Here is a 72,089-nt window from a genome sequence, read left to right as displayed (position 1 = left end):
AAAAACATATAATAATATGATTACAAAAACAAACAGCATGAAATTAGAAAACATTAAAAGCTGAGAATATTTAAGGCAGGAAACATTGTTAGGTCTTTAAGTTTGTTCTTGCAGTCGAAATAAGTGAGTTTTGAGAGCCCTCTTGAATGTCATCACGGTGTCTTTGTGTCTAAGTTCAGTGGGCAATTCATTCCACATTGCTGAGCCCTGTTATGCAAAAGAACACTGTCCATATGACTTTGTTTTCATAGTGGGAATGATGAGTATACGATTGTCAGAAGAGGAGCGTAAGTATCTTGCTGGTGTGTACACGTGGGTGAGGTCGGATAGGTATGTTGGACTAGAGTCCGACAGTGAAACGTAGCAGAGAGAACAAATTTTGTGTTAGTAGTGAAAGGGGTTAGTTTAGCCTCAATGGGAATTAGCATTACAGACCTCCCTGGGCAAGTTTAGCCTCAATGGAAATTTAACATTTACTACCCTGGGCAAGTTTAGCCTCAATGGAAATTTAACATGGGCAAAAAACCCTGGGCAAGTTTAGCCTCAATGGAATTTAACATTGGAAGAAAAATACGTTTGGGCCTGTTGAGCCTCAAGGGGAAATGGAATAGGGTTGGGACCCTATTTTTTTTTTTTAAAGAAAAAAAGGGTAGACAATGGAAAGTCATTCTCTTTTCGAGACCTATGAGTGGCCCTGAAAAGGGCCTTTGGGTTTATGTTAATGTATCCATTAACATAAGGGGCACCGCATTGGTCTTCTTCTTGTCCTTAGGCTGCGCCTCACTGTAGGACCGTAAATCAGCACTCTTTTGATGCATCCTTGCCTTTCTACGTAGATCCTACGTATCCACAGACTGGTGTCTGTCCTGTGGATAACGGTCCACTTGGATCGGACATACATTAGCATGTCCGTCCTAAACATAATTGAAGACACAAGGGTGGATGATTCAACTGTGGTCCACATCTTGAGGCGACGAGAACAGGTGAATCAATGCAGTGAATTGCGTTTATTTATAGGTAGAGGAAGGATTGAAACGTATTGAGTTCATTCACCAATCCGAACACGCGTTACAAAATTCAGTCAGCCCGCATCCAATCCGAAGAGAGCAGTCTGTGACGTCACGTGGTCTATATAGATTTGCTAGCGCCTGTGTGCAGTCAATCTACGCGACAGTGATTCAACATGACGGAAACTCAGAAAACGATCCATTGGGGTGCACCAGCAGTGGAGACCCCCCAAGGGAACCCGGACTTACTTTCAGAAGAGGTAAATTGGGATTTTGAGGATTTTCTTACCTCGCAAGAGTTTGTTCCGGAACCTTCGTCACCTTCTTCATTACCGCAAGTGGAAAATTTTAGACAGAGACAGAAAGAAGAATTGGAGAAATTTATACAACGACAAAAGGAAGCGGAACAAGCTTTTCTCCTACAGCAACAGCAGCAAGAAGAAGAGGTAAGAAAAAAAAAACAACAAGAAGAAGAAGTAGCAGCAAAGAAACAAGAGGGTGAAAATCAAACGGTCACGATACTGTTAGACATTTTAGCGGAGTTAAGAAGTCTGAAACAAATGTATCAGACTTCTTTATCACGACCGAAGAGAATACGACCTTCCCGAGCTAAACACGTCAACCCTGTGACTAAGCCTGTCGTACCACCCTTAGTGATTTCAGCCAAATCATCATCATCAACATTACGCAGTCCAGAAGTAGGCCTTGGCATTGGCAAAGGCTTAAGGCAGTTAAAGTTGATTGCTTAAACTCACCCCTTCACCAAAAAGGCCCTTTTCAGGGCCACCCACGTCTCTCGAAGAGATACACTTTCAATTGCCAATAATTCAAAAAAACCCATTTTACCCCAATAGTACGTGTATATGAGTGCGTGAGTGTAGCTTCTTATTTTAAAATCAAAACTCAAAGACCCTTACCTTATATAATTAATGTATTCTTTTCTTAATAGTTACAATACAATTCACAATTCACAAAAGAACGCTTTAAAAAGTTCATAGACTTCTCCTATCTCATTGTTTACTCTCTCTGTTTTTTCAATTTCTTCACCGTCACAGTCTTTTCCTCCTCTTCCTCCTCACTTTCTTCCCTTCTTCTTTTCTTCTCCTGTTTCTTTTTCTTCATCTGGCTGCTTTCTTCCTCTGACGAATCCCTCTCTTCTGAAGAATCCCTCTTTTCTTCTGACTCCTCTTGTTTCTTTTTTGGGCAATCTGGAGACCAATGTCCTTTTTCTTGACAATAATAACAGGTATCTTGACTTTTGTCTTTTCTAGCCCCTGTTTTTCTTTTTTGACGGTCTGGACACTCTGAAGACCAATGCCCTTTCTTTCGACAGATATAGCAAGTATCTTGACTTTTATCTTGAAAGGAAGGAGAGTAGTCCGTCGGCTGGTCTGAAGAGAATTTTCTAATGACCCCTCGCAAAGCTCAGATGAAACGTTCGATTTGGCTAGTCTCTTCCATCGTTGTGCTCGGTTTGAGAGTGAAATGAATAGTGAAAGGACAAGACACACACCCTTTTATATACGCTGGTCTGCCATGACTATAAATTAGTCCATGGTGTTTAAACTTGAGTCATTTGACGTTTTTCACTCAAGATGAAACGATCCTATTCATTCGAGAAGAAAGAAGAAGAAAGTAAGAGGCAGAAACGTGATCTATCGCCTCGTACCAGGGCTGAAGTCTTGGCACAAATTCTTGCCAGTGATTTTGAAGAGGACATGAGTGAACCAGAATCCGAACCCTCTAAACAAAGTTCGCCTCCCTTAGTCAACCCTGAAAAGTACTATTCCATTTGAGAGACGGAAAAGCGCTCCTCTAGAAAATTTAGAACCACGGCTTACAAATACACAGTGAAGTTTAAAGATTTCAAGTCCGAAGTACCGTTAGAGAAAGCAGAAGGGTTCATCACTGGGGTGTGGGATTCTTTGCTCGCCGCACTCAAGCGACAATGTCAACCCCAAGAAGACGATCGCTTGAGACTTTCCATACGGCACAACGGTTTGAAATCCCCTGTTTGGATCGAGTTAGCAGACCCGCAGAACTAACTGCTTCCAAAGTCATGGACAAGATTCAACACGTGCAACAATCCAATGACAAGTTTGACATCACCGATGGAAAAGCCATACTGGACATGACCCACGTCTCTCCTCCTCAAGGGACCGGACAACGCAATAAGGTGTTACTGGTGAACGACCTTCGCAGCACCAAAAAGAGTCTCGTCCAAATTCACAATTCTCAAGACCAGATGTGTTTAGCCCGAGCCATCGTGGTGGGACGAACCTATGCCAACAAGAACGACACGACAGAATGGAAAAGAGCCTGGAAAACTATTCGACAATCGGACCGAGCCAAACAACGAAACGAAGCAGAACTCCTGTTACAACAAGCCGACTTGCCCAAAGACACACCCTGTGGCATTCCTGAGATGCAAAAATTGCAAGATGTACTAGCTACACGCTACACCTTGAAAGTGCACCCTCAAGAAGTGCGCTGACCTCTGTTGTTTCGAGGGAAAGACTTTAAGGACGGAAAATACATTCATGTCTATTATCACGATGACCATTTCGATACCATTACCAGTATCACTGCATTCCTGCGATACAGTTATTACTGTGAGAAATGTGACTATGGCTATAACAATCGAGAGCAACACAAACATAGCGGATGGAAATGCTCAGGATGTTTGGCCTCTCCACCCTGTCTGAGCGAAGGACAAGAAAGAGTACATTGTCCTGCTTGTCTGCGTACGTTTGTCAGCCCTACCTGTTACCAACAACATCTGAAGATGCAAGGTTCACAGCAGAAATGTGCTTGTCAACTTCTGAGATTGTGCCCTACGTGTGGACAAGGCCTACGTACCAATAATGTCAAGGCACACGTATGTTCAGGAAAAAAAAATGTCACATTTGTCATCACATCGTGGACTTGGAACACCAATGCTACGTGCAAAAATACCAACCCCCACCAGAGAAAGAGGACGGTCACAAGAAGAAAGGCAATTTCATCTTTTTCGATTTCGAATGCATGCAAGAGACTGGCATTCACATTCCTAATTTCTGCGTGGCTCATCGAGCGTGCGAGAAGTGCATTCAAGAACCTATATTCAGTCATTGCCCTCACTGCAGCAAGATTCCTGGAGGACGTGAAAAAATCTTTCGAGGACCGAACACGCTAGCCGATTTCGCTCGATGGGTCTTAGACCCCATCGACAAGACGTGGAGCCAAGAGGACATCGAACGTTACGGAGATTGTCATCGTCATGCCACGGTGATGGCTCACAATTTCTCCGGATACGATGGACAGTTTCTTCTCAGATACTATACGGAGCATGGCACCGAACGTCCTAAAGTGACTTTGAACGGAGCCAAAATCATTTTCATGCAAGTGGGACAAGTGCAGTTTAAAGATTCGATGAGCTATTTGGCCATGCCTTTGAGCCGAATGCCTAAAACGTTTGGAATGACAGAAATGGCTAAAGGGTACTTTCCACACTTTTTCAATACGGAAGCCAATCAACACGCCGTTCTACCCCATTTACCTGAGGCTCACTGTTACGACCCCGACAACATGCGTACCGAACAACGAGAAGCTTTCTACGCTTGGTACCAGACTCACGCCTCTGACCCTTTCGACTTTCAGTTAGAAATGCTAAATTATTGTCGTTCCGACGTGGACATTTTACGACGTTGCTGTGGAAAATTTCGAGAACTGTTCATGGAACACGGAGGGGTCGATCCTTTGAAAGAAGCTTGCACCATTGCCAGAGCGTGTTCCTTAGTGTATCGACAACGATTCATGCCTGAAAACACCGTAGCTGTCATCAGTCCTCAAACGACCCACTATGTCAAACGTCAATACTCGGTCAAAGCCCTACGCTGGTTACATTACTTGTGCGACAAGGAAGACAAGTGGATTCAGCATGCCCGTAACGGAGGGGGCGAAATAACCATCGGAACGCAATCGGTCGATGGCTGCGACTTAGGAAACCCCAAGATCGTGTACGAGTTTAACGGTTGCTTATTTCACGGATGTCCCGTCTCTTACCCTGACCGTTACACTAAAAATCAGTTTTTACAACGAACCATGGAAGACTTGTACCAGGCCACTTATCAGCGACGCCTAAAGTTAGAAGAGGAAGGATACCAAAGGGTGGAAATGTGGGAACACGAGTACGATCACCGTATGAAAACCGATCCCGAGTTTAAACGCTTCGTGGAAAGTTACCAGTTCATGGACCCGCTGAACCCGAGGGATAGTTTGTACGGAGGAAGGACCAATGCCACCTGTTTGCTGTACCAAGCCGACGAAGAGAAAGGAGAAGAAGTCAAATACTTGGACGTGTGTTCGCTGTATCCCTATGTGTGCAAATATTATCGCTTTCCTGTAGGGCACCCGCAATTGTTAACGGAACACATCGACCTGAAAAACATTCGACAATACGAAGGCTTGATCAAGTGCAAAGTTTTGCCTCCCACGGACTTGTACCATCCCGTCTTACCTCACCATTGTCAAGGCAAACTGATGTTTCCATTGTGTCGTACTTGTGCCGAAACGTGCAACCAAGATCAGCCTTGTCAGCACACCCAGGAAGAACGGGCCTTGACGGGAACCTGGGTTAGCGTAGAATTGTTCAAAGCTCTGGACATGGGATACCAGCTGTTAGAAGTGTACGAAATTTGTCACTTTCCCAAGACACAACAATACCACAAGGGTGACCCCACTCAGAAAGGTATTTTCGCTGACTACGTGGATGCCTTTTTGAAACTGGAACAAGAAGCCAGTGGCTATCCTTCCTGGTGTCACACTCCCGAAGACCAAAAGACATTCAAAGAGAAATACTATGAACAAGAAGGCATCTCTTTAGACCACATCGAGAAAAACGAATGCAGGCGATCGTTTGCCAAAGTGATGTTAAATTGCTTGTGGGGTAAAATGGCACAACGACCGTGTTTACCCAAGACGGAATATTTGACAGAACCTTCCCGCTACTTCCAGATGATTCACGACAAAACCAAATACATGAAACACGTTTACGTCGTTCGAGAGAATTTGATCTTGGTCAATTACGAAGAAGATCTGGACTTTGTACAAGACGACCCTTTTGGAAATGTCATCATTGCGGCTTACGTGACAGCTCATGCTCGCTTAAAATTGTACGAAGCTTTAGAACTGTTAGGGGAACGCGTCCTGTACTTTGACACGGACAGTTGCATTTACATCCATCATCCGATTCAACAGCACCTTGACATCGAAGGAGACCGTTTAGGAGCCTGGACAGACGAGCATCCCGACGACAAGATTCTAAGTTTCGTCAGTGGCGGTCCAAAAAATTACGGCTACGAATACCGGGACCCACAAGGAGAAGTGCACACGACGTGCAAAGTGAAAGGATTGACTCTGAATTATCGTACCAGTCGTGTGGTCAACTTTGGGGTATTGAAAGAAGCCTTGCAATCGGGAGAGGATGAACACTTTAAAGTGACCACCTATCAACCCAACAAGATTGTACGTTTACCCACTCACCACATCGTCAGTCGACCCTTGGAAAATGTCTATCAAATCGTGTACCAGAAGCGAGTGCGACTGCCCAATCATTTCACTTTGCCGTATGGATATGTTGGTATAAAACTTTGGTTGTAAGCGGATAGCCACCCACCAGAAGGATGACTTCGCCACAGCAAGAATCGAGTGAGAAACCCGATGAGAACTCCAAGTTCAAACCCTACCATTTTCCACTCTTCTTACCTGACTATTGTGATTGTGCCCGTCGATTGGACACGTTTCAAGCATGGCCTACGGATAGGAAAGGATTACCTTCTTCGCATATTTTAGCTAGAACAGGATTTGTCTACTTGGGACCTGAGTCAGGATTGGGATATGAAGTACAGTGTTTCGCTTGTGGGCTGAAGTTACGAATGGATCTATGTATCTATAAAGATTCAGCTATTCTGGAACATACTCGATGGTCTCCGCACTGCCCTTACCTTTCTATGGCCTTTCCAACCATGACATTACGGTACAATGATGACGGTACCTTAGAGACGGTACCTTCCAAAACAAGACATAAAAAACATAAAAAAGAAACGATGTACAAGCTTGAGACTGCATTGCAACTAGTATAAAAAGGGGCTATAGTCAAGATCGATAGTTCATTGGGACTACCAATACCGAGTGAACAAGATGAATACTTTCAGAGAAACACAAAACAAGTTTAGACAGGCACAATTCAAGTGTGGGGCTTCGGAAGTGGAATGCGATTGTGAGCCTTGCGATGGGTACGATGCTGTACGTTGTGACGAAGAAGAAATTAAACTGTGGTTCACGCGCAAAGGGTATCACCGTAATGCCAGTGTCGTTTACATCACCCAAAATTTGTTTCAACAAAGTAAAGCCCATCGCTCCATCAGTCTCAAAGCGCATTACGTGGTCTTGTTTAAAAGCCCTCGAGATAAATCGCAAGTGCAAGTCTTAGCCAAACAGTTAGGAACGCCTTGGCTGACTCAGGCGTACGACGATGCCACTCAAACTCCACTCGCCTATTTACTCGTCGATTTGAAACCTACGAGCCCCGATGATTTGCGATTTCTTACCCACTTGTTTCACAACTGGTGCCAAGACGGAGGGCCTGTCCTGTATACGTCTCCGTCCTCGACTTAATTTCACTCCACAAAAAAAAATCTATAAAAACCTCAGACCCTTTTCGTCTGTCTCACACAACGTCAACATGACGTCCCTTCAGTCGCATCTTCCCGTCAAATTGATTCGTGCCTTGTATGGCATCAGTCGAGAAAAAAATCCACAAATACGAGCTCGTGTCTTAGACGCTAGTCTCAAAGAAGTCTTACGATGGTTCACGGTGACGGGACGTCAATTACTTCAAGGAATCATTCAGATTCCTCATCAAACCAAACGCTTTTTTGATCGAAACAAAGTCGCTTTGACCCAACTGGCCGATCCTCGCATCGACACCCAAACCAAAAAACAAATCATTTTGAAACCTGGAGGGAGCGGTACTCTAGGAGGGGTCATCATTCGCTCTCTCTTAAGATGGGATCCTAATGCCCCCAAACTTCTCCCCAAGAAAAAAGTCAAACGAAGGTCCAAGAAGAAGAAGAAAAAGACCAGGTCCCCAAGGAGAACTTCTCCAGTGGCGGGACCCTCCTCTTACCAGACACCACCCCGGAAAAAGAAAAGAAGCCTCCTGAAAAAGAAACAGAAAAAGTCCCCAGAAAAAGAAAAGCCCACAGAAGAAAACTAGTCGCAAGAGAGGCACTTCGGCCAGGACGCAATCTTACACTCGCAAACCACGACCTGCCACGGCGGTGACCGCGTCTCCGGCAGCCTCACGTTCATCCACTTCTCCGTTGATGACACCAAGAACTGAAGAGTACTTGGAGACGTTGATCACACCAAGAACTTCTCCGTTGATGACCCCAAGAGGAACTTCCCCAGTGGCAGGACCCTCCAATTTAGTGGCAGTGCCTGCTGCTCACAAAGTACCTTCTCCCAAAATCAAAGTCCAAGAAAGATCGGGCATGTTACAAAGTTTACTGGATTTGTCCAAGCAAGAACTGGCTCGATTTAGTCCGTAGGCGTACCCCTTCACGACGTGTCATGCCTGTCCTCAAGTTGATACGACGTAAAGACAATCAGTGGCGACGCGTTCCAGTATAAAAAAGGTGTGTGACCAAGTAGGGTATCAGTGTTTTTGGTGCTCCTGAAGACTCAAAGATGCCACCCTCCAGAAAACATCCCTCTTCTAAACAACCCCAAGGAAAGAAAAGAAAAGGACTGCCTCCTCGTTTAGTCAAACATGGGGACATGTTATCTGTCATGTCCAAAGCTTCTCCATCTCTACGAAATAAACCTCATTCAATCAGCCTCCAAAGAGGTCATCGATACCGTGTGCGAATGTTGTTTGAACGTCTTGAAAGGCACGATCCCTTTGTCCAAACACCAGAAACAATGCTTAGGCAAACATCGTCACGTTCTTCGCCAAATGGTTCAAAAGAAAATTCCCATTCGTCAAAAGAAGAAGATGTTGGTCCAACGTGGAGGCATTTTACCCCTCTTGTTAGGTCCCTTACTGAAAGGTGTCTTGGGAACCATGTTGGGAGGACTGGTGGGAGCAAGATAAAAAGACCCTCGGAAGTCCCAAGATCTCAGAATCGACCCCTGACAACCCCATGGGAGGACGAAAACTGGCTTTAGTGCCTTACAAACGATGGATGGAATACCATCGTTGGCAAGAACAACGCACCCCGCATTTACCTCCCAATCCCAATTTGAGCAAGATGTCCCAGTTACAACACGAATTGCAGTCCTTGATGGAATGCCAAGATTTGTCCGAAACAGAAAAATCGCAAAAGTACGGTCAACTCTTGCAACGACTGCAACTCTTTCACCAGAAAGCTTTAGACGAAACAGCTCGACCCACTCTGAAAGATTTTAAGACCTTGATGAAAAGTCCAGCACCATCGTCACTACCACCACCACTACTACCATCCCCAGAGGTCACCAGAGATGCTACCCCACGAAGACCTGAGGAAGAAGAGATGCGAGAAGTGTTTCAAACACCGTCAGCAGCTCCCATTTCGAGTAAGATTTCATCATCCTTGTTGACCCCGTCCCCCACACCCCAACGAGAAGAAATGAAAGCTTGGGTTAAAAAGATGATGTCCACTCCTCCTTCGACAGAAGTGAAAAAGAAAGAAGGGAAACCAGAAGTGAAAAAAGAAAAGAAGACCAAAGCCATTCCATTGCCACCTCCACCACCACTACCTTCGACTTCTACTCCCGTAGCCCATCGGACACGTAAATCCGTTTCTAAACCACCCTTTCGACCCACCCAAAGTAGCATCACCGAGGAGTGGGTAACTTATTAACACACAAACAAACACAAAAATGGAAAAAGTCTTAGCCAGCATTTACTACGATCCCTCCCATCCTGCAGGTTACGCAGGAGTTCAAAAATTGTATCGTGCTGCCAAAACTCGACTGAAAAGTCTCCGTTTACCTCAAGTGCAACGATGGTTACAAGGACAAGCTACCTACACTTTACACAAACCCATTCGACGCAAGTTTCCCAGAAATCGCACCCGAGTGGAAGGCATCGATCATCAATGGCAAGCCGATTTAGCCGATGTCTCTCATTTGGCCAGCTACAATCGCGGCTACAAATATTTGTTTTGTGTCATCGACGTCTTTTCCAAATTTGCCTGGGTCGTGCCCTTGACTTCCAAATCGAGCAGCGAGTTATTGCGAGCCCTGCAACGGGTGTTGAAACAAAGTGGTCGTCACCCTCTTCGATGGCAAACGGACAAAGGTACCGAATTTCTGAACCAAGCTTTCCAAAAAGAATTAAAGAAACGTGACAATCATTTTTTTACCACCGAGAATCCAGAAACCAAAGCCAGCATCGTGGAACGTTTCCAACGCACTTTGAAAGAACGCATGTGGAAATATTTTACGCATCACCACACTCTGAAGTACATCGACATCTTACCGCACCTGGTGCAAGCGTACAACCAATCTTACCATCGAAGCATCGGACGTGCCCCGCAAGACGTGACTACCGACAACGAAGTGTTGGTGTTTGAGCGCCTGTTTGGTACGTCCCCGACGAGGGCTGTCCCCAAGAAATGTAGAATGTTGGCCGTAGAAGATTGGGTGCGCATTGGCAAAACCAAATTCACTTTCGACAAAGGTTACTTACCTAACTGGACGACCGAATTGTTTCGCGTCACTGGACGAGTGCATGGCCGTCATCCTGCCGTCTATAAATTGGAAGACATGAACGGAGAAGTGCTCAAAGGAACGTTTTATTTGCCCGAGTTACAACGTGTCACCAAAAAAGAAGACGACGTGTACGACATCGAAAGCATTCTCGAACTCAGAACCCGTAAAGTAGGCAGACGACGTGTCAAAGAAGTCAAAGTACGTTGGAAAGGATGTCCACCCAGTTTTGATTCCTGGATGGACGCTTCGCAAGTCATCGACTATAAAAAGAAGTGACCATCATGCCCTTTCACACAGACGCAGCTACTACGGCTACCAATCCTTCACCCAGTTCTTCTCTACAAGATTTGCAAAAACAACCCTTGTGGGTGTGGTGCGGAGAACGTGTGCCTAAAACGCAAATCGTCTTTTTCTGCCAAATCTTCGTGGTGTATTGTGTCATCGGGGCAGCCATTGCCAATTTGAGTTTGCAACAAGGAGACAAACAATTGTGGACCATTTTATTGAGCAGTTGCATCGGTTACCTGCTTCCCAATCCCTCCCTGAAATTCTCTTCGAACGGGAACCACGGGAACCTTGTGTCCAGTGCCAGTGCCAGTCACCAGTCCAATAACAACAACAACGACCCAATTTTAGGCGGAGACACGCCTCTGACGTCCAGTAACCCCTCGGACAGCCACATAACTCTGGAATTATGAGTCACCAAAACCAATTTTACTTAACCTTACCCAGTGACAGTTCCATGGAGGTGTTTCCCAACAACACATTGTGCTGTTACACGGCCAAATTACCTCAGGCCATCCCATTAGATCACGAAGCCCATTGGGAAGTGGCTTTAGTAGAAATCATTCACCCAACCCAAGTCCTCAATGTCCTTCCCAATCAAAATGTTTTTGATGTGGAAGTTCATGACGAACCATTGCAACAGTACTTGGATACCTATGGCAAATATGACAAGAAAACCCCTAGCTCAAAAAGTCAAAAGTACACCGCCTATCACTTGTTCATTCCTCCAGGCTATTATTTTAGTGGTCAACATTTGGTCAGCATCATAGCCTCCAGGTTTAATGTCGTGTTTCTTAAAGCTTTTGGAAAGTGTCAAAAAAAGTGTCACCCTGGAATACCACAAAGCAGCTCGTCGCTTCTTGATGAAATTTGACGGGAGTAAAATCGTGTCCATTTTATTTTGTCCTGAATTGTTTGACATGTTGGGCGGAGACATGGACATGAGAATGGCCATGATCAAGAAAAAGGAATTACCAATCATTTACGACAACGAGTCTTTTAGCAAGTTATTTCGTGCCCCGGTAGAACTGAACCAAGGACTGAATTTGATTTTCGTGTATTCCGATGTGGTGGAGTACAACGTGGTGGGACACACCTCTGTGCCGTTACTGCGTGTCATTCCTTTCAAAGAAGATTATGCCACGAACGCTGACTAGGAAGGTGGAAACACTTATCACGTCCACCGCGAATTTGTACATCCTCACTATTTGCTTGTCAGCAAGACGTATTTGGACACGGTCAACATTGCTATAAAAGGAGATCTGGGACAAAATATTCCATTCACCAAAGGAAAAGTCACGGTGAAACTCCATTTTCGAAAACGGTTCTCTCACGACTCGTAAGTCATGTATCCAGTGTACCGAGGGGTTGCTGGACAGCGAGGACACGGTTTAGGAGATATGTTAAAATCGGCCTTTCGTTCGGTGGCCCCTGTGTTGAAACCGATGGTGACACGCGGCTTGCACGCCTTGAAAGATGCGGCACTGACGCAAGGCAAAGAATTTCTCCAAAATGTCATCATCGACAAACAAAATCCTAAAGAAGCCTTCATGAGGGCAGGCAAAAATGTCTTGCTGCAAACGGGCAAAGACCTTTTGGGCCGCCGAGACACACCTATAAATGCCCTGCACGCTACCGGGTCAGGCATTCAGCAAGGACAAGGCAGAAAGAGACGACGAAGAAAACACCCTTTCACCAGACTTCACACTTCTAAAGCCAGAAAGACAAAGAAAAGAAGAACCGTTCGAGACTTAGACGTTTTCGATTATTAAAGTATTGAGACGCAGAAAAAAAATGATGCACCGAGAATCTTGCGCTTGTTCCAAGACGGAACTGGATCTGTTTGCCATGCCACCCACCATGATGACGATGCAAGAATCCCAGTGGGTGGAATTTCATCCCGTCTCCTCATTGACCGATTCCGCTCCCATCGAGTTTGAAATCAAAGGACAACCCGAAGATTACGTCGATCTGAATAGCAGTTACCTGTGCTTGAAAGTGAAAGTGATCGAACCATCCAAGGCTAACCTAGACGCTGATGAAGCAGTAGCTCCCGTCAATAATTTCATGCATTTCTTGTTTAGCGACGTGGACTTGTACTTGAATAACAAACTCGTCAGCAGCAGCATGGATACTTACCCTTACCGAGCGTACCTGGAAAATCTCTTGACGTACGGAAAAGAAGCCAAGAACACTCATCTGGATGCTTGCGTGGTATGGAAACCTGACAAAGCGACTAAGTTTGACACCATTGCAATTGCTGGGAATGATTCAAATTTAACGGGATTTGTAGAACGACGATCGAAAATTGCACTAAGTCGCACTTTAGAACTGATGGATCCTTTGTATTTGGACATGTGGTTGCAAGAGAAATATTTGCTGAACGGGGTGGATATCCGTCTGAGACTGAATCGCAGCAGTGCCGCTTTCCATTTGATGGCTGCTCGTGATGCCACTTACAAAACTATCATTCAAAAAGCCAGATTCTACGTGCGTCGTGTGGAAGTGTTACCTAAAGTGGGAAACGACATCAGTCAGACATTGAGCAGAACGACCGCCAAGTATCCGATCCGACGAGTGGAAGTGAAAACGTTCACGATTCCCACTGGACAGCGATCCATGATCGAAGACCATCTGTTCCAAGGACAGTTACTCAAGCGTTTGATTGTTGGTATCGTCAAGAATTCAGCCTTCAACGGAACCTACCATGAAAATCCTTTCAACTTTCAACATTACAATGTGTCCAAAATCGAAGTCAGTCGCGATGGCAAGACCTTGTGTACCCGACCTTTCGAACCTAAGTTTGGTGACAGGAATTATTTGAGATCGTACTTGTCCCTGTACGAAGCCACCGGACAGTTAGGAATCAGCACCAGTCACGGTATTACATACGAGGATTATGCTTTGTGGGCTTTCGATTTCACTCCAGACCAAGGCAGCGACGAGGGACATTTCCACCCTATAAAATCCGGCCAGATTCGTGTGGAAATTCAGTTTGAAGAACCTTTACCCGCAGAGAACACAGTGAACGTCATCCTGTATGCAGAATTTGATAATACCATAGAAATCAACAGTTTGAGAGAAGTTATTCTAGATTATTAGAAGCCATGGAAGACTGTTATCCCTCTTTACCTAGTGGAGAAACTTTGGAGATGGAATGTGAGGAAACTGTGGAAGAAGAATCCCAAGACAAAGACAAAGAAGTGATAATGATGAAGTCAAGATGGCCAGAACAAGAAGCCCATTTAGTTTCCTGTTTTGCTACATTCCTGACAGATGTAATGAAAGAATTGATCAAGGAAGAGTGCTATGGATGTCACAACGATCATCCCAGTCAAATTCAACACGACAAATGCCTGATGTTGAGCCAAGAAGAAAAATTGGACGAATATCTGGACAAAGCTTGGGGTGTCATCGAGATAGAATTCGTGTTGAACGAGTGGTATAAAGGCTTTGATAAACATTCTTCTCCTTCATTAACGTCTCTGGAGCGCCGTCGCATCGAATCTCTCTTGGACCAGAATAAGAAGTCGGAGCCAAACGCCTTTTACTTGTCAGACATTTTCAAGCAAAAGGTCAGGATCGAATTGATGACTTATCATTACCTGTGAAGAAAAAACCACACAAATCAATGGATACCTGGGAACTTTATTACCTTTTGAACCACAGTTCGTATACGGCTTCTTGGAATCCTGTCGTCTGTGCTAAAGATGAACTCCCTCATCGCAAACCTAAAGACCATCAAGCTTACGTGATCAACACGGACGACAGTCATCTCCCAGGAACCCACTGGGTAACCGTCTACTTTCCTCAAGAAGGATGTGTGGAATATTTTGATTCGTACGGATTGCCCCCTTTTGAAGACGATATCATTGACTTTATGAGAAGAAATGCTCAGACCACCCGATTCAATAATGTGAAATTACAAGGCACAGATTCCTTGGTGTGTGGACAATATTGTGTGTATTTTCTGCATCATCGCAACCTGGGCTATTCCTTAGAACATTTAGTGACTCATTTTGATCCTCGTTCTTCTTCAAGAAACGATGTGAAAGCAGATCGATGGTTTTGTGACCATTATGCTTATCTTTTGTCTCAAGCTAGGAAACGTAGTGTCCATCAATGGCCTAATGACTTCCAACAGTGGAAATCACAATTTCATTCACAACGTTGTCAGCCCTGTTTAAAGTAGAGTGTGAATTGAAAAAAAATGTTTGATGTTATCATGTTGGATTATTGTTAAAAATGTTAGAGTTGCTGTTTAGTGTTAAGTGATTTTTTGAATAAAAAATGTTGTGTTTTGAAAAAAATGCCTTTGTGGTTTGTTTAGCTAGAAGAATGTTGGATTGATGCTCTTTGACTTCTTACTATCCTTCTCATGACACTCATTGAACGTTGCGGCTCGAAAACCGTAGAGGGATGTTTTCCTTCACGTCCGCGCTTTGACTTTAAGAACCGGGGGAGTTTCCAGTCTAACCATCCATTGTCGACTCATCCTCCTACGAAGATGTGCTCCAAACTAGCTAAGCTAAACGAAGCCTACGTGAATTTGCATAGGGTCAGACACAGTCTGATACCGAAGCCAGAAGAGATAGAGAATGTGAGAATGTTAAAAGTCACTGAAGACCAGATAGAAAAGCTCTTCAGAGAAGACGTGAACAGGGAGAAAGAAGAATGGACAGAGAAGTACAGACTTCAGAGACAGCAGCAACAGCAACAACAACAGCAGCAGCAGTAGCAGGAACCTGAACCTGACAGAGGCTTTGTCGATTGTCGTATGACACCAAAGAGTTCTTCTTCTCTTTCCGAAGAAGCAGACCTATCGTCAGAAAGTCTATCCTCAGAGGACGTCGCATTCTTAGAAACTAAAAGATTGCCATAGCAAACAAAAAAACAGCCCTTTTCAGGGCTACCCCAAACTCTAGAAAAGAAATAACAATCGATTTGCCAATGTGTGTAGGTAGAGTAGTGTGAATATAAACACTAACTCTTTTTTTCCTAGTGTGAGGGTATGTGTTTGTGTATAGGATTGTGTGTTTGTAAGTGCTCACGTACGTTTGTGTGGATAGTAGATTAAGATCATGTTTGTTCTTTTTGCTGTTTGACGTGTGGGGAGAGTAGATTTGGGGTTTGATTGCTTTGCGTATGTGGATAGTATATTGAAGTGATTAATGAAAATTTGTTTAGAATAGTAATGGGTAGTATAAAAAAGTGAGTGAGTGTTTCTTTTAGGTCCGCGCGTTGTTTGGTCATGATCTAGGTAAGATCAATTTTATGTTTTTAGGGGGATGTTTTCCATCACATCCGCGCTTTTACTATAAATTGAAACTCGTTCGGCAGTCTAGCCACCCTTTTTGATTGATCAACACCACCAGAATAAACACCAGAATTGTGAAACTGCTAGAACTCCAGATGCACCTGGAATATGCCAGGTGCCTGTTAAATGAACTGGCCGCGGAGGCGATTGTCGAAGAGGGAAGGATGAGAGAGGAGGAGGAAAGAAGAAAAAAGAAGAGGAGGAAAAGGAGAGAAGAAATTTCAGAATCCCAGAGACAGAAAATTGGGATTCTGAAGCCACTTATGCCGCCTCTGCACTCCCAAGAAAAAAGGTAAAAGGAGACTGGGGAAGAAGATGTGTGTGTGGCGCCAGACCAGGAAGGTGCCAGCATTAAATAGGTGCATCTGGAGTTAAAAAAAACAAACAGCCCTTTTCAGGGCTACCCAATACTCTAGAAAAGAAATAACAATCGATTTGCCAATGTGTGTATGTAGAGTAGTGTGAATATAAACACTGACTCTTTTTTTCCTAGTGTGAGGGTATGTGTTTGTGTGTTTGTGTGTTTGTGTTTGTAAGCGCTCACGTACGTTTGTGTGAATAGTAGATTATGGGTTTGTTTATTGTTTCTTAGCGTATGTGGAGAGTATAGTTTGGGTTTTGTAACCGCTCACGTACGATTGTGTGGATAGTAAATTATGGATTTTGTTTTAATGATTTGAGTGTGTAAATAGTAGATTTGGGGTTTGTTAAATGTTACTTCACTTATGTGGATAGTAGATTATATGAAATGAGAAAGTAGTGGATGTTTTCCTTCACGTCCGCGCGTTGTTTGCTTATGATTTAGGTAATATCAATTTTATGTCATAGGGGATGTTTTCCATCACGTCCGCGCTTTTTGTATAAGAATCCACAGTATTCGTCGTTCAAACCATTCTACAGAGAAGATGGCTTCAAACCACCTCGATAAAATGCAAACATTGCAAGACGTCCTGGACAATTTGGGCATGATGGAACAAATGCTAGTGAGGCTAATTGAAGATCACTATTCTTATAGTCCCCATCGAGTGAAGATGGAGATTAACAATTTACGAAAAGTAAAGGACATGATAAGTGATGTGATGAAAGAAATAAAGGAGAAGAAGGAGGATGAAGAGGAAAGGATAAGGATAAGAGCATGGAATGAAAAAATTGAAAAAGAAGAAGAAAATGAGAAGAGGAAGAAAGAAGAGGAGGAGAAGAAGAAAGAAGAGAAAAAAGGAAGAAAAGAAAGAAAACAAGAGAAAGAGTGTAGGACAGAAAATAAGAAGTTGGTGGAGAAACAGAAGAAATTAGAAGAAGAAGAAACCCAAAGGCCCTTTTCAGGGCCACTCATAGGTCTCGAAAAGAGAATGACTTTCCATTGCCTACCCTTTTTTTACTTTAAAAACAAAATAGGGTCCCAACCCTATTCCATTTCCCCTTGAGGCTCAACAGGCCCAAACGTCTTTTTCTTCCAATGTTAAATTCCACTGAGGCTAAACTTGCCCAGGGTTTTTTGCCCATGTTAAATTTCCATTGAGGCTAAACTTGCCCAGGGTGGTTAATGTTAAATTTCCATTGAGGCTAAACTTGCCCAGGGGGGTCTGTAATGCTAATTCCCATTGAGGCTAAACTAACCCCTTTCACTACTTGTGTTTGATTCTGGATCGAATGGATAGTCAGTGTAGGGTACAGAGCAGCGGGGAGGTGTGCTCTGATCGTATGATCCGAGCAGCTGAGTTTTGAACTTTTTGAAGTTTCCGGAGCATATATTGAGATGAACCAGAAAGAAATGAGTTAAAATAGTCCAGTCTTGAAAGTACTAATGAACACACAATTGTTTTAGTGATATCAACTGAAAGATATTTGGGAACTGAGCTGATGCGTCTCAGCTCAAGATATGCAGCCTTGCATATGTTCATGACATGTTGGTGCAATGTGAGAGTACTGTCCAGAGTAACACCTAGGGTTCGTACTGATTGTGTGAATTTAATGTTGGTGTTGCTGACATTTATTGTTTGAGGTAAAGGATGTGAATGAGAAAGTCTTTTTGTTGTGATCATAATGGCCTCAGTTTTATCATCATTCATCTGCAGTTTGTTACATGTCATCCATGATTTCACATCAGAAAAGCACCTCTCTACAACTTGGATGGTAGTACCAACTTCAGTTGGGTGGCTAGATTTGTATATTTGGGTGTCATCAGCGTACAGTTTGTGAGACACTGGGTGATGATCTATGACACTTGAGAGCGACTGAGTGTACAGAATGAAGAGAACAGGTCCAAGAACAAACCCTTGTGGAACACCATAACATAGATCAACTGGACTGGAGTGTATTCCATTTGCAGATACAATTTGTGTCCTGTTGACCAAGTAGGACTTGAACCACAGTAAGGCTGTATCATGAATGCCAGATTCATGCTGGAGACGGTGAAGTAATATCCAGTCAAAACTTAGACTTAAATTTGGCTCTTACTTTGCACCTGTCATTTTGATTGGTTCAGCATAAAACAATCCATGACACAATATAGGATCTAAATATTTCTCATTTTCAGTAAAAAGTTTTTAATTGTGTCTAAAAATATTCCTTTTCACGCGTAATTTTAATCGAATAATTTCTTTAATTACGAATCCTTTACCAAAGTAAGTAATAATGAAATGCAAAGACCTAAACAACCATGGTTTGCAATTTCGCAGGCAATACACAAATGTTATAAAATACAGCTTGCCTCCACCCATTTTGGAGATGATTTTGTACAATTGTGGAAAAGTGTTTCGAACAAATGAAAATTTAAACGATATTATAGATGGAAAGTCTTTATTTATCTAAAGATAAGAGCATAAATAAAAACAAATAATTGTCTTTGGAAAAAATAATATGCGAAAAAAGTAACTTAATTTGAATTTTCATCAGTATTAATACAAACCAATGATAAACTGGAATTAGTAGGAAAAAATGAAGAAAGAATGGAATAGCATATATGAATGCATGCATAAATATTTACATACATATATGAACAAATATATTGTATATATTTGTGATGGAAATCACATTCCAAACCATGTTATGCAAAAATCATAAGTACATTTGGACTGAAACAAATAGCTGGAGATAGGGAAATATTTTGCATGTAAAAATGTGAACGTATACCACAATAAAGAAAGGGAAAGATGTATCTATATGGATGTCCTGATTTATAACAAAACATATGTCTGACTTACATCTGACTGTATTTACTTCCAATTTGGTCTTATCTATGATTTGAAAGACAGTGAGAGAAGAACTACTGTGAACGATTCACTGTACCATTCTATGTATTGACAATGATTCATGCATAGATAGAAAGAGGCGGGTTTTCGGTGCATAATCTAAATAGAAATGAATGGGTCTTTGATCAGGAAGCCCAAAAGAGAAAGAGAGACCAAGAGAGACATGTAGATACATAGAGAGAAAGATGCCATGCATCTATCTTCCAGAGTGATACCGGACATTGTTGAGCAAACAGATATATATGGATAGCTAGATATCTGGTGATAGGACAGTTTTTTGCGTGAACTCTTTTTATAAATAAAAACCAGCGAAACAAGATGTTCAAGATAATTTCATTGTTTGATTTAAACAGATAATTTAACACTTTTTAAAGGAAGTGGGGAGAACGAAAATGTATCTTGTGATTTTCTCCACTTCACGAAAACTATTATTTTTCCCAATCGTATTTCACAAATACATACAAAATACATACATACATGAATACATATATACATATCATACATACGTAATGAATACATACATACATACATGCATACATAGGCATATACATACATACTTATGTACGTGCTTGCATGCAGACAAACATGCAAAGGTGATTGTGGATTGCCACAAAAGGCATAGAACTACATTTTGTAGCTGACACACTAGGCAGGGATGTAAGAAGTCCATTCACTCGGTCAACACAGAGTTGACTGTATCATATCTTAACTTAGTTCAAAGGGGCAAATGTATGTATTTGTTTTGCAACTACAAGATTTGAAGGAAGGAGGAAATGTAGGAATGAGGAGGGTTACAAACGGAGCAGCAAAACATTTGTCTGCAGTAAAAGTTTGCATTATTTACAAAAGAAAAGTCGGAAATTCAACCAAATAAATACGTTACATTAGCCTTACTGAGAGTATCCAAACAAACTTACATTTTTATGAAATTTTGGATAGACTTATACAGTTTGTGGTGTATCATATGTATATATCAAAACTGTTATCCGCCCATGGCGTAAAAATACGTATATATAAACATTCTTGCAACCGTGAGCTGTTGATTACAGATCAATGATGAATTTCTACACGTCAATCATTAGTGACGTATGAAAATAACGATGCAAAGTGTTAATAATCCCCGTTTTCTAAATGAATTTAATATGGTACATAATTTCATTGCAATCCTTTCTGCTTTCTGTTCCCACTCTCATGCAGAACGGACAAACTGCTCAGAAATATGGAGTGAGAGAGAAAAATAATTTGTTCTGGATGAAAACCTTGAAAATGAACTTACACCAAGTATCCTACAAGAATATGGTTCGTCGTGACGTGTGCACTTTCCTCGGGATTTATCTGCAGTGTTTATATAATGAATGATACAAAGTTGCAAACACAGTCAACATTATAGGGTAAATGTCTCGGTTACATGGTACACATATTGTGATGTATTTAATGTTTTGTTGTTGTTGTGGTTTCTTAAACCTATTATAAGGTTCTAAAAATCGATTATTATTAATTTAAAATGAAAATGTCCAAAGCCCGGCCCCCTCTCTCTGTCTCTGTGGACCACCGTAGCAAGATACGGGCGAAAGCTTATGACAAGACAAGCGTAGATGAACCTCGCTTGTGACATCCCACGATATCACTGGGCTTATGAATGATGGTACAAGTCAAACCGACCAAATGATGAGAGAGAGAGAGAGAGAGAGAGAGAGAGAGAGAGAGTTTTATGGTCGGTAGTACTGATATTAAGACTTAGATCAACTGTACATATATCAAAATATTGTAATTAAGTCTTGTTGGTTCGTCATTTCGCTTAGTTTCTATTCCACATAAACTTCCATGCGCCGGTACGTCAATGACTGAGCGTTCATGTGAATTAGAACCATCTTTCATGTTTAAATCATACGTGTGTTTTATATTGGTTTAATCAATGTGAAGAAAAATAGAAACTCAGAAAGGAAACAATCAACTTACCAATATGCAAAGGTGATTGTGAATAGCCACAAAAAGCATAGAACTACATTTTGTAGCGGCCACACTAGGCAGGGATGTGAGCAGTTCATTCACTCAGTCAACACACCGTTGACTGTAACATATCTTAACTCAGTTCAAAGGGCAAATTTATGTATTTGTATGTGATATAAATAAAATATTTGTATATTATGTACGCTGTATCAATGATATACCACTCGTTGTATACATTTTTCGATAAAAAGGAAACGAGGCTATACTTTACGAAAGAGATTCTTCATCAGATAAGAGAGAGAGAGAGAGAGAGAGAGAGAGAGAGAGTTTTGGCTCTCTCGAAAGAGAGTGCTACTCATAACGGTGTAAATACGGCTATATCTGGGGAATATTGGAATGCTAGCCTACGGGATCTGTAACGACACAAGCCTCTTTGAGATTCCGACGAATGAATTCATTTTATTGAAATACTCAACATATAGAGTTACATTCCAATATCAATCTACATAATCTTATATTACGGATATAAGAGATACGTATAAGACTACGATGTTAGTTCACTTACCAACATCATACATTTGTATAATTTCTGTCTTTTAGAATATAATACAGATAATTAAATACTGAATAAATTCACGATATTTAAAGAATCTAAAATTCAATATTTCAGACTAATACCGTAATTGAAATATATTTTACTGAATTTAATCTAAAATGTCAATATATTAAACTCTATTATTTATAGAGTATTTTATCTCTAAATTAACTGTTACTGAGTATGAAGTTGGTAGCGAACTTTGGTTTTTAATATAATCAAAAATATATTTACAAGAAAACATACGTTCTTCAAACAATTAAACTTCCCGATACATTATGTTAAAGAATAGTAAAGAAATATTAAAATAATCCAATATTGCAACGTACCGATGTTAGATTAACATCTTAACACTAAAAATCCTTACTGTGTATGAAAAATTAGTACACAGACGATAATCGTACCTGTAACATCACAAGCCTCTCTGAGATTCCGAGGAATGAATTGATGCGTCTGCAGATCGATGTTTCTTTATACCAGTTTCTTAGGACATGGCCAAATATGGAACATACGTCTAGTTCCTGTGTTTCGCCAGAATCTCAAAGTGAGGCATCATAGTTGCTTACAGACTATTGTCTGGGTCTATGTACGTCATTAGGTAGACAATTTTGCCAGATCAGCTCATTTATCCTTCTAGAAGGAATCTTTGGAATTTGTCTAGTTCGTCTATCTACACAACTTACCGAGTGTAGTTTTTTGCTGACTTATAATACAAGGGAAATGTATAGAGAGTTTTGCTCATAAAGGCGCAATCTTTATTAAATAGTGTATAATTGTGATACCGAAATAAATATATTTAATCTCAATCTATTTTAATAGAAAATTACTTTCAATGTAATTTAATGAAAAAAATTACTTTTAATACAATTTAAAGAAAGTTCAATCTTATTACTTTTACTAAAAAATTCTGTCCGAATATATACAATACATCTCGTGGTATATCACTGATACAGCGTGCATACGATCTCTCTCTCTCTCTCTCTCTCTCTCTCTATATATATATATGAAAGAAGTAGAGAAAAGCGGATAGATAAAGTATGAATGTAATTTTGTGAAAACGATTATGCTATTCAATATTAAACAATTTCTCATGCCAGAAAATAGTGCGTTTACATAATGATCAAAGATTTTAAGGGATGTTAGAGATACGATAATACAAGATTCCTCCAATAAACCCCCCCCCCAAAAAAAAAAATACTGGTCCCATTTAAAGTGTGATCTTTGCAGACACTTTTAATAACGTTCCTTGTTGATGTTCCTGTCACGTATATGAAATAGGTAGAATCATAAAGAAATAAAAGGAAAAATTATAATAATACCACTTTTCAGTTTGTATTGTTCAAAGTCATGGCCTTTGAAAAATCAATGGGAATTGAAACAAGTGAATTAAATGCAAATACACTATAATGAAGAGCAGTTCGTCCATCTAACAGAAACTAAACTCTGGTGTCAAGAAACAACGGACTCTAATACAGTCTTACGTTACATCTCTGTCTCGATCAAGGAATGTCTCTTGTATTTTTTGATTGTCGATTCCAGCTGTCGCAGAAAAATTTCTTTCAAAATCACCTTATTGGAACCAGAGAAGGTGACTTCAAGAGCACGAGGTAGAGATCCAATCATAACAATGAAAATGACATGCATGACCTCTGTCACCTGGGATGAATTACTGGGTGCGTATGACGAAATTCTAAGTGTCCCAAACAAAAGCAGCGCAATGAGGCCAATGCGTAGAAAAGCTTTGAATACAGTGCGAAAAACAGGTCGATGCGTTTGCACAACATAGAGGAAAAGATCTCGTGATATTCCAGGAACTTTATTTTTGTAATGAATCAAACAATCACTGGATTGTGTTATAGAACTATTGATTTGACGCAGATGCGGTTGTGATATTTTTGTCACATATCCGTTGATTTGAATCGCTTGTATAGTGCTGCTTCTCTCGATGGGCACAATTAGTGTACCGTCAACAACTTGAAATTGTTCTGGCTCGGCTTTCAAAACCATCAGTACCTCCACGATATCCGAGAGAAGTTCGAAATAGGTTACACCAATACCACGAAGTTGCTTCAATACGTAGTAAAACAGGGCGGTCCCAAAGAATAGGTACCCGAAAGCAGTGGTTGGATAGACAATAACTGCGATGAAGAGGAATACAAGTATTTCTGCCACAAAGTTGAAGCCAGTGGAGAATATCATTATCGTGCAATAGAAAAAATAACAAAGAACTGGGACAAGAAGCAGATACCCTACGATAGTTGTACAGTAAGACGAAACGCTTGTCATCATCATACCCAATCGGTCTTTATAAATGCGAATCCAAGCCTTTCCAAAACCGGTAAAGGCTGTGAAAATAAACCATGGCAGGGGAATTCCGTAATACAGAAGGAAAAGTAAGAGCTCTATTGATAATGCTAGAAAGAATATAGGTATCAGAACTAGATTTACAATATAATAAACGAATCTTGGAAGATTCATGTTGACGAAGGACATACATCTCCTGCATCTAGCGAGAGACCTAGAACAGATGTAAGACCAGAAGTTGGGATTTAGAATGCAATAAAATCTACCTACCATTAATGCCCGTACCCTATCAAAGCCACACGTACCTTTTATCTGTACGTGGGAAAAACCTTGAACTGAATCTAAATCCAGTGTAAGGGGACATTTATTCATCCATGCGAAATCTTCTGATCCATCTTCCAGAACTTCTTCCAGGTTTTCTGGAAAGATCACAAGAACAGCGGCTATTGCGTAAAAAAGAATGATTAAGACAAAAGGTCCGCCGAGAAGAGGAACGAATAATTCACGACTTCTTTTTAACCCACCTAGCATACTAAGAAAGTTCATGGGAATACCATGGTTGATTAGCTCGAGGGTGGTTTCCTTTTGTAAACTGCTATAGATAATCAGCTTTATGTATATCAGGACTGGACAAAAAAGTACGAAGAGAGTTCTTCTTAAGCGTGACGCAAGCCTGGGGAATCGGTTGCCTAGTCCACATAACCCACACAAAATGGAGGTTGAAGTTATTGGACTGGTTTTTTCCAGATACACAAAATCAATGTCCTGATCTTCATCAATATTAATGGTGTCCATGTCTTCCATACGGTCCATAGATATATATCCATTACGTTCTCTCTTGACTTTGCCTGTATCTGAAAGGCTCGACGAGAAGCTGAGCAGCAGAATGGGAAAATAGCAGAAAAGAATCAGTCCCATGAAGTATGGTCCAGATGTGGTGTCATGCATCGTCTCACTCTGTCTTTGTGAACAGTTAACATCTAATCTTTCTTCAGCAAAATGATAATAAGAGTAGCAGCAATTGTAGCTCATGATCTCCACGGGATACCCGAAATGAATTCCAAGTTTATACACAAACTTGTCCTTAACCCCTGGAATTTCAGCAAGAAAACACCAATAACTGTTTGCATATTTTTCATTCAGTGGATAAAGGAAGGACTTTGTCATATTACTGAATGCATACGCAATTTCCAGATCAGATTTCTGGCTTCCAATTTTGATTGGGCAATTTGGAGGTTGAACATCAAATCCAATCCAGCTTTCTGGAAGAGCCTTCTCGTCTAACAACCCGAATGAAAGAATGCTGTAGTCAACATGCCACTGGATGAAAGGGGTGTTCCTGTCGTCTTTATTTAAAGACCAAATCCATCTAAGCGGTTCTACAGCTGCATCACTCCATGTTACGTTGGAATTGTTTGGGAACCAAAGCGTGAAATGGGCCACGTCTGGGGTAAACTCCGAAAACATGACTTTCATATATATTCCAGTTTTGTTTAGAATGGTTACATTACAGGGCTTATCTTCCTCTGTGTGGAAAATATCACGATCTCTCAATGTAGTTTCGCTTTTGTTCCCATTATCTCGAGCAAGCACAGCATGCCAGTGGAACAACAGCAAGCTTATGACCATGCAAAAATGCATATTATACCTGTTGAAGATGAGAAAGAAACAAATAAAACACATTAACTCAAACGAAACAAATTTTAACGCAGAATATCTAAATATGTAAAAATCTTACTGTTGGATAGAAAATATACTCCTTCCACCCCACCGAAAAAAATCCACATAGAAGTTGCATGTACTAAGATAACCGACACGGATATTGACCATAAGCTATGACGAATGGTTATGTTAAATCCATAATAGTGTGTTTGTGTGACTTGGATTGTTAACGTAGCTTTAACATTTTTTAGTCATATCGCTACGATGTCTGCAGTGTGGCAGTTTAAAGTGATGTCTAGCACTGGGGCATCACGCCGCAGACATGTAGCATGATGTCTCACCCAGTCACATTATCCTGACACCAGGCCGACCAGTCCTAACAATAACCTCTTAATGCTGAACACCGAAAGAGGCAGCTGTTCGTACCATTTTTATAAGTCTTTGGTATGACTCGACCGTGAATCGAACCACGACCTCCAGCATCCTAGGCGGACGCTCTAACCACTAGGCCACCAGAGCGGTTAATCTATAATAGAAACTTTCTTTCAATAAAGCCTCATAGAACAAAGTCGGGGTGACGTTCTAGATCCCAAATCTGTTTTAGTTTGTCAAATGCTTTTCATATGTCATATACGGAAGAGACGACACGAATTCTTCAATGGCGTTTAAGTCACTACTCATTCACCGATAACAGCAATCAGATATTCGCAAATTCGATACAATGACCATGTCAGTTTTTACAATACTGATTCAAATTTGTTCATAACATTTCAGGACTTGATGGAGCATCCACATAATTGTAAGGTTCTTAATCTTACTTGGATAGAATATTGATTGTTGAAGCAGAGTCTCGCGTTACTCCCTGTGACTTTCACAATGAAAGATTCTAGTAAATGTCGTGCAGCATTGGTTGTTTCATATTATTGGATAAATTTCCTGTTTCGCGTTTTTGTTTCATCAACTCAACGAAAAATTAACTGTAAAATGTTTAAGAACTATGTGTCCATTATCAGTGAATATATATATATATATATATATATATATATATATATATATATATATATATATATATATATATATATATATTTACCTGCAGCCCACCTATATAAATGGCCTTTGCCAGTTCACACATAAAGCATTAATTCACCCGTGTTTAGAGATAAATATTATACAATGTTGAAGAAAGAAATAAAGACGAAGCAAAACATTAGCAACGTATTTGCAGCGTGTTACCTGATTAACTCGCTACTCAAGCAGTTCTGTACACTATTTGTCTCAGACAGAATATTCGATGCTGCAACTGCTAGCTACTTCTGGAGCATGATTTTCAATAAACTTGGTCTAGACTAGATGAAGAATTACTATTCTGACTTCAAGTCAACCATACCACATTTTTAGTGTTGCATGTACACAACTCGTTGAACAACACCAGATACTTTCGGCAAATGTAATTTCAAAATATAATCATAAGTATAGTTTTCTGCGATCAAAATGACTCACGGCTGTTATCCCTAATTTAGAATGTTATTATATCTATACTGTGCTCTTACTGTTTGTCTGTGATTGAGGGTAGTGCTTTTACCTACCTGACTTTTGTCATGCTTTTTAAGATGCTTATTAAAATTAGCGCTGTCTACACCAAGATGGACTTGTAGATAAGTGATTGAAATTTAAACGATACATTTGAATGAATATAATATTTTTAGTTTATCACGTTATACAAATACAATTCCCTTTTTGAAAGTTATAAACGATCTTTAATTGTATAAATTCTCATGTGCAAAAGAATATAGAAAATTCTGAATAATCTTATTAAGCAGTCAGTTTACCATTATAACAAAAGGGACCAGGAATATCAATATTTCTTGAATCATGTTCTTCCGTCTGATCCTATGGAGACCTTCAAAACCAGCATTGTTTGCAAAACCTTCATCATATTTTATTTTTCCTAATCCCCAATAATAAATATATGTCTTATACCGAATTAAGATTTGTCTTTAATATGCCAAGATGAAGGTTTACATAATGGTATTGTAAACATTTAAAAGAATTGCGTATCTAAACAGATAAACAGGGAATTAAAATTAAAAGGTAAACAAGATATTTCTCTTGGAACACACACCACTCGAAATCTATTGTCAAAATTGAATCAGAAAGAACGTTGTGACGTTCTGTCGTATTGGGGTGGGGTTCTCCTAATATAATTTAATTAAATTAAATTGAAAGTTCCACCCTGGCTCGTTAGGTTAGAAAGTTAAATTAGTGATGATGTAGATTTACAGCTCTGAGCCCCCAGTCAGCAATGCCGACGGTTAAATTATAGAGAACACGAAGATGAAATTCAATCAATAACAATTTAATAAATGTGATAATTTAAAACGATAACTTCCAATCACTCGTCTTTCCCTCGACCAAGTGACAGCCTAATTCATCCCGTGATTTACAGTGTGAGTTCGATTTTCCCCCTGTCCTTGCATCTACTCATCTATTTCTTCCCGCTGATTCTTCCTTCTTTCCGTTCCTCTAACTCCTTCTTTGTCTCTGTTTCCTCTCTACTATCTCCTCCAGCTTCGCTCCAGACTTCAACTTCTCTTTTCTTCTCCTTTCCCTCTCTATTATCTCCTCCTCCAATTCCGCTCCCAGACTTCAACTCCACCCTCTTCTCCTTCACTCCTTTCCTCCGTCTCTCTATCCGAGACAACGGGACCAAACTTTAACTGGTCTGTCCCTCAAAGCTTCCTGTGAAAAACCACAAGGCGTTAACAGATGTTTTATCGAACCTCACCTCACACTATAACGACAATTAACCATCAGATAGCTGTCACTGTTTCGGCCACGCATGCATACACATCGCAATTCCCACACACTTCTTGCAGGGTAAACAATGGCGTAATAACACAGTATCAGCGAATTGTTATACAGACATCAATACATTGCGTCACGTCAGTATATACACATATATATTTAATCTCATCGTACTACAATCTGACAAAATCAGACGCATGTCTGTACATTACAAATATTCAACAATGGCAAAATCTATAATCATATGAACATATGTGTTAGTCTACTATAAAATACCCACATAGTAAATTACAATATTAACTCTTACGACGGCTGGCAAGCTATATAATTCTTTACAAATATCAACTCATTTCTTCAAAATATGCAAACATATTAACAAAACAAAGTAATTCTTCGTACTACGATTCTAGTACTAATAAAGTATACATACGACCTACAATTAAAATGCAGTCGCATTCCACAAAGACCGAACAAATATCTACTGACCTTTTGAAGCTTTCTGTACTTAGAATTTCCCGCTCTAAGATTTTCCCGCCAATAACGAATGGCTATTCGGAGTTACGCTAACCTCTTCTCTGGGTAATTTCTCTCAGCGAACTAACTTTTGCCGGAAAACTCAGGGATATCATTCTACCCAAATCAAGGTCTCCCCCCATCTCGATTCTGATTGGGTGGCGCTGTGCCCCTGTCCAATCGTCTTAGCGGCCAGTTCAACCTGTCTGTCTGTTTGCAGGGGAAAGAAGTTAGGACACTCCCACTTCTTCAGGCAATTTCTTTTGATCTTGGAAACATTTCGACACCTAGGTGATAACTGGCTATCGGGCGCCTCGCAACTCCGATGTCCGGTTTTTCGATTCTAGCCACAACAGTCTTACGTAACGGATTAGTGCTAGCCTTCGGCAATGTTCGACATCAAACAATGACCCGTCAGAATTACCTTGATTATACATGTTTCAAACTGGGCTACTCTGGGTCGGGGTAAACATGACAAACGTCACACCCACACAACCATGCATACATGCGTGCATACATACATACATACATACATACATACATACATACATACATACATACATGCATACATACATGCATGCATGCATACATACATACTTACATACACACACATATACATACATACACACGCACAAAACCATGCATACATGCGTGCATACATACATACATACATACATGCATGCATACTTACATACACACACATACATACATACATACATACATACATACATACATACATACATACATACATACATACATACATACATGCATACTGTTCAGAAATATTTTCTCCTTGCAGTTACATTGATTTTAACCTTTGACTTTTGAACCAGAAAACGATTTTCTTCCTTACGCGAAATTCAAGCCATTCACTAGGTTTAATGTATGACTTTTATGCCGATCTAATGACATGAGGCACAAACCACAATATCATCTTTCCGTCGACATGACCTTAATCTTTGATCTCAACGTCGTTATGATTTCTTTATACTCCGCGTGCAAGCCATCAAAAAAGTTTGGTCGCGTTCCGGTGGGGGGAGGACGCTTATTTTTCTCACTCGCTGTCTTACCTTCTCTGTCCAGAAAAGTTTAAATCTTTATAAGCTGATGAGGTACGTGATCTTGAATTCTGAATTCACGGTGTGTTTGTGTTTGGATTTATAACGTTGCTTTAACAAGTTTAGTGAGATAGCTACGATGTCTGCCGTGTGGACGTTTATAGTGATTATGTAGCACAAAGGAGTCATGCCTCAGACATATAGCAACATATCCCACCGAATCACATTATTCTGACACCAGGTCGACTAGTCCTAACACTTACCTTCTAATGATAAGCGCCGAGCGAGGCAGCTGCTTGTACCTTTTTTCAAAAATAAGTAATTGGTATGGCTCGGCCGTAGTTCGAACGTGCGAAATTCCGCATCCGAGGCGGACGCTCTAACCATTGAGGCCAAATGAATCTGTCGAATTATAAACTGATATTCGCGTTAGATATGAACTTATATGGTCTGGGCCTCTGTTGGCCAAATGTTATACGGCGCTTTCATTAAAAGAGAATACATCTCACACGAGTTCTCGTCTACACCAATGTGTGTATGTGAGAAAGCTTGCAAGTAGCTTCCCATGGATCTGTGATTCTTCCTGGGGTTTTCCCGAGTTTCTACTCCACTTTTGCAGGCATGTATAATCGATCATGCGCTCTAAAACGGCGTGTAGACACACAAAATAGACTGTATACTTTTAACCATTCGGGGAATCACCTGATATTAACGCCGTGTCACCTCTTGAAAGACGAGCTCTGTGAAATAGTTTGTAACCCGTATTTGACAATACTGATGACTAATTCTAGCAAGAGCTCGTGTTTGTATGAGCTCTTCTTCCCAAACTGGAAACGTTTACTATTAAGCCTAAATATTTCACATACACGTGCAGATTTAACCTTGGTAAAGGAAGTAATATGGATTTTAACACGATGCACGAATGAGTATGAAGATGTCATTTTAAAGTGATATAACTATATTGATCATAAGCAAGCTTACTATTACGACTCTATGGTCTTAAACTAAGTATCAGAAAGTGTAAAAACAAACAAATTTTGTCAAATTTAACAAATAATTTATTTCCCAAGAATATAAAGTGAATTTAAAATGAACTGATAGTATTGAGAATTAAATCCCAAATAGTCTAAAGGTTATAACTCCAGTCCTAATGAATACAGTTCTTATCAAATTCCAGATGTGTTCGAAATAAGAAACAGCGCTGAAGATGCTGAAGTGCATGTTGTTGTTGTTGTTGTAGGGCTTAACGCCATTTTTCAGCACAAGATAGGCCATACATGGCGGCCAGTATTAATGGTGGAGGAAGAACCCGGAAAACCCCCGGAAAGAACCACCGACCCACGAGAAGCTACTGGCAAGCTTTCTCACATAACCACATTAGCCGAATCCGAGACTCCTGAAGTGCCTGTAATCTTGAATCTACTAAGGTACCAGTGGCCTAAAGTGTGATGACGTATTAACAGTAATCCAGTTAATCACAATAATATAATCCAAGATGTCCCTGACTGAATTCACTATAATTCTAAATTAATGTTTCTGTCCAAGATTATTATTGATCACTTTGTAATTACTGTGAATAATAACTTGAATAAATAATTCCATGCAAATAAAAATTCTGAACAGCGCAATACAGATGACCATGCTTCTGATGTTATCGCAAGAATGAGTAATTTCTCAAGTAAACAAGATTAAAACACCTCTACATGACCTAGGATTTCATTAACAATTTCTTGACAAATCTTCTGTCACATATTGGAATATTCCATTCTAGAAAATTCTCATAATTTATACAATTTTAAGAACGAATGTGGTACGCATCAGGTATACCAAGGTATTTCGTTTAAAATGTCCTAGACCAGACCCAAATAAACATGTTTACCTTTACTGATAATGATACTAATATATAGCCCAAACTCATAGAGAAACTATTAGTTATGCATTATTTATTTACAAAACAGCTATTACTGGACAGGTAAAACATGAACTTGATTTTAGACAAGGTCAAATCCAAAATACAATTATACATAACATATAATCTTGGAGAACAACAAACAAACGAACAATGCAAATTCAACATATGTAACATTGCAGAGCTAATAACCAGCCCACATAAAATATCATGTTTACTGGACATTTAATACAATATTTAATTCTCAACAATTTTAAAACAAGACTCGAATATTGGCATACATATAAAAGTTTGAGCATTTTCCATTGACATCAGAACACCAGAAGGTTTGTGCAAACAATCCATCTTCCATTACTGATTCATTACATAAGAGTAAAGGGGTATAAAATTCCTCTCCAATCTGCATGTAAGGTCCCAACAAATTTCATCGAATTGTTTTAATTATACAACTATTTCGCTGAGAGGTTAATCTCGGTGTATCTGGGTGCATTTTACCATTTTATCCAGTGAGTAACTCTCTGAAACCTTGGAGTTTAATTGGTTATATTCAGTCATGTGAAAACTATTATGGCACAACGGTACCAAGTTTATGTGTTGTAATATCAAAAATTGCTTATATTCTGTATCTCCTGTCACGTACCGGCAAGACATGAGGATCACTTTTCTTCGGTGTGATCGTTGTTAGAAGTAATATACGTTCACTGGTGGTCATATCTGGTCTATGTAGGCGGCAGTTGGATAACTTGCAGCAGACGCGTGGAGCTCGAAGGAAAATCCTATATTATAATTCTCCATAGACTTACATGCAGCAGCCACTTGGGGGTGGAAAAGTTTTGTATAGTCAGAAGTGAAGTGTGAAAAAATAGTACTAAAGTAAGAACACGAATTCTGCAGAATGCTGCATTTCACTGACAGAACTGTGACATAATCGCATAAGGATACCATAAACAATACAGAATATACTCGCCCTAAGTTCGATAGTTCTCTATGTAGGCATTTAATACATTAACATGACCTGCAAAAACCATTAGTTCCTTATAAGACTTAACATGGCCATGACCGCTGAGCTTAAGAACCTATAACCTATGTTCATTTTTACACTGAACATGGTCAAGTAACTTGCACCATAACCAAATATAATTTTATTCGAGCTACAATGCATTTTGCATTTGACCATTTGACACAGAACGTTAATCTCTTCCATTCATTACATGCAGTCATTCTACAAATGCAAGACAAGTTACCCAGTCTATTACTAACGGTTTGATGCAGGAACCATTAGTAGTAAGGTGGGCCACTTTAGGGACAATGGGACTTACCATTAAAAACACCCCTGGGCCACTTTAGGGACTATGTAAATTTAACATGGGAAAAATTGCTGGGCCACTATAGGGACAATGGGATTTAACATGGGAATATAGTTTGGGCTTGTTTAGGGACAAGGGAAATTTAACATGGGAGAAAAAAAAACTACTTTAGGGACAAGGGGAATTGAACATGGGAGAAAAAAAAAGCAATTCTAGGGACAAGGGGAATTTAACATGGGAATAGAGTTTGGGTCTGTCTAGGGACTAGGGGAAATGGAACAGGGTCGGGACCCTATTTTAATACGGTCCCGACCTGATGGGTCTCTATTTTTTTGGGTTTTTTTTAAAATAAAAAAAAATGAAAAATGGGGTAGGCAATTGAAAGTCTATCTCTTTTCGAGACATTGGAGTGGCCCTGAAAAGGGCCTTTGGATTTATGTTAATATGCCCTTAACATAAAGGGCATCTGCGGCATCTTCTTGTCCTAAAGCTGCGTCTTACTGCAGGGCCATAAATCAGAGTCCTCTTGAGGCATCCTTGTCTCTCCACATACGCTCTTCGTATCCACAGACTGGTGTCTGACCTGTGGACAACTGTCCACTTGGATCGGACATGCATTAGAATGTCCGTCCTGAACATCATCGAAGAAACAAGGGTTGATGATTCGACTGTGGTCCACATCTTGAGGCGCCGAGAACAGGTGAATCAATGCAGTGAACTGCGCTTATTTATAGGTACAGGAAGGATTGAAACGGATTGAGTTCATTCACCAATCCAAACACGCGTTACAAAATTCAGTCAGCCCGCATCCAATCCGAAGAGAACAGTCTGTGACGTCATGTGGTCTATATAGATTCGCTAGCGCCCGTGCGCTGTCAATCCATGCGACAGTTATTCAACATGACGGAAACTCAGAAAACGATAAATTGGGGTGCACCAGCAGTGGAGACCACCCAAGGGAACCCGGACTTACTTTCAGAAGAGGTGAATTGGGATTTTGTGGATTTTCTTACCTCGCAAGAATTTGTTCCGGAACCTTCGTCACCTTCATTACCGCACGTGGAGAATTTTAGAAAGAAGAATTGGAGAAATTTATACAACGACAAAAGGAAGCGGAACAAGCTTTTCTCCTACAGCAACAGCAGCAAGAAGAAGAGGTAAGAAAAACACAGCAACAAGAAGAAGCAGCAGCAAATAAACAAGGGTGTGAAAATCAAACGGTCACGGTACTGTTGGACATTTTAGCGGAGCTAAGAAGTCTGAAACAAATGTATCAGACTTCTTTATCACGACCGAAGAGAATACGACCTTCCCGAGCTAAACACTCCAACTCTGCGACTAAACCTATCGTGCCACCTTTAGTGATTTCAACTAAATCATCATCATCAACAGAACGCAGTCCAGAAGTAGGCCTTGGCCGTGGCTAAGGCTTAAGACAGTTAAAGTTGATTGCTTAAACTCACCCCTACACCAAAAACCAAAGGCCCTTTTCAGGGCCACCCACGTCTCTCGAAAACAGATAGACTTTCAATTGCCAATAACTAAAAAAAAACATTTTACCCCTATAGTACGTGTCTGTGTATGAGTGTGTGAGTGTACGTTTTTATTTTAAAATCAAAACCCAAAGACACTTACCTTTATATCTAATTTATTCTTTTATAAATATTGACAATCCAATTCACAATTCACAACAAATCACTTTGAAAAGTTCATAGACTTCTTCTGTCTCATTGTTCAATCTCTCTGTTTTTTTGAATTTCTTCACCGTCACAGTCTTTTCCTCCTCTTCCTCCTCACTTTCTTCCCTTCTTCTTTTCTTCTCCTGTTTCATTTTCTTTGCCTCTTGTAAATAGAATTGTCTTCTTTCTTCCTCTTCTTCCTCTGAAGAATCCCTCTTTTCTTCTGACTCCTCTTGTTTCTTTTTTGGGCAATCTGGAGACCAATGTCCTTTTTCTTGACAATAATAACAGGTATCTTGACTTTTGTCTTTTCTGACCCTTTTTTTTTTCTTTTATGACGGTCTGGACACTCTGAAGACCAATGCCCTTTCTTCTGACAGATATAGCAAGTATCTTGACTTTTATCTCGCAAGGAAGGAGAGTAGTCCGTCGGCTGGTCTGAAGAGAATTTTCTAATGACCCCTCGCAAAGCTCTGATGAAACGTTCGATTTGGGTAGTCTCTTCCATCGTTGTGCTCGGTTTGAGAGTGAAATGAATAGTGAAAGGACAAGACACACACCCTTTTATATACGCTGGTCTGCCATGACTATAAATTAGTCCATGGTGTTTAAACTTTAGTCATTTTGACGTTTTGCTATCAAGATGAAACGATCCAATTCATTCAAGAAGAAAGAAGAAGAAAGTAAGAGGCAGAAACATGATCTATCGCCTCGTACCAGGGCTGAAGTCTTGGCACAAATTCATGCCAGTGATTTTGAAGAGGACATGAGTGAACCAGAATCCGAACCCTCTAAACACAGTTCACCGCCCTTAGTCAACCCTGAAAAGTACTATGACATTCGAGAGACGGAAAAGCGTCCCTCTAGAAAATTTAGAACCACGGCTTACAAATACACGGTGAAGTTTAAAGATTTCAAGTCCGAAGTACCATTAGAGAAAGCAGAAGGGTTCATCACTGGAGTGTGGGATTCTTTGCTTGCCACACTCAAGCGACAATGTGAACCCAAAGAAGACGATCGCTTGAGACTTTCCATACAACACGACGGTTTGAAATCCCCTGTTTGGATCGAGTTTAGCAGCCGTGCAGAATTGACCGCTTCCAAAGTCATGGACAAGATTCAACACGTGCAACAATCTAATGACCAGTTTGACATCACCGATGGAAAAGCCACACTGGACATGACCCACGTGTCTCCTCCTCAAGGGACTGGCCGCAAAAAGGTCTTATCGGTGAACGACCTTCGCACCACCAAAAAGAGCCTCGTCCTAATTAACAACCCTCAGGACCAGATGTGCTTAGCCCGTGCCATCGTGGTGGGACGAACCTATGTCGACAAAAACGACACCACAGAATGGAAAAGAGCCTGGGAGAACATTCGAAAATCGGACCGAGCCAAACAACGAAATGAAGCAGAACTCCTGTTGCAACAAGCCGACTTGCCCAAAGACAAACCCTGTGGCATTCCTGAGATGCAAAAATTGCAAGATGTCCTAGCTCCACGATACAACTTGAAAGTGTACCCTCAAGAAGTACGCGGGCCTCTGTTGTTTCGAGGCCAAGACATTAAAGATGGAAAATACATTCACCTCTATCATCACGATGACCATTTCGATACCATTACCACTATCACCGGATTCCTGGGATACAGATATTATTGTGAGAAATGTGACTATGGTTATAAAAATGGAGAGCAACACAAGCATTGTGGATCGAAATACTCAGGATGTTTGGCCTCTCCACCCTGTCTGAACGAAGGACAAGAACCAGTGTATTGTTCTGCTTGTCTGCGCACGTTTGTCAGCCCTGCCTGTTACCAACAACATTTGAAGACGCAAGGTTCACAGCAGAAATGTGCTTGTCAACTGCTAAGATTGTGCCCTACGTGTGGACAAGGCATTCAGGAAAGAAAAAATGTCACATTTGTCACCACATCGTGGACTTGGAACACGAATGCTACGTGCAAAAATACCAACCCCACCAGAGAAAGAGGATGGTCACACGAAGAAGAAAGGCAATTTCATCTTTTTCGATTTCTAATGCATGCAAGAGACCGGTATTCACATTCCTAATTTCTGCGTGGCTCATCGAGCTTGCGAAAAGTGCATTCAAGAACCTATCTTGAGTTATTGCCCTCACTGCAGTAAGATTCCTGGAGGACGTGAAAAAATCTTTCGAGGACCAAAGACGTTAGCCGATTTCGCACAATGGGTCTTAGACCCCATCGACAAGACCAAGAGGACATCGAACGTTACGGAGATTGTCATCGCCATGCCACAGTGATGGCTCACAATTTCTCCGGATACGATGGACAGTTTCTTTTGAGATACTATACGGAACATGGCACCGAACGTCCTAAAGTGACTTTGAACGGAGCCAAAATCATTTTCATGCAAGTGGGACAAGTACAGTTTAAAGATTCGTTCAGTTACTTGGCTATGCCCTTGAGTCGAATGCCTAAAACGTTTGGAATGACAGAAATGGCTAAAGGGTACTTTCCTCACTTTTTCAATACGAAAGCCAATCAACATACCGTTCTACCCCATTTGCCTGAGGCTCACTATTACGACCCCGACAACATGCGTACCGAACAACGAGAAGCTTTCTACGCTTGGTACCAGGCTCACGCCTCTGACCCCTTCGACTTTCAGGAAGAAATGCTAAAGTATTGTCGTTCCGACGTGGACATTTTACGACATTGCTGTGGAAAATTTCGAGAACTGTTCATGGAACACGGAGGGGTCGATCCTTTGAAAGAAGCTTGCACCATTGCCAAAGCGTGTTCCTTAGTGTACAGGCAATGATTCATGCTTGAAAACACCGTTGCTGTCATCAGTCCTCAAACGACCAACTATGTCAAACGTCAATACTCGATCAAAGCCCTACGCTGGTTACGTTACTTGTGCGACAAGGAAGACAAATGGATTCAGCATGCCCGCAACGGTGGGGGCAAAAACACCATCGGAACGCATTTGATCGATGGCTGGGACTTAGAAAACCCCAAGATCGTGTACGAGTTTAACGGTTGCTTATTTCACGGATGTCCCGTCTGTTACCCTGATCGCGGCACTAAAAATCAGTTTTTACAACGAACCATGGAAGACTTGTACCAGGCCACTTGTAAGCGACGCCTAAAGTTAGAACAGGAAGGATACCAAGTGGTGAAAATGTGGGAACACGAGTACGATCACCGTTTGAAAACCGATCTCGAGTTTAAACGCCTTGTGGAAAGCTACCAGTTCATGGACCCCCTGAACCCGAGGGATAGTTTGTACGGAGGACGGACCAATACGACCTGTCTGCTGTACCAAGCCGACGAAGAGAAAGGAGAAGAAATCAAATACTTGGACGTGTGTTCGCTGTATCCCTACGTGTGCAAATATTGTCGCTTTCCTGCAGGGCACCCCCAATTGTTCACCGAACACATCGACCTGAAAAACATTCGACAATACGAAGGCTTGATCAAGTACAAAATTTTGCCTCCCACGAACCTATACCATCCCGTCTTACCTCACCATTGCCAAGGCAAACTGATGTTTCCTTTGTGCCGTACTTGTGCCGAAACGTGCAACCAAGACCAATCTTGTCAGCACACCCAGGAAGAACGGGCCTTGACGGGGACATGGGTCAGCGTAGAATTGTTTAAAGCTCTGGACATGGGATACCAACTGTTAGAAGTGTACGAAATTTGTCACTTTCCCAAGACAGAACAATACCACAAGGGTGACCCCACGCAGAAAGGCATTTTCGCAGACTACGTGGATGCCTTTTTGAAAATGAAGCAAGAAGCCAGCGGCTATCCTTCCTGGTGTCACACTCCCGAAGATCAAAAGACATTTAAAGAGAAATACTGGGCACAAGAAGGCATCTTTTTAGAGCACATCGAGAAAAACGAAGGCAGGCGATCGTTTGCCAAAGTGATGTTAAATTGCTTGTGGGGTAAAATGGCACAACGACCGTGTTTACCCAAGACGGAATATTTGACCGAACCTTCCCGCTACTTACAGATGATTCACGACAAAACCAAATTCATGAAACACGTGGACGTCGTTCGCGAGGATTTGATCTTGATCAATTACGAAGAAGATCTGGACTTTGTACAAGACGACCCCTTTGGAAATGTCATCATTGTGGCTTATGTGACAGATCATGCTCGCTTAAAATTGTACGAAGCTTTAGAACTGTTAGGGGAACGCGTCCTGTACTTTGACACTGACAGTTGCATTTACATCGATCTCCCGAGTCAACAGCACCCTGACATCGAAGGAGACCGTTTAGGAGCCTGGACAGACGAACACCCCGACGATAAGATTCTAAGTTTCGTCAGTGGTGGTCCCAAAAATTACGGCTACGAATACCGGGACAAACAAGGAGAAGTGCACACGACGTGCAAAGTGAAAGGATTGACTCTGAATTATCGTACCAGTCGAGTGGTCAACTTTGGGGTATTGAAAGAAGCCTTGCAATCTGGAGAGGATAGACACTTTAAAGTGACCACTCACCAACCCAACAAGATTGTACGTTTACCCACTCACCACATCGTTAGTCGACCCTTGGAAAAAGTCTATCAAATCGTGTACCAGAAGCGAGTGCGACTTCCAATCATTTCACCTTACCGTATGGACACGTCGGTATTGGTCTGTATATAAAAAGGAACCCTAGGCAAGATCGATAGTTCATTGTGACTACCAAGACGAAGCGAACAAGATGAATACTTTCAGAGAAACACAAAACAAGTTCAGACATGCACAATTCAAGTTTGGGGGCTCTGAGGTGAAATGCGATTGTGAGCCTTGCGATGGGAACGATGCTGTACGCTGTGACCTTAGCGATGCCGTAAAGCATCATGGGAACTTTGTTCTCACTACCCCTATCATGGAAAGTGATGCTGTGCATGTCAAACCTGAGGGATGCGAAAGAGATGCCACTCGTCCTGTTGGACACTTTACTGGGTTTCATTTTAAAGGTGAATGTCTACTTTTCACGTCTACCTCCCTACGGATGTCATCCAGCCCTGAGCAAACTCCTGTCGATGTCACCCAACCCTCATCGAAACAAACCTGTGAAAGACGAATATTCGTTCCCTGTGGGTTTGTCGGAATACTGCGACTTTGAAAATCGTCTTCAATCGTTCAAAGGAAAATGGCCTAAGTATCTGGGAGGACCGGCCCCCGAAGAATTAGCCAGAGCCGGATTTTACTACTTGGGTGAAGGGGATAAAGTCAAATGCTTCAGTTGCGGTGTGTCACTTCACCACTGGGAACCGCAAGATTCGGCCTACCTAGAACATGCTCGTTGGTCACCGAATTGTCATTACTTACCCTTAGTGGGACCGAGACATTGAAGTAACTTACCATGTCGTTGAAGAAGAAACCAGACTGGCTAGGAGTCAAATGTTGGACATCACCGAGACCAGTATTTAAACTTCATTTCAAAAACGATATTGAATCATTACCTAAAGAACTGCAAGAGAAGATTTACAAGGAAGTTTGGCAGGGACTTGCTAGAGTGAAATCTCAATGGGTAACTGTAGAACTTTTGTGCCGAGAAATTCACAAGAGGAAAGTGAAAAAAATCAACCAGAGTGTTAGATTTCTCTGGGTCAAGTGTGCATTCGTCCTATTATATTACTCTAGACCGTTTACATCAAAAGAGTTCAGTGACATTCTTGGACGTTACCCTGAATAGCAGTGGTCAGAAATTACTCATTATGTGGATTACTTTTGCTCTAGGAGAAGATTGTGAATTGTACGGACTGACCTATTCATGGATACTTTACAAGAGAACATTCGTGCTTTGCCTGTGGAGTTGAGAGAACGCATTTACCGAGAGCTGGTCAAAATACAAGTGAAAGGTAAAGAACAGTTGCATCCGTTACGTCACCAGATGTTTATCCACTGGCATCTGAATGGTATAAAAGAACTGATTAGTCAGAAATTGTTTCAGTGGTCAGACCTTGCTGAACACTTTGAGTTAGTGAATGAACGAAATGTTCATCATTTTGGTTACTTCGAGATTCACCTAGTGCATCGCATTGAGGATGACAAGTTAAAGGATTACCAACATATTTTACGTGAAATCTACTTAGAGGAAGAGGAAACTTCTAATCGAACTCTGAAGTTTAGATTACAGTATGCAAGATTTAGATTCCCCACTCGAGAACGAAGACCTCTGGCTAGAAAGTACGTGTATTGCTTCCGAAACAAAGAGAGTATAAAAACAGGAATCCATGCCACGACTTTTATCACATGTTATTGAACAGATTCCGTGGAAGGAACTCAATGACCATATTCAAACCGTGGATCATTACCATCAATTATTACAAGAACTGTATTCATTCAATTTGGGACGACGCATAGTGTGTGTCTTAGTGACTTGTTTTCTGGGATTTCGTTTACCAGCCGATTCCTTGTGGACTCTTTACGATCAGTACCTACCACCCCAATGGCCTTAAATGGTCACGAAAGACTCCTTTTGCTCAAAGCCTTGCGTTTTCATCTGGATACTTCTCGACCTCAACAGGAAAAAAAGATTCGTCAACTTTTAGCTACCGAAGACGTGTATGACGATGTGTATGTAGCTTGTGTCTTACACCCCCATTGGACAGATGTTCGTGACTGGAAAAAGGTGGGTTTTGAGGCTTGGACCCAAGAAGTGGCCCAGTATGCACAAGACTTGTTCAAGGAAAAAAGTTACTTTTCAACCTGTGTTAGTGACAGTGCCAGAAGAACCCTCACCGAGAACAACCACTCGCTTCAGGACAGGACTGTCATGGACATTCCTGAAAGGTCATTCCGGAAGGACACTTGTGTGACAGTACCTCATGTAGAGACTGTAAGAACATTACACACTGTCCCTAGGACATCTTGGTTACCCAAAACATGTTGTACAGAGACTTGTTTATATTCCACTTTGATCGTTTTGATGTGTTTTTTATTCCTGTACATAACTATTTGGCTTTTATGTATTTTTGTCTTTCGTGTTGTTCATATTTGAAACATTCAATAAACGTGTCCTGAAGAAAGTATATAAACTCTCGTCTTGTCTGTTTTCGTGTGACAATTGATATTCCTAACACTATGGCTACCTCTGCTGTCTCTGCTCCCTCTTCCTCTACTGTCAAAGTCATCGACGAACACTTAGATCGTGCCAGCTGGGAGGCTTTGTATCTTCGCCATCCCTTTAACATGCTCATTGCTGGAACTAGCGGTTCAGGCAAAACCGAATTCGTCAAACGTTTGATCGAACATAAACATCATTTGATCGATCGGCCACCTCAGCGCATCGTGTGGTATTACAAAGAGTGGCAATCGGCGTACAGCCTCTTGCGAGAAAGTCAAGGCGATTCCATCATGTTTGTGGAAGGCATTCCTAAAGAAGACGACGGCATCGTCTCTGACTCCCGTCAAACCCATTTGGTCATTTTTGACGACATGTTAGGAGAAGACGAAGAAGAAATTAAACTGTGGTTCACGCGCAAAGGGCATCATCGTAATGGCAGTGTCGTTTACATTACTCAAAATTTGTTTCAACAAAGTAAAGCCCATCGCACCATCAGTCTCAATGCCTTTTACGTGGTCTTGTTTAAAAGCCCTCGAGATAAATCGCAAGTGCAAGTCTTAGCCAAACAGTTAGGGACGTCTTGGCTGACTCAGGCGTACGACGATGCCACTCAAATTCCACGCGCCTATTTACTCGTCGATTTGAAACCTACGACCCACGATGATTTGCGATTTCGTACCCACTTGTTTCACCACTGGTGCCAAGACGGAGGGCCTGTCCTGTACACGTCTCCGTCCTCGACTTAACTTCACTCAACAAAACAATCTATAAAAACCTCAGACACTTTTCGTCTGTCTCACACACAGTTTGAACATGACGTCCCTTCAGTCGCATCTTCCCGTCAAATTGATTCGTGCCTTGTATGGCATCAGTCGAGAAAAAAATCCACAAATACGAGCTTGTGTCTTAGAAGCTAGTCTCAAAGATGTCATACGATGGTTCACGGTGACAGCACATCAGTTACTACAAGGGATTATTCAGATTCCTCATCAAACCAAACGCTTTTTTGATCGAAACAAAGTCGCTTTGATTCAACTGGCCGATCCCCGCATCGACACTCAAACCAAAAAACAAATCATTTTGAAACCTGGAGGGAGTGGTACTCTAGGAGGGGTCATCATTCGCTCTCTCTTAAGATGGGATCCTAATGCCCCCAAAGATCTCCCCAAGAAAAAAGTCAAACGAAGCTCCAAGAGGAAGAAAAAGACCAGGTCCCCAAGGAGGCCCGTGTCTGCAAGAACTTCTCCAGTGGCGGGATCCTCCTCTTACCAGACACCACCCCGGAAAAAGAAAAGCCCCCAGAAAAAGAAACAGAGAAAAAGTCCCCAGAAAAAGAAAAGTCCACAGAAGAAAACTAGTCGCAAGAGAGGCACTTCAGCCAGGACGCAACCTTACACTCGCAAACCACGACCTGCAACGGCGGTGACCACGTCTCCGGCAGCCTCAAGTTCATCCACTTCCCCATTGATGACACCAAGAACTGAAGAGTACTTGGAGACGTTGATTACACCAAGAACTTTTCCGTTGATGACCCCAAGAATTTCCCCAGTGGCAGGACCCTCCAATTTAGTGGCAGTGGCTGCTGCTCACAAAGTACCTTCTCCCAAAATCAAAGTTCAAGAAAGATCGGGCATGGTACAAAGTTTACTGGATTTGTCCAAGCAAGAACTGGCTGGATTTAGTTCGTTATGTACCCCTGCACGAGTGTCATGCCTGTCTCAAGTTGATACGACGTAAAGACAATCAGTGGCGACGCGTTCCAGTATAAAAAAGGCCTGTGACCAAGTAGGGGTATCAGTGTTTTTTGGTGCTGAAGACTTAAAGATGTCACCCTCCAGAAAACATCCCTCTTCTAAACAACCCCAAGGAAAGAAAAGGAAAGGACTGCCTCCTCGTTTAGCCAAACATGGGGACATGTTATCTGTCATGTCCAAAGCTTCTCCACCCTACGAAAAAAACTCATTCAATCAGCCTCCCAAGAGGTCATCGATACCGTGTGCGAATATTGTTTGAACGTGTTGAATGGTACGATCCCTTTGTCCAAACACCAGAAACAATGCTTAGGCAAACATCGTCACGTTCTTCGCCAAATGGTTCAAAAGAAAATTCCCATTCGTCAAAAGAAGAAGCTGTTGGTTCAACGTGGAGGCATTTTACCCTTCTTGTTAGGCCCATTGCTGAAAGGAGTCTTGGGAACCATGTTGGGAGGACTGATGGGAGCAAGATAAAAAGGCCCTCTGGAGTCCCAAGATCTCAGAATTGACCCTTGACAGCCCATGGAAGGACGAAAACTAGCTTTAGTGCCTTACAAACGATGGATGGAATACCATCGTTAGCAAGAACAACGCACCCCGCATTTACCTCCCAATCCCAATTTGAGCGAAATGTCCCAGTTACAACACGAATTGCAGTCCTTGATGGATCGCCAAGATTTGTCCGAAACAAAAAAATCGCAAAAGTACGGTCAACTCTTGCAACGAATGCAACTCTTTCACCAGAAAGCCTCAGACGAAACAGCTCTTCCCACTCTGAAAGATTTTAAGACCTTGATGAAAAGTCCAGTACCATCACCAGTACCACCACTACCAGTGACCAAGACAGAAAAAGGGGAAGAAGAAGAAGAAGGGTTTCAAACTCCACCAGAAAAAGTACGCAAGTTAACAACACCACCTACCTCCAGAATTGGATGGATTAAAACGATGATGACCACCCTTTCTTCATCACAAGAGATAAAGAAGGTGAAGACAGAAGTGAAGACAGAAGTGAAACAAGAACCGATATCCCCTGTTCCGATATCCTTCTCCTCGACACCTATTGCCGGTCGCACACGCAAAGCATTGCAATCCAAGAAAGTACCCCAAGAGAAAAAGAGTAGCATCCTCCAAGAGTGGGTGTCTTATTAACAAACAAACAAACACAAAAAAATGGATAAAGTCTTAGCCAGCATTTATTACGATCCCTCCCATCCTGCAGGTTACGCAGGAGTTCAAAAATTGTATCGTGCTGACAAAACTCGGCTGAAAAGTCTCCGTTTACCTCAAGTGCAACGATGGTTACAAGAACAAGCTACCTACACTTTACACAAACCCATTCGACGCAAGTTTGCCAGAAGTCGCATCCGAGTGGAAGGCATCGATCATCAATGGCAAGCCGATTTAGCCGATGTCTCTCATTTGGCCAGCTACAATCGCGGCTACAAATATTTGTTTTGTGTCATCGACGTCTTTTCCAAATTTGCCTGGGTCGTACCCTTGACTTCCAAATCAAGCAGTCAGTTAGTGCGAGCCCTGCAACGGGTGTTGAAACAAAGTGGTCGTCACCCTCTTCGATTACAAACGGACAAAGGCACCGAATTTCTGAACCAGGCTTTCTAAAAAGAATTAAAGAAAGGTGACATTCATTTTTTTACCACCGAGAATCCTGAAACCAAAGCCAGCATCGTGGAACGTTTTCAACGCACTTTGAAAGAACGCATGTGGAAATATTGTACGCATCACCACACTCTGAAGTACATCGACATCTTACCGCACCTGGTGCAAACTTACAACCAATCTTACCATCGAAGCATTGGACGTGCCCCGCAAGACGTGACTCCCGACAACGAAGTGTTGGTGTTGGAGCACCTGTTTGGTACGTCCCCGACGAGGGCTGTCCCCAAGAAAAGTGGAGTGTTGGCCGTAGGAGATTGGGTGCGCATTGGCAAAACCAAACGTACTTTCGACAAAGGTTACATACCTAACTGGACGACCGAATTGTTTCGTGTCACTGGACGAGTGCATGGCCGTCATCCTGTCGTCTATAAATTGGAAGACATGAACGGAGAAGTGCTCAAAGGAACGTTTTACTTACCGGACTTACAACGTGTCACCAAAAAAGAAGACGACGTGTACGACATCGAAAGCATTCTCGAACGCAGAACCCGTAAAGTGGGCAAACGACGTGTTAAAGTAGTCAAAGTACGTTGGAAAGGATATCCACCCAGTTTTGATTCTTGGATCGACGCTTCGCAAGTCATCGACTATAAAAAGAAGTGACCATCATGCACTTTCACACAGACGCAGCTACGTCGACCACTCCTTCACCCAGATCTTCTCTGCAAGATTTACAGAAACAACCCTTGTGGGTGTGGTGTGGAGAACGTGTCCCTAAAACGCAAATCGTCTTTTTCTGCCAAATCTTCGTGGTGTATTGTGTCATCGGTGCAGCCATTGCCAATTTGAGTTTTGATGTGGAAGTTTATGACGAGCAAATGCAACAGTACTTGGATACCCATGGCAAATATAACATAAAAACCCCTGGCACACAAAATCAAAAGTACACCAACTATCACTTGTTCGTTCCCCCGGGCTATTAATTTTTATAATTATAACATAAAAACCCCTGGCACACAAAATCAAAAGTACACCAACTATCACTTGTTCGTTCCCCCGGGCTATTAATTTAGTGGTCAACATTTGGACAGCACCATAGCCTCCAGGTTTAATGTCGTGTTTCTGAAAGCTTTGGAAAGTGTCAAAAAAAGTGTCACCCTGGAATACCACAAAGCAGCTCGTCGCTTCTTGATGAAATTTGACGGGAGTAAAATCGTGTCCAGTTTATTTTGTCCTGAATTGTTTGACATGTTGGGCGGAGACATGGACACGAGAATGGCTATGATCAAGAAAAACGAATTACCAATCATTTACGACAACGAGTCTTTTAGCAAGTTATTTCGTGCCCCGGTAGAACTGAACCAAGGACTGAATTTGATGTTTGTGTACTCCGATGTGGTGGAGTATAACGTGGTGGGACACACCTCTGTGCCGTTACTGCGTGTCATTCCTTTCAAAGTGGATTCTGCCACGACCGCTGACGAGGAAGTTGGAAACACTTACCACGTTCACCGCGAATTTGTACATCCTCACTATTTGCCTGTCAGCAAGTCGTATTTGGACACGGTCAACATTGCTATAAAAGGAGATCTGGGACAAAATATTCCATTCACCAAAGGAAAAGTCACGGTGAAACTCCATTTTCGAAAACGGTTCTCTCACGACTCGTAAGTCATGTATCCAGTGTACCGAGGGGTTGTTCGACAGCGAGGACACGGTTTAGGACATATGTTAAAATCGGCCTTTCGTTCGGTGGCCCCTGTGTTGAAACCGATGGTGACACGCGGATTGCACGACTTGAAAGATGCGGCACTGACGCAAGGCAAAGAATTTCTCCAAAATGCCATCATCGACAAACAAAATCCTAAAGAAGCCTTCATGAGGGCAGGCAAAAATGTCTTGCTGCAAACGGGTAAAGACCTTTTAGGCCGACGAGAAACACATATAAATGCCCTGCACGCTACCGAGTCAGGCATTCAGCAAGGACAAGGTAGAAAGAGACGACGAAGAAAACACCCTTTCACCAGACGTCACACTTCTAAAGCTAGAAAGGCAAAGAAAAGAAGAACCGTTCGAGACTTAGACGTTTTCGATTATTGAGAAAGAGAAAAATGATGCACCGAGAGTCTTGCGCCTGTTCCAAGTCGGAACTGGATCTGTTTGCCATGCCCCCCACCATGATGACCATGCAAGAATCCCAGTGGGTGGAATTTCATCCATTCTCCTCTTTGACCGATTCCGCTCCCATCGAGTTTGAAATCAAAGGACAACCCGAAGATTACATCGATCTGAATAGCAGTTACCTGTATTTGAAAGTGAAAGTGATCAAAACGGACAACACCAATCCAGGAGGCGATGCTAGAGTAGCTCCTGTCAACAATTTCATGCATTCCTTGCTCAGCAAAGTGGACTTGTACTTGAATAACAAACTGGTCAGCAGCAGCATGGATACTTACCCATATTGTGCCTACCTGGAAAATCTCTTGACGTACGGAAAAGAAGCCAGGAATACTCATCTGGATGCTTGCGTGGTATGGAGACCTGACACGGCAGGTGTAGCCACGTTTAACGACACAATCATGACAGAAGATGACAATCCTCACAATGTGGGGGTTTAACGACCGTCGTAAGAAAATTCTGCAAGGGCGAAGTTTAGAACTGATGGATCGTTTGCATTTGGATATGTGGCTACAAGAAAAGTATTTGCTGAACGGGGTGGATATCCGTCTGAGACTGAATCGTGGCAGTGCCGCTTTCCATTTGATGGCCCATGCCAATGAATACAAAACTATCATTCAAGAAGCCCGACTTTACGTGCGTCGTGTGGAAGTGTTACCTAAAGTGGGAAACGACGTCAGTCAGACGTTGAGCAGAACGACCGCCAAGTATCCGATACGACGCGTAGAAGTGAAAACGTTCACCATTTCCGCTGGACAGCGATCTATGATCGAAGATCATCTGGTCCAAGGACAGTTACCCAAACGTTTGATTGTTGGTATTTTCAGGAATTCAGCCTTCAACGGAACCCACGATCAAAATCCTTTTGAGTTTCAACATTACAATGTGTCCAAGATCGAATTCAGTCGCGACGGCAAGACCTTGTGTACCCGACCCTTTGAGCCCAACTTTGGTGTCGCGAAGAATTATTTGAGATCGTACTTGTCCCTGTACGAAGCCACGGGACAGTTAGGAACCAACACCAGTCACGGTATTTCGTACGACGATTATGCAGGAGACTATGCTTTGTGGGGTTTTGATTTCACTCCAGACCAAGGCAGCGACGAGGGACATTTCCACCCTATAAAATCGGGTCAGATTCGTGTGGAACTTCAGTTGCAAATCCACCTCCAGATCACACAGTGAACGTCCTCCTGTATGCAGAATTTGACAATACCATAGAAATCAACAGTTTGAGAGAACTCATTCTAGACTATTAGAAGCCATGGAAGACTGTTATCCCTCTTTACCTAGTGGAGAAACTTTGGAGATGGAATGTGAGGAGACCGGGAAGAAGAATCTCAAGGCAAAGACGAAGAAGTTATCATGATGAAGTCAAGATGGCCAGAACAAGAAGCCCATTTAGTCTCCTGTGTTGCCAAACACTTGGTCGAAAAAATGACGGAATTGATCAAGAAAGATTGCTATGGATGTCAAAACGATCATCCCAGTCAAATCCAACACGATAAATGCCTGATGCTGAGTCAAGAAGAAAAATTGAACGAGTATCTGGACGAAGCTTGGAGTCTCATCTCGGACGAAGTCGTGTTGCATCAGTGGTATAAAGACTTGCGTGAACATTCTTGTCCAACATTAACCACTCAAGAGATCCATCGTATCGAAGCTCTTCTGAATCAGAGTGGGGAGGCGAGGCTAAACGCTTTTTACTTGTCAGACATTTTCAAGCAAAAAGTCAGGATCGAATTGATCACTTATTATTACCTGTGAAGAAGAAGAAAAAAACCACACAAAACATGGATACCTGGCAACTGTATTACCTTTTGAACCACAGCTCGTACACGGCTTCTTGGAATCCTGTTGTCTGTGCTAAAGATGAACTCCCTCATCGTAAACCTCAAGACCATCTAGCTTATGTGATCAACACGGACGACGGTCATCTCCCAGGAACCCACTGGGTAGCCGTCTACTTTCCTCAAGAAGGATGTGTGGAATATTTCGATTCGTATGGATTGCCTCGTTTGGAAGACGATATCATTGACTTTATGAGAAGAAATGCTCAGACCACCCGATTCAATAATGTGAAATTACAAGGCACAGATTCCTTGGTGTGTGGACAATATTGTGTGTATTTTCTGCATCATCGCAGCCTGGGTTATTCCTTAGAACATTTAGTGACTGATTTTGATCCTCGTTCTTCTTCTAGAAACGATGTGAAAGTAGATCAATGGTTTTGTGACCATTATGCTTTCGTCTCAAGCTAGGAAACGTAGTGTCCATCAATGGCCTAATGACTTCCAACAGTGGAAATCACAATTTCATTCACAATGTTGTCAGCCTTGTCCAAAATAATGTGTTAGTTGGAAAAAAATGTTTGTCATTTGAAAAAAATGTTTGATGTTATATTGTTAAAAATGTTATAGTTGTTTGTTAGTGTTAAGTGATTTTGAATAAAAAATGCTGTGTTTTGAAAAGAAATGCCTTTGTGGTTTGTTTATCTATTAGAATTTTGATTCATGCTCTTTGACTTCTTACTATCCCTCTCATGACACTCATTGAACGTTGCGGCTCGAAAACCGTGGAGGGATGTTTTCCTTCACGTCCGCGCTTTTTCTTTAAAGCCGGAGTAGTTTCCAGTCTAACCATCCATTGTCGACTCATCCTCCTACGAAGATGTGCTCCAAACTAGCTAAGCTAAACGAAGCCTACGTGAATTTGCATAGGGTCAGACACAGTCTGATACCGAAGCCAGAAGAGATAGATAATGTGAGAATGTTAAAAGTCACTGAAGACCTGATAGAAGAGCTCTTCAAAGAAGAAGTGAACAGGGAGAAAGAAGAATGGACAGAGAAGTACAGACTTCAGAAACAGCAGAGAGAGCAGCAACCGCAACAACAGCAGCAGGAACCTGAACAGAGGCTTTGTCGATTGTCGTGTCGACACCAAAGAGTTCTTCCTCTCTTTCCGAAGAAGCAGACCTATCGTCAGAAAGTCTATCGTCAGAGGACGTCGCATTCTTAGAAACTAAAAGATCGCCCTATCTTCAACTTCGCACAAAAAAACAGCCCTTTTCAGGGCTACCCCAATCTTTAGAAAAGAAAAAACAATCGATTTGCCAATGTATGTATGTAGAGTAGTGTGAATATAAACACTCACTCTTTTCTGGTGTGACTGTATATGTTTATGTGTGTGTGTGGGTGATTGTAAGCGCTAAAGTACGTTTGTGTGAATAGTAGATTATGATCATGTTTTTTGCTGTTTGACGTGCGTGCAGAGTAGATTTGGGGTTTGATTTGACTGCTTTGCGTATGTGGATAGTATATTATTTGTTTAATGAAATTTTTTTAGAATAGTGATAGGTAGTATAAAAAGGTCAGTAAGTGTTTCTTTTAAGTCCGCGCGTTGTTTGGTCATGATCTAGGTAATATAACTTTTGTTTTAAGGGGATGTTTTCCTTCACGTCCGCGCTTTTAGTATAAATTGAAAATCGCTAGGCAGTCTAGCTCCCCTTGTTGATTGATCAACACTAGAGAATGAGCAGAAGGATAGCGAAACTGTTGGAACTTCATGTCCACCTGGAATATGCCAGGCTCATACTAAATGATTTGGCCGCGGAGGCCATCGTCGAAGAGGGAAGGATGAAAGAGGAGGAGGAGAGAAGAAAAAAAAGAAGAGGAGGAGAGAAGAAAAAAAGAAGAGGAGGAAAAGGAGAGAAGAATGGCTGAACCACGGACACAAGAAGGAAATTTCAGAATCCCAGAGACAGAAGATTGGGATTCTGAAGCCACTCATTCCGCCTCTGCACTCCCCCCAAAAAGAGTGAAAGGAGATTGGAGTAGGAGATGCGTGTGTGATGCCAGACTGGGGAGGTGCCACCATTAACCAGGTGCCATGGAGTTCAAAAAACAAACAGCCCTTTTCAGGGCTACCCAAACCTTTAGAAAAGAAATAGTAATCGATTTGCCAATGTGTGTATGTAGAGTAGTGTGAATATAAACAATGACTCTTTTTTATTGTGTGTGTGTGTGTGTGTGTGTGGGTGCATGTGTGTGTGTTTGTAAGAGCTCAAGTAGGTTTGTGTGGTTAGTAGATTATTGGGTTTAATTATAATGCTTTGAGTGTGTGGATAGTAGATTTTGGGTTTGTTAATTGCTGCTTCACTTATGTGGATAGTATATTATATGAAATGAGGAAAGTAGGGGGATGTTTTCCTTCACGTACGCGCGTTTTAAGTGATAATCAAGGTAATATCAATTTTGTTTTGGGGGATGTTTTCCTTCACGTCCGCACTTTAACTATAAGAACCCACAAAGTTCGTCGTTCGCACCATTCTAAGGAATAAAAAACGAAGATGGAAGTGTCCCAACTGTTTAATGATTTAAGGCATATTTATTTTTGGATGGTGGATGGTGAATATGGAGTTGAAAGGATTGAAAGCGATTGGAGATTAAGAACAAGTCTGCACTACGTGAACGAACTAAAATTAGAGAGGGAGAAGATAGGGCGATTAATTGAAGAAGAAGTGAAGAGATTGAGAGGGCTGATAAATCCCCCTTATGTCAGAGTGGGGACAATAAAGAGGCCATGGAGAAGGTAGAAGAAGTAAGAAGGTTTTTGGAAGAGATAGAACAAAGGTCAGAGTGGCCCTTTGTCCAAAGGAGTGTTGAACAATTGGAAAAAGGGGAAGAAAAGATAAGAAAGGTGATAGATGAAGAAGTGAAGAAAATCAAGGACAGGTGGGCAAAAGATAGGAAAGAAGAAGAAAATAGAAAGAAAAAGGAAGAACTAGAGAAACTGAACGCTAACTGGATGAAAGTCCAAGAGAAGTTCCGAGCCATGGGTCACCCGGACTGGATACCGGAAACAGAAAAGAAGAAGAAAGGAATGATGGAAAAAATAAGGGGATGGATAAAGAAGTTAAGGAGTTAGAAGAAGAAAAAACCCAAAGGCCCTTTTCAGGGCCACTCCAATCTCTCGAAAAGAGATAGACTTTCAATTGCCTACCCCATTTTTTTAATTTTTTTTTTATTTTTAAAAAAAAAAAAAATAGAGACCCATCAGGTCGGGGCCATATTAAAATAGGGTCCCGACCCTGTTCCATTTCCCCTAGTCCCTAGACAGACCCAAACTCTATTCCCATGTTAAATTCCCCTTGTCCCTAGAATTGCTATTTTTTTTCTCCCATGTTCAATTCCCCTTGTCCCTAAAGTAGTTTTTTTCTCCCATGTTAAATTCCCCTTTTCCCTAAACAAGCCCAAAACCTATTCCCATGTTAAATCCCATTGTCCCTATAGTGGCCCAGCAATTTTTCCCATGTTAAATTTACATAGTCCCTAAAGTGGCATAGGGGTGTTTTTAATGGTAAGTCCCATTGTCCCTAAAGTGGCCCACCTTACTACTACCATTGTTCCTTTAGTCACATTAACCTTGACCATTGACAATTTTACCCACACCACAATCGGGGTCTTCCGAATCGACGATTAAGACATCAACTAACTTCATTGACGGTATACGGTATATGCACTGAAATATACATGCAGAAACCATTGTTGTTCTTCAGTCAAATTGACGTCGGCCTTTGACCTTATTGATCGCCAAATCAGGCATATCTTCCTTACCTGATGTGCAACCATGCAAACAGTTTGTTCTTTGTTTTTAACGTAGAACTAACGCTGTCTGACAGAAAGCATTTTTCATCTTAAATTCTTAATGACCTTGATATTTGACCCTCAAACGTACGGGCTATTTTCTTACCGAATGTGGAAGCGATCGACAATGTTAGGGTATGCGATGTCAAACTAATGCTTTGTACAGAAACTTGTTTTTCGTTCTGTCACAGTATCGTTCACCTTGACCTTTTGACTCTGAAATTGTTAAGTTAATTTTATGAACAGTTTACACATAAGCCACATACTCTAGCCCAGAGATGTCTAGTTAACCTAATGTGGGTATTAGGAAATTATTTTGTCCTTGCAGCCACAGTGACTTTGACCCAGGAAGCGAAATTCTTCCTTAATCGAAATTCAAGCTATTCATTAGGTTTGATCTAGGTCTGCTATGCTGATCCTATTATATGATGCAAAAACCAATATATCAGTAGCAGTGACCTTTATTTTTGATTTCAAAGCCTTTATACTTTCTTCATGTGCAAGAAATACACAAAGTTTGCTTGAAGACTTGGATTTAAAATTTGCATTGTTGATGATAAAAATAAAATGTTAATTTATTACTTACGTTAACAACAATCCCCTACTTTAGGTCTCTGTTGCTTTTTTCTTGATGCCATATTGTTTATAATCTGTATGCGTCTATATGCATGAATATTTACATATCATTGATCTCCTATCTGTAAATTTGGCAGTTTATGTCCTAATGTAGCACGTCATCATAAATATCGCATTGCCAGTTTCATAAAATGAGCGTCTAGTTAGCGTAATTCAAAATCATTGGTCAGTTTTTATTAGCATCTTTTAATGAAGAATTATTTGCCTTTCAACGCAGAGTTAGTCCGATGGCATTATTTCAGTTGACCTCCTATCGCTCATATGTTGTATTTATATTAATATATGCTTGAGGTAGCCTTTTGAGGTAGCCTTAAAATTAGTATAGAAAGTTGATTCTTTGTTGCAAAATGTGGAAGTACACTGACGTTAGTAAAATACATGCGATCCGGTATGATATGGTGTTTTGGTCAAAAAACTTTGTGACAAAGTGATGACTTCTTTTCTTTATGCTGATATAGTCATGAACAGAATATCAAAACATTTGTGCCGGAGATAAAATCTCTCTCCCTCCCTCAATATAAGCTGAAAAATATGTAAAGAATGCCAACTCGTTCACTGTAGACGAGAGAAAGTAATCGAGATCAAATTACAGAAATTTAGAGCGCGTGGGAGATGGCGAGCTGAGACCCAGAGAGATTGTAGGGTGAGCATGAAAGATCTTAAAGCGATTTGGAGAGATCATAGAGCGAGCAAGAGAAATAGGAGAGAACGCCTATGAAATCGTTCAAAATGGATGAGCTGGTGGGATCGTAGGATGAACTGGAGAGATAACAGGGTAATCTTAGGTGGATCTGGAGTAATCATAAGGTGAGCTGGACAGATTGTAGGGTGAGCTTGAGTAATCGCAGGGTTAGCTGGAGAGATAGTAGGATGAACTGGAGTAATCACAGGACGAGCTGGAGTAATCATAAGGTGAGCTGGTTAGATTGTAGGGTGAGCATGAGTAATCGCAGGGTGAGCTGGAGAGATAGGATGAACTGGAGTAATCACAGGGTGAGCTGGAGTAATCATAGGACGAGCTGGAATAATCACAGGGTGAGTGAGAGTAATCACAAGACGAGCTAGAGTAAGCACAGGGTGAGCTGGAGTAATCACTGGATGAGCTGGAGTAATCACAGGGTGAGCTGGAGAGATAGAAGGGTGAGCTTGTGTATCGTTGGGGAAGCTCGAGAGATTGGTGGGTGAGCTGGACCCTGGAGTAATGGTAGAGTGAGCAGATTACATGATACACTGGTATAGTATCTTTTTCTGTTTGATTATATAGTAAAGAATGATCAATAACGATGGAGACTAAATTCCGATTTTCTTTGTCTATTCACAGGTATATTTTCCGAAATAAAGAAAACAAACTTTGAAGACATATTTATCGTCGTAAATGTACAGTTTTTCGTGTATTGCGTGTTGTTTTCCCGATTTTTGAAGGAAAATAGAAATTATTAAATTGATTCTTTTCGCTCGATGTCGTTCCGGTTTCCAATACTCCATAAGCAGTCGACCGCTCCGGTGGCCTAGTGGTTAGAACGTCCGCCTCGGAAGCGGAAGGTCGAGAGTTCGATCCCCGGCAGAGTCATACCAAAGACTTACAAAAATGGTACTAACAGCTTCCTCGCTTGGCGCTTAGCATTAAGAGGTTGGTGTTAGGACTGGTCGGCCTGGTGTCAGAATAGTGTGAATGGGTGGGACATGATGCTACATGTCTGCGGCATGATGCCCCAGTGCAAGACATCACTATAAACTGTCACACTGCAGACATCGTAGCAATATGACTGAAAAATTGTTAACGCTACGTTAAAAATCCAAATCACACTCACACCATAAGCAGTCAAGAGGTCCAGATTATGCTTGTTATAATCATTCATGATCTAATGCTACTGACTATTGATGGCATGTAAAGTGGAATGAAATCACAACCAATACGTATGTCAATAATTACTCTCAAATGGACTACATGTAACCACTGATGACATTCAACAGATGAACTCATTCTAAAATCGCAACATACGCATACATCCTCACTCAAAGTACGTACGTATTGCTTTTTGAGGATCATATATTTAACGTAAACTTATAAAATGCAACCCATAGCACTAAACAAATACTTATACGTACCTTCCGTTCATTACAACATGGTGAAGTAAGCAGAGCCCTGCAAGTTACATACTATCGGCGGAAATTCAAACAGGCAATAATAGCCAGGTAAGGCAGGATATATAAGCTGAACAGGAATCCAATCAAAATGTCGTTTTAACAACAAAGGAATGCTATTTTCCTTCCTGCTTGATAAAATCACGTGTAAAAATCCCTTATAATAATAACAAACGAATAACCTAGTAAGACCCATATATATATATATATATATATATATATATATATATATATATATATATATATATATATCTGTGTGTGACTCTGTGTGTGTGTGTGTGTGAAACACTCCCTCTCCCCCTCTCTTTCTCTCTCTCAAAAGCTTTGTTGGCCGACGAGTTACGTGATTTCGAATTATGAATTGTTTTCACGTGGTTGTTTTAGAAATGGAGTTTTATTGTACTGTATAACAGTGTATAAATAACAACATTCTCGGAAATAGAGACTTGAATTTATTGTGAAATTTCACATAACGTTATATTCTTGGATTGTATTACTGTGATCCAATAAAAGATATGTGGCATCACCAGTACACGAGCCACCACAGGCATATCAACACTTCTAGATTTAATTTGGATTTCCACTAAAGTTTATTCTGAACTTTAATCCTTAGGACATTAATCTTTAGGACTTTAATCCTTAGGACTTCTATCATTAGGACTCCAATCCTTAGGACTTTTGTCATTATGACTTTAATCCTATGGACTTGAATCCTTATGACTTTAATCCGTAGGACTTTAATCATTAAGATCATTTGGGATTTAATTGGAAATACTGGAAGTTTCTTTTTCTACATATTCGCTTTGTATTCTTGGGAAATAAATTATGTTTTGAATTTTCCCAAGATTGCGGCATCTCACTCTTTCCAATTATTTGATTTAAGACCACATAATCGTAATAACACACACACACACACACACACACACACACACACACACACATTAATTAGGTTAAGTTGTGTAAGGCTCTCGGCTTTCCAGATCACTCACATATTTCACCTCCGTATGCGAAAGTTCATGTCTTCGTGGAACCAATGCAGGAGAAATCTTGTCAGTGTCTTCCCGTAATCGGTGCTTCGTCACGTGGTTTTCCTTCTTTATGTGTGACCGTCCTGTAGATCAGGTGCTCAAAAACGGCGTTAAACCCCACACAATACAAACATTGTGGTACTGTATGTATACACATAATGTTTCGTGAAATAACCAAATATTAATGATGTTTCACCTGTTGAAAGGTAAGCTCCATAGTTTTAACCCGTATTTTACAATACAGACGACTGATCAAAGTTTAGTGTGTGTGTGTGTGTCGGAAACGCTCTCTCTCTTTTTGTCCAGAAAAAAACGCTTTATTAGGTAAAGAGGTACTTTATTTTGAATTATGAATTCGCGTCATTGTATAAGGATAAAGTGACCCGTGGTGGCCGAGTGCTCTAAAGCATTTCCATATAACTGACACATTTAAGTTCTGTCCGCGTGATTTGGAGTCTAGTTTCGACCAGTGTGGGTATATGAGAAAGTAGTTTTCCATTGGATTTGTGCTCCAGTTTACGGGGTTTTCCCTAGTTTTTTTCTGATCGATTATGGGCTCAAAAGCGGCGTGAAGCCATACAAAATTACACTGCTCTATTGTACGTATACATTTAATGATTCGGGGAATTACCTGATATTAACGCCGTGTCACCTGTGGAAAGATAGTTTATAGTTTATAACCCGTATTTGACAATACAGACGACTGATCAAACTTTAGTGTAATGGAACCTTGTATTTACATCCAAATATTTACTCTGAAGCTTTAGATCATCAATATTTGAGGACAAGCAGCAAGACGGATGTGGGACAGACCGAAAACGAAATGACGCCGAATTTTGGCGGGAACAAGGCCCGTTTTTCAACACAAAAGGGGGGGGGGGTAAATAAAAATGCTGTTTCAGTCAAGTGGTGTTGACTCATTAAACTATCCAAAGGCCAGTCCGAAGCTTGTATAAGGGTGGACGGGGGAGGGGGGGGGCAGTGGCGTCACTAAGGTTGGTGTCACCCAGTGTGATAACTCATGGTGTCAACACCATGGACCCCTTTCCTGCACAAAAATTCAACAATTTTATAGACAGTCATGTGCGGTAACAAATGGTGTCACCTCGTGGACCTCCTTCCTGCACACAAATTCAAAACATTTATAGACAGTCATTTTCGTGTCACCCCTTCTGATGTTGTCACCCGGTGAAGCACAATTAATCGTATTAAAATATGAATTCTGACTACTATTATCACGCCTTCTCCTATAGACTCCAGGGATAGCACTTTCTGTTCTGTCTGGTGTATATTTATAATTCTCTATAATTATTTCTATATACCTTGATTTCTTTCATAGGAATCCGGAATGACTGTGCACATACATTATAATTAATTATTAGGTCTCCATGAGAGTATGTCTGCTACGCACGAGTGCATATAACACAGACTGAGTAACATCATTTTTTCGTGATGTGTGCTTAGTCGTGAGGGAATATGGGCTCGTGAGTGCAGGCGAGGCGATCGGTGCCGTTTACCCGCGGAACTAGGATATAATCTACGTAGAATACAAAAAAAAAAAAAAATACCTCTAGCATGTATAATAAGTATTATATATATATATATATATATATATATATATATATATATATATATATATATATATATATATATATATATTGTTTACTTGATTTCATTTAATTGTTTGTTTGTTAGTTTTAATTTTTGTTATATTCCATTACATTCTGTTCTATTGTAACTTTATTTACTGGATTTGACATTTTCCAGAAATTCAGTTCAGTTCTATTTGCCCTGACTGTTTTTCGTAAACAGCTAACAATAGAAACTTTGTGTCTAATGCTGACCTAATTCCTGACCTTGATTCAGAATCAGTAAGAGTTGAAATAAACAATTATACACTGGAAAAGTCGATGTTTTATGTTGTGACCATTTTTTGGGGCTAATTATTTTGTTTTCTTGAAATTATTTGGATTCCAAGAGATTATTTTCCCCTGGAAATACTTGTTCTCTAAATTAATTCTTGGACAAGGATAGTTATCGAAATTTACACAGAATTCAAACACTGAAATATTTTTTTTGGTGATTCAACAAAGAACTGTTGAAACACCAGTACGAAGCTGACCACAGCATACGACATCGCCTTCCATTCTGGATTTTATCGGGACTCGAATTCAGAAATTTTTAGGACTTTTTTTAATAATATGACCTTTATTTTTAATTCCTGGATTATTCGTGGATGTTTTTTAGATTTGATTCGTAGAACCGTAAGTACGTGTTCTCATTTTTACCTTGTTTTTCTAGGGAAATAATTTATTTGTTATACTTCACAAAGCTTGTTGTCTTCATTTTTTTCTTGTTACGTTTTGTAAGAGCCTAAACACGTAACAACGAAAATTGGGTCGCTCGTTCTTGGGATATATGAATTTTGCCTAAAATATTTCAGGAAACTTTGTTTTTAAACTTTAAATTACCCATGCGTTTGAAAATTTCTCAATCCCAAGTATTATTTTATATTTTAGAAATCTTTAGAGAAATCAACAAGCTTTTTTTATAATATCATCAAAATTAGAGAATTTTTTGAATTTCCCTAGGAGTGGTTTTAAATTTTAAAAATAGAAGTACAGCTAAAAAAGTTGAAATTAGAGATAAGACAAGTTCAGTTTCAGATAGAAATGATACAAATGGAAAGAAGTAGGGAGGAAAGACAAATACAGTTTCCGAAAGAGAAATATGAAAGACAAATGCAGTTTCAGAAAGATAAAGATGAAATACAAATGCAGTTTGAGAAAGAAAACCAAGACAGACTGATGCAAATGCAAAGAGAAAAGGAAGAAAGGGAATTTCAAATTAGGTTACAAGAAAGCAGCAGAGAGGGTGAGCAGACCTTTTTGCCGAAACGTCATTTTAAAAAACTAAGACCTCATACGAAAAAAAAATATAAGCATAATAACGTCAAACCGAAGCTTCTAACTTATCGAGAGTTTCTGTAATTATGTTAGTTTTATTTTGTTACTTTATCTCTGTCGTTGGTGTTTTTCTAAATTTGTATGTGTGTTTTCCTTTACCGCGGAACCTTTCATTGAGTTCGCACCCTCTCTGCTGCTGTAATTAAATCACTATTATATCAATAATGACACCTGGTACTGAATCTTATACAGGTAGATTAGCCAGAGAAAGGTTAGAAGCGATCAAAAACGTTTTTGCTTGTTCGTGATTCTCCTAGACAAACATCAAGAACGTCAAGAAGCACAAGTTGAATATGCTGAAGGTACAGAATAATTATTTAAACCTATCATAAAAGATACCAGAAAAAATTGCAGAAGCTACTGAAACGTTTGTTCCGGCAGTAAAACAAACTGCTCAGTAAACTGCAAAAATAGCAACAAGAACTAATCTAACAGAAGACATGTTAAGATATCTTCCAGTTCAAATAGCTGCTGTATCACAACCTCCTCTTCAACCTGATGAACTTGAAGAAGAACATGAAGAAGAACTTGAAGGCGCTGTTGGTGGAGAACCAAAAAGAAAGAGTTGAAATAATTAATAAATGTACTGAAGATGTTATTAATGCAATGTAAGGTATCGAACACCAGGAGATTTAGGTGCACATGCTATTGCGAGTTTTATTAATAGAAGAATAGATTTAAAACCTGAATATGCTGCTAAGCCAGTGTGAAGAGAAACCTGATTCAAATGGATATTTTAATAAATAGGGGGCGTAGTCATCTTTTAAACATGAAGATGACCAAAAAGGGTTTTAATTTTAACGCAAATGCAAAATCATAAGAAGTTTATGATATTGCTAGAAATGATAAAAACAGGAGTAAATATGTGAGATCGAAATTTGTTGAATCTTTGACAGAAGATAATTAGGTTAGAGATGTATGTCTCACCTCTACTAAGCAAAGTTCTCTCAAGGCTGATGATTCTAATTTTCAAAGATTTAAAAGAAGATTAGAAGAAATGGAACAATCTGGTCAATCACCACAAATTATAGCTGAAGAGCGACCACAAACTCCTCGATGGCAACTTCCTCAACCTCCACCATCTCCTCCAATTCATCCTCGACGACAACCTCCTCAATCTCCACAACCTTCTTCAATTTCTCCACAATCTTCTTCAATTTCTCCACAACGACAATTATGGCCTCTTCCTTCAGGAGAGTCTTAAGCTATTTTTGAACCTATCATAATAACTTTTTTTACACTTGCTGGTTTACAAACTGTCAGGAATAGTGATCATCAGGGTGTAGTACAAATTGTTGCGAATTATGATCATAATCTTAGATATTTAACGACTGGAAGAAAAAAAAAATCAGTAAAAGGATGGATTAACCAAATATTTATGGTTAAATATGATCTCAAAGAATATTATAATATAAAACGTCGTCAGAGATTTCATGAAAGTGTTGAAGAAATGAAAGAATATATATCACAAATGCGACAAAAGAGAATGGAAAGTTTTGAATTGTTTAAAGCAGATATACAACAATTTAAACCCGACACAGAAGCTGTTGAAGAATCACCTGATTTACCCAAAGCCGGAAGAGGTCTAGGAACTTGTCCTGACAGTGTTCTTACCGATGTTGATCTATTAGAAGTTTATGATCGGATGAAAACGCGCAGGAAATAATTCTACAGAAGTTATGAATGAAATATCTGATATTTGTCGAAGATTATTTACAGGCGGTGTTATGGATCGTAACATTTATCATTCTCTCATTAATGAATTTTTTTTATTATTATCACAGCGACTGAATAAAATTATTTAATCAGCATTATTTAAAAATGATTATACACACTGCTAAATGTGGGCCTGTAATTGTCAGAGTAGTAAATTCACTATTGGCAACTTGCAAAGCGATTTACGGAGATGGACTTTGTGATGTTGTTATCGGTTTATTTAAGAGAATAGTTCCAAAAGCAATACCGATTATAAAACAATTAGGAATGAAAGCTATTGATGCTTTTCGCGATAGACGCATTGGTGCTGTTGGTAATGTTGCTGGTAAAGCATTTTCAGCAATCAGAGAAAGATTAGCTCGATTGGTACGAAGAAAACCACAGCCAAAAGTAGAATTACCCAGCACTGAAGTTATGCGTGCAAAAGTTAGTAAAATAATAAATCAAGCTGCAAATGAAATACTAGCAAATTAGGTTTTTGTACCTCAGTCAGAAAAAGAAAAGGAAAGAAATAAAACTGCTAGTCTGATAGTAGGAAGCGGACTTCATGTTAAACGAAGGTACTTATGATAAAAATGTTTAAGCGTATATCCGATACGGAGTTCGATATGGGTGCACCAATTCTTAAAGATGAATCTATACGCGATTATCAATTTTATTCTTACGATGCACGTATACCAAATCAGCGTGGTCGAAAAAATTACAAGTTCAAGATACAAGCATATATTTCTTACCTGCTGAAGCGTTTATTGAAGTAGAAGGTAGAATTTTGCAAAATGGTTTTAAAGGAGTTGCAACTGGTGATATGGTTGGTTTTGTTAACAAGAATAATATGGCGTTGTTTAACAGTGCTACGTACATGATTGACGGAAGAAATATTAAAACAATTCAAAAAGACGTTGATGTTGCTACAACAATACTTGGTCTTTTAAGATATTCAGATTATACAAGATCAGCCGGCCCATCAATGATGTTCGCTAAAGACACATCTAATCATCCTGCACACATTAGGGGAGTTATGGGAGGTGTAAGAGATTATGCAGGAGCTGCAGCTACACCAGCAGCAGCAGAGAGGGTGGACCGGCTCTAATTGGTTCACTCTCCGTTTCGCAAAATAAGCCTTCCTGGAAAATCGCAAAAAAATCGCAATTGTCTCAGATGGTATGAGACAACCTTGTCAACGAATTGACTTACCCAGCCTATCGCTGATCGCGAAAAATCGCAGCGATCGCGTCGGTGTCAAGTTGGAGGCAGCGCCCTCTCTGCTGCTATTAATTAAATCATTATTATATAAATAATGGGATATACCACTAGATTAGCTCGAGAGCAATTAGAGGCAATAAAGAAATATTTTCCCGTGCGAGATTCTGTCAGAGAAAAGTTACAAGCGCTACAGGAGGTTCAAGCTGAATTTGCTACAGCTACAGAACAATTATTTAAACCAATTGTCGAACCAACCAAAGAGATCGCTGAGGCTACAACAGCATCACAGAAGGTTATCGGGGAATTGCCAAAACAAATTACCGAAGCTATGGAGTCTGCTGACAAAACACGTGCTGAAACCGAGGATGTTGAAAGTATTGTCGAGGATTTATCTCGACTAAAATTAAAAACTAGATATTTTACTCAGCAGGGTTATTCGCAAGTTATGGCTGATCCTGCTGCTGTTGATGTAGGCGGGTATCAACTACGGCATCAGTTTCTAAAGCCAGAAGTTTTATAGCACTCCAGAACACGAGTGGGTCGCTAGGGTATTTCGTGAGTACAAGGATATTTCACAAATCAGAAAAAAAATATAAGCGCGAATATGATGATTTTGTTGAAAAAGTTAATGAAATAAAAAAGGGCGTTTCAACGCCAGCAAAGCAGCGATTTCGACCACGGAGACAACCATCACCTGACCCGGGTGTAACCGGAAGTGGTTTTTCTACTCAAGGAAGTGGTCTTGTTGCTTGTCCTAATTATATCCTCGAGGACGTGCAACGGTTAGAAATTCTGATTGGGGGTAAACGAGCTGGAAATAATTCTCCGGAAATAACCAATGAAGCAGCTGATATTTGCCGACGATTATTTCAAGGTGGTATCATGGATATTAATGTTTATCGGGAACTCATTGATGAAATCGTTGATAACTTTCATAGTGACTAGTTGTCATTGCGATTAGATAAATGAATAACAAATAAGATGATTATACATAATGCTCATCGTGGACCTGTAGCGGTTAGGGTGATAAATTCGCGATTACTAACCTATAAAGCAACTTACGGAGATGGACTCGGTGATGTTTTTCAGGGTTTATTCAGAAGGATAGCTCCCAAAGCAATACCGATCGCAAAACAATTATCAATGAAAGCTATTGACGCTGTTCGTGATAAAGCTCCTGGTGCTATTGATATTGTTGCCAGTAAAAGCGTTCTTGGCAATCAAGGACAGACTAGCACGATTAATACGCAGACCAAAAGCGGTCCAACCACCAGTGAAATTACCAAGCACTGAAGTGATGCCTGCAAATGTCAGTAAAGTAACAAATCAAGCCGCAAATCAAAATCTAGCAGCTTTGATAAATCAAGGGGCTGAACAAATAAATTCAAGTCTGATATCAGGAAGTTGTCTTCGTGTTAGACGATAACAAATTATAACAAAATGTTTAAGCGTATATCAAACCCAGCGTTTGACATGGATGCACCAGTACTCAAGGATGAGTGTGTGCGTGATTATCAGTATTATTCTTATGAAGCAGTATCGCCAAATCAACGTGGACGAATTGAATTACGAGTTCAGGATACAAGTAGATATTTCTTGCCCGCTGAAGCATTTATTGAAGTCACAGGTGAACTTGTAACAGACGTTGTCACTAATACAGAATACGGAGCTGATGTCAGAGTTGGCTTTGTTAATAATGGCATAATGGCGTTATTCAAAAGTGCTATATATATATGATCGATTGTAAAGAAATTGAGACAATTCATGATAATGTTGACTTTGCTACAACGATTATGGGTCTAGCAAGATATTCAGATGATTATACTAGATCAGCTGGTCCGACTAAGATGTTCGCCAAGGATAATGCTGACCATCCTGATGGGAGACCGTATAACATAAGACGACCAAGAAACAATGCCAATAACGCTGACGCCGATGTGTGGCCGGTGGTTCATGGTGCTAATCCAAATTACAATTTAGGTTTTGGAATACGTCATTTAATGCTGAAACTAATCGTAGAAGATTTTCATGTGCAATTCCATTGTCCTACATCTTTGGATTTTGCAGAAATGTCAGAAAGGTTATTTTTGGAGCCAAACATACAATTGTTTTTCATCGAAAAGAAGAAATGATGCTATCTGGCGAGACGATGTCTTTGGTGCTGGTAAAGTAATATTATTTAAACTTTCGTTGTGGATGCCTGTAATGACTCCATCACTTGCTGAAGAACAGCGGATACTTTCTTTTATTAATCAAGGCGGTAAATCGATATTATCATGGTTAACAACAACTACCGATAGTGCTCAAAGTAAAATCTTGGGTTTATTTCCATGGCACATAGCATCACAGCAGGGTGTTTCTGCACCAAGGCATATCTTCATTGCTCTTCAAGATGCTGCACGATTAAACAATCAAAAAAAAAAAAAAATACAATGGTATTTGACAAACTTGATGTCACTGAAGTATCTTTAAGAATAAACGAACATCAAGAACCATCTTAAGATTTATCATTGAATTTCGATAATAATGTAGAACGTGTATATCATCGTTTGATGACATTTATGGGACGTGATCAAAATATTGATACTGGTTCGCAAATATCACAGTTAGATTTTACAACACTGTATCCGATTTATTACTTTTCGTTGGAACATCTTGATTTAGTTAAGCAATCTGTCGTTGATATACATTTTCGAGCTCGCGTAAATGCATTGCCTAAAATTGCAGATGGTCCACCAGTTGAATATGGTGATTACAGAGCGGTTGCTATTATACTCAGCGACAAATCAATGTTACTTGAAGGTGTTGGTGGACGAATGAGAGTCATTGATGCCCCAGTGGAAAACATGTAGACAATTAGACCAACCGTGTTAATTATAAAAATGTCATATAGTCACGTTAATGTCACTCTGACTCCTGGTCAGGCGAAAAAATTACAATCAAAAAACGCGAGCTCGTGCGGGACAAAAATAACACTAAAGCGAGATCAAATTGCTAATGGTGGTCCAAACAAGTTATCGTTGACTAAAACTCAACTAAAACATTTCAATAAAGCGCAGAAAGCAAAAACCGGAGTTCAACGTGATTTCGCTCCAAGTGCCATCAAAGACATGATTAAAACCGGTGGTATCTTTTCCACTTCTCGCAGCAATACCAGCATTAATTGCTGCTGCTGCCCCAGCTGTCACAAAAGCAGACGCGTTAGGTGCTGTTGGAACCGCTGCTGGAATGGCATTAAAGAAAGCAACTGGGAAGGGAATTTTACACAAGGAAAACTTAAAAAAAGATCATCACGGACACAAAAACCAACAAGGTGTCCAAATAAGTCAAATATGCCTCAGCCGGGTCGTCTAAGACTACCAGTGGAACAATATGGGGCGGGTCTAAGACTTCCAGGAACTCCGCCCTCATGGTACCCAAAACGTTTTTAACGCAAACACAGTGTTTCACCGATGTAAAATTTTGATTTACTCGATGCTGCTAAACAATTAAATATAAAAAAATTCAGAGGTGTTTTCTGCGAGATCAGTTACCGAACCAACCGAATACCAACGAAACTGGAGTTATTAATCTTGATAACAGCGATGATCCAGGAACTCATTGTGTTGCTTATGCGATTGATCTACGTGGAATTGTTTATTTCGATTCGTATGGGTTAGGACCACCAGTTGAATTTCTAAAATACGTACAAAGTACTCCATTTCAAATTCCAGTTTGGTATTCAACGCTACTAGCACAAACATTATGTTACACGATTAAACACAGCCACAGCAGCATATTCTAAATTATCGTCGCTGTTATCATCAAGCCTAAAGACGGTAAAATATCAAATTCCGAATTCGCGATAATTGTTAAGACATACAATGAAGTCTTCCATTTGAAAAGGAAGAATATAAATAATGACAGAACTACTTCAGCAGATAGCCGCAAATACAAACCCAGCGAAAACCACGATGATAACAGTAAGCTCAACCAAGCCTGAATTCAGTATTAATTTTCCAAATGCGATTCCGGTAAGCGAGATCGCGCTAGCACAGTTGCGAGTATACCACAGTTGGCCCAATATCAGATCAAAATTATTTGGTGGATTACCAGCGAATAATTCGTTTGTGTTTGCAAATAAAAAATAAACCAGATGGTACACCCGACTGGAACGTTGTTGGAATACCAATCGGGTGCTATCAAATCGAAGAAATCAATGAGGAATTAGCGCGTAGAATAAAAAATATCACAGGAAAAGAATCCAAGATAGCAATAACCGCTCATGCACCAACGCTTTCATCTACAATCGAGATAAACTCTCCGGACTACGCCGTGGATATATATCAGTCGTCGATCAGAACAGTGTTAGGTTGGCCTGAAATTCCACCACTGACACCTCCGCCGCCACCTGAACCAAAGTCTGATTATACCACATACAAACAATCATACCACGAAATTACTCCACGTTACAAACAACATTTACTTAACATAAAAAATGCAACGTTGGGTAGTAGGTTTTACTTCAATGATAAGGACAATATACAGTGGTATTTTATTTATGAGCGAATCCCTAGAGGAACTTCAAGTATGGATATTCGCCTAGATCAAATTATTGAATATTTTAAAATCATTAATCAAGAACATAAAACACAACTACAGCGACTACGGTAAAGTTTCGAAGAACATCTTTTTGATATAACTTTATGCGGCGAAATCATTAAACAAATAGAAATATTAAATCAGCTTGTATCCGACATGGAATATATTAACCAACGAGTAATCCAGGCAACAATTGATTACACCAACGACATAAATCGATATAAACAATAATTTTTAACTGCATACTCGTTAACAGAAGCTACGCTGTCAAATTTTAAATTTCCCGGGTATAACGCAGCCGAGTTAAGAAAATCAGTCAATGATGTAATCGATGATTACTTTTCTGATATACTTACACGGTGCAAAGAAACACTACCATCGGCAACTATTCTCAGATACAACAATAATCCACAAGGGCAAGGACGACATGTATCCCCGGAAATCGTAAATATAACCCCGGTGGTCACGGTCAATCTTGTGTGTGATATCGTTGATGGAAGTTACAGCACGGACACAACAATGGCAAATCAAGCGCAGCAAGGATTTATTCTTTATTCGTTCACACCGAAACAACCACCCGGATTTTTCATTGTACAAGAACCGATCAATCCGGTCTATCTACGATGTCATAATCGTCTGTTATCAAGAATAAATTTCAAACTAACTGACCAGTCCGGCCGCTTGCTGGATTTGAGAAATGTGACTGCAAATATTAATTTACTTGCGAAATAGTAAAAAATGCACACAAAAAATAATTCTCCGTTCCCCCTTGATAAAATCAAGGATAAAGTCAACAGACTGATTGACAAATACTCTTCAAATTTCATAAAAATATTATTTTTTACTGAAAATCAGGCTGATTTGTTAATTCGAAAAGTAATAAGGTAGTCAAAGTCGTGTAAATCTAACATTTCAGTGAAAAACAAAAAAGAAAATATAATATTTTACAGAAAATCTGTCAGAAATTTATTTTTACTGAAAATCTGACATACTACTTTCACTTTCATTTCCACGTCTTTGATTTCATCCTTGATAAAACCACGGAATCTAACTTTCGTTTTCGATCGTTTCACGATCTGACAGAATTTTTCTTAGTTGCTTCACCCGAGAATTAATTATATTCTTTGCTTAATATTCACGAGATAATTCTGATCTAATTTTTTTCGATTGCACGAGAGAGACTGACAAATTCCTTTATTCGCGTTTCTTTTATAGTAGCCAGCGATTGACACATAGCCGTCTGAATCTTCTTTATAAATCTATACTGAGATGGCAGCATGTATGCTCCTCCCCGGTTTCGCTCTTGTAGTGTTTCAAAATTAGATATAATTTTTTCAGGATTTAATTCATCGGATATATTTATACCGTCGTGTTCCAATGTTTTAATAGCAAAAATTACATCATTGATATTTTCGTAATTCATTATATATACATATACGTATACATATGCACACACACACACACACACAGATATATATATATATATATATATATATATATATATATATATATATATATATATATATATATATATATATATATATACCGTATATTATATATTTAAAAGATTTTTTACACCATTATGTGAAAATCTAGGTTGCCATATGACATCCTAGCAAATCCAGAATGGTGTGTTTTATACACTAACAACCCCATATGAGTTTCTAGGGTATCATATAACATCCTACCAGGCTCAGGGGCACGGATCTTAATTCTAACTTATCCTAAGGACAGTACAACATGTATTTTGTTAACTAAAGACGGAGGCCATTCTCTACGCTCAACAGATTTGTGCACACTCCCCCCCCCCAGAAATCAACCTGGGGGATGCAAAAACAGCACCCTGCCGTGGTGACGACGTGGGGAGAGTGTGAATTTTTTCTGTTAAGTTTTGAGCTTGGGGTGGACCCCCAATTATATATAAATTCGCGAAATATCGCCCACCTCGACAATATACCGGTCACTGGATTCGAACTCGAAGCGTTGAGAACGAGAATTAGCCACTCTACCACTGCGCCATGTTCCAATTTACTGGTATATGATTCAAAAATTATTATATAGCTAACCGTTTACATTTTCCTAGTTGGATCGCAAAATGCAACTGAAGTTTTGTTCTGAACACACAAATTAGAAAGAAATACACTGTATGAACGTATTTCTACCCAATAAGTCAGATTTGTAAAGTGAGTATTTTTCTGGAAAATATATGTACCCGAAAATAATTCGGGAAACGGTCTGGACACGCGGTTTATTTTTGTTTTATTAATTACTATCGCGGAAAAAATACAGATGAACCAGGAAACCGAATGTATTTAATAAAACAAGAATATTATTTTCTTAAAAGGAAATATTATCCCGCATTTACCCTTGATAAATCGATTACGCGCACCGTAATGCCATTTCTTAATATGAAATACAAGAGAGAGAATTAACCACAAAAATATTTATTTACAGGTCTGTCTGTGTAAAATACTTGTATATAATTACAAGTCTGTCTGTGTAAAATACTCGTAAATAATTAAAAGTTTGTAATATTATTTCTGACATGGTGAAAGGGAGGAAATTAATCGCAATACGTATCCTAAACGGAGTTATCTCCCTTAAATAATGCTGAAACCTCGGATTTTAGTGATGAAAAATATATTAAAAAAAGAAATTAAATGAATATAACGGCATACCTACCGATCTAACAATAATGGAAAATAAGTTTTTGCTTATATTGTTTTGAGAATGCGGATTTGTATATATTTTGTACGACATTTCGTACTGAAGGTTTGCAAATATCAAAATATTTGCCAGCTGCATACATTGATTGAAAAATTCTCTCTTCGCCAGTCTCTGAATTCATTGATACAACTGCTTTGGCGCTATTATCTTTTGAGCCAGTATTACCGGATTTACAATTCTGGCTTTGCATGACAATTCTCAGATTGGATAAAGAATTGTTCTGAGGGTTTGCGTCAATATGATCGATCAGAAGACCGTCTTTGATCTCCCCTAGGAAACATTCGTATGTGAATCGATGACAGTAATACTTTTTCTTTTTCCCAACAGTAAACATGAGATAACCGTGATTGTTAACAAAACCAACTGGTTTCTTCAGCCGACAATGTCTAATTGTACCATCACGAGATGCTTCATAATTCTTGATGGGATGTGGGACAAATTCTTTTTGCTCCATTTATATGTAATGTACTTGTCTAAATTATAACTTATCTTCAAATCTTGCTATGTAGTCTTCGGGGGTTCTTATAACCTTGACAGAGTCAAGGGTGTTATTTTTTTGTCATAATAACGTTTTAACTCTCTATACCGTTTAGCGATACAACGCGCGCACAACTGTGTTTTACCCCTAACTCCGACACCACACCGTGAGCAGGATTGTGAACCAAGACCTTTCCTCACACTTTGCGAATGTTGTTCGCAGAATTCATTTACGCAGGATTTGTTACAAGGAGTTGAAGATCCTGCCATAAACCATTTACACTGATTCACTATATATAATATTTTTTATTTAAATACTTGTCTGAAATATAGCATGGATGAGTTTGAGAGATTGTCCATGATCCAGCCTTGGAAAGCTTCAAGACTTGATCTTGATAGACTAACCCCTGACTCGCGGAGGCGAGCTTTGACTGATCTGATTAATATTATCAGGGATGCCAAAAAAGAATTTCGTGATGATGGTGCATCCCACACGTGGTCGACATTCAAAATTATACCCAACACCAAAGGTGTCAACGATGTTATCGATGCTACAATGAACGATACACGAGCGAAAACGATTATCGATTACCTTGATAATCAGAAATATTTTTTCAGAATAAAGTTTATTGTACTAGCAGCAGATTCCGATAATTGGATTATCCGTGACAAACGTGACCCTGTCCTTGGTGGTTTTGTTAAGTAAAAATTCCACGCCAGGAACGCTGAGTGGTATTGATAAACCATATTACTCGCGAGCATATCCTGTAACCGAGGTTGTTTATGGAATTTATTAGCTAAATGATAAACCCAACATTGATGATCTTGCACCAATGAGACTTTCAAGTTGAATTGTGTAGCCGAACAACTAATCGAACATTTTACAAAAACAAAACGAGGAAATGGTCTGATTGATCAGTGACGTGAAAAAATCGGCTGAATTGGTTAAGGATACGGGGGCGTCAGTAAATGATG

General features: G+C 40.3%; 1 protein-coding gene across 1 annotated transcript; it reads right to left on the bottom strand.

Moving 5' to 3' along the window:
- Positions 1-19,129: 19,129 nt before the first annotated feature.
- On the bottom strand, positions 19,130-56,486 carry LOC149798675 (uncharacterized). Its single transcript, XM_089957518.1, has 2 exons — positions 56,381-56,486; positions 19,130-26,095 (listed from the first exon to the last, which is right to left on the bottom strand). The coding sequence occupies exons 1-2, from the start codon at positions 56,389-56,391 to the stop codon at positions 23,626-23,628; spliced, it is 2,481 nt and encodes an 826-aa protein (XP_089813644.1). The 5' UTR covers positions 56,392-56,486; the 3' UTR covers positions 19,130-23,625.
- Between the last annotated feature and the right edge of the window lie 15,603 nt (positions 56,487-72,089).

This window comes from Sinohyriopsis cumingii, chromosome 5 (genome assembly GCF_028554795.1).
Source record: "Sinohyriopsis cumingii isolate HCF-2022 chromosome 5, ASM2855479v2, whole genome shotgun sequence".
Classification (NCBI taxonomy): domain Eukaryota; kingdom Metazoa; phylum Mollusca; class Bivalvia; order Unionida; family Unionidae; genus Sinohyriopsis; species Sinohyriopsis cumingii.
This window is presented reverse-complemented; position numbering and strand designations above follow the sequence as displayed.